The following is a 64053-nucleotide window of genomic DNA, read 5'->3' as shown; positions in this document are numbered from 1 at the left end:
GCCCCCTGGTGGTCAGTGCACATCATAACAACAGGTTGTTCAGTTTGGTTGCTTAAACTTATATATATATATATATATATATATATATATATATATATATATATATATACTAGAGGCCTGTTGCATGAAATTTGTGCACAGGGGGTGGTGGTGTCCCTCAGCCTAGCCTGCATCCTCTCCAACTCTCCAAACTGGGACCCCTTGATGGATGTCCGACTGCCCATTTAGGCCCAATCCCAGTGGGTTCGCTTCTACCTGCCAGCCTGATCACCCCCTAAGCACTTCCATCCCAGCCTGATTGATGTCTAACTGCTCCCCTGCCAGCCTGTTTGTCACAATTTCCCTCCTCTGCTGGCCTGGTCACCCCTAACTGTCCTCCCCTGTAGGATTGATCACCCCCAACTGCCTCCCCTGCTGGCCTGATCACCCACAACTGCCCTCTGTTGCAGGCCTGGTTGCTCCCAACTGCCCTCCCTTGCTGGCCATTTTGTGATGGCCATCTTATGTCCACATGGGGGCAGGATCTTAGACCACATGGGGGCAGCCATCTTGTGTGTTGGAGTGATGATCAATCTGCATATTACTCTTTTATTAGATAGGATAGTGGCCTGGTGTATGGGGCGGGGGGGGGGCGGCTGGTTTGCCCTGAGGGTGTCCCGGATCAGAGTGGGGGTTCCCTTGGGGTGTGGGGAGGCCTGAGCAAGGGGCCTGTGGTGGTTTGCAGGCCAGCCACGCCCCCCAGCGACCCAAGTGGAGGCCCTGGTACCTGGGATTTATGTATCTTCTACAATTAAAACTTTGTAGCCTGGAGCAGAGCCAAGTCTTCTGCTTCCTCCGTGGTTGACACCATTTCTGTTTGTATTTGTTTACCTTCTATCATTGAAACTATGTAGCCTTGAGTGGAGGCCTAGGCCGGCAAGGACAGGCAAAAGCTTGGCTTCTTCCATTGCCAGAGAAACCCAAGCCTAACCTCCTGCTCTCTGTGGCCATAGCATCTTGGTTGGGGTTAATTTGCATACTTGTTATGATTGGCTGGTGGGCGTGGATTGTGGGTGTAGTGGAGGTATGGTCAATTTACATATTACTCTTTTATTAGATAAGATAGATAGATAGTCTGCCCCAAACATCATCCTATCTAATAAAAGAGTAATATACAAATTGACCATCACTCTAGTCTAACACATAAGATGGCTGCCCCTATGTGGTCCAAGATGGCCACCCCCATATGTACACATGATGGCCACCACAACATGGCCTACAGGGGAGGGCAGTTGTGGGTGATCAAGCCAGCAGGAATGGGCAGTTAAGAGTGACCAGGCCAGCAGAGGAGGGCAGTTGAAGGAGACCAGACCAGCAGGGGAGGGCAGTTGGGAGGGACTAGGCCTGCAAGGGAGGGTAATTGGGGGATTTCAGGCATGCAGGGAGGACAGTTGGTGGGGACCCAGGCCTGCAGGGGAGGGCAGTTAGGGGCAACCAGGCTGGCAAGGGAGGGCAATTAGGGGTTACTGGGCCAGTAGGGGAAGGCAGTTGGGAGTGATCAGGCCTGCAAAGGAGGACAGTTAGGGGCAACCAGAATGGCAGGAGAGGCCATGTTAGCAGTGACCAGGCCAGCAGGATAGGGCAGTTAGGGGCAACCAAGTCAGTAGAGGAGCAGTTAAGTGCTGACCAGGCTGGCATGGGAGTAGTTAGTGGGTGATCAGGCTGGCAGGCAGAAGTGGTTAGGGGCAATCGGAGCACAGTTGGGAACCAGTAGTCCTAGATTGTGAGTGGGATGTCGACTGCCCATTTAGGCCTGATACCCAGTGGAATTGGGCCTAAACGGGCAGTCGGACATCCCTCGAAGGGTCCCAGAATGGAGAGGGTACAAGCTGGGCTGAGGGACACCCCACCCGTGCATGAATTTCTTGCACTGGGCCTATAGTTTTTAATAGTTGACCTACAACTTCCAAATATTTTCTGATGTGCCTCACTGTTGAATGTGACCCAAAACTATTCTCCATTAAATTTCTACCCATTATATTATTCAACACTTGAGCATATTCCGCTATTAGAATGTTTTTCTTAATACAAATGTTGGCAAAGTAGTGGAAAACTCAATCTTTATGCATTCCTGATGGGAATGTAAATTGGTGAAGACAATTTGGAAAATAGTTTGGTAGTTTTTAAAAATTAAAAATTAGTTTACTATATGACTCAGTGTGAAAATAAAATCCCATGTCAATACAAAGACAAATGCACAAATGTCCATAGCAGCATTATTCATAATTACACAAAACTAGAAATATTCAAGTATCATTAACTGGTAAATTAAGAAAATTGTTGTATATAAATACAATATAATACTTTTTTCCAATGAAAAAGAACAAAATGTTGATGCTGCACCATGGATGACCCTCAAAACATGTGCTAAGTGAAAGAAACTGGGGAAAAAAGACCACATATTGTATATTACATTTACTTGAAAAAACAAACAAACAACAACAAAAAAAAACAACACCAAAAACAACACAGCTAGAAAAGGAAAACTTGTAAAGACAGAAAACGATAAGTGGTTTCCTTAGGCTGAGGTGGAAATGGGAATTAACTACAAATGTGCACAAGTATGCTTTTTGAGGTATTAACAATATTTTAAAACTAGATTGTGATAATGATTGAGTAACTCCATAAATTCGCTAAAATCAATGAATGTACATCATCACTGGGTGAATTTCATATATATAAGTTATACTTCAATAAAAGTGATAAAATGTTTGAAAGATTTTTCTAGAATTATTCAAAGTGAGTTGAAGATTTTTCCCTTAATTTTCAACAGGATCTACTACATACCAGTATTATTATACTTAACAATGTACATTGCAATAATTTTACCTCTAAACCTCCCCCTCCCCCCCAGTTTGAATAGAGTCGACAATAAATGCACATTGGAATAAACTTAATGGAAACAAAGTGAATTAAAGTGGCAGGTAACTTTCCTATTTAGAAAATTATTGAGTCACTTTTCAGTCCTTACTGTGTCTCTAATAATTAATTCTCTTTTTTTTTTTCTTTCAAAAGTTTCCACCTTCTTTCATGCATTGTCTTAATACCTATTCTGTCTTTATCATCTGTGTTATTTTTTGTTCCTGCAGAAGGAGATACTCAGCACTTTATTGGATGGAGCAAGGGACATGGATATGAAAGAGGACAGTGAGTAAGAGAACATACATCCAACAAAGTTTGCATTAAGTCAGTTCCAACAGTGAATGAGCTGAGTTACCATCCTGTGTAGAAATTCTGGGAAAGGGTACAACATCCAAATCTCAGAATTATCCCAACTAAGGGATCAGTGATATGGTAAACCCCACATCTCTCCTTTAAGAGCTGTCTATGGCACTGAGCCACGTTCAGTGTGGCTCAGTGCTTGAGCATTGACCTGTGAACCAGTAGGTTATTGTTGGATTTCCAGTCAGGACACATGCCCAAGTGTGTGGAATTGATCCACAGTAGGGTGCCCGCAGGAGGCAGCTGATCCATGACTCTCTTTCATCATTGATGTTTCTACCTCTCCCTCCCACTCCATTCCTCACTGAAATCAATAAAAATATAGATTAAAAAAAATCTGTCTCTGATATAACACAATTCCCTGTCACTTCTGCTTTCACATATTGGGCAAAGAAGATGCCAGCTAGCGCTGGATGTTGGCAGTTATACAATAGAGTTGGTAAGAGGATCCCAGGAGATGTGGGAGGAATGTTGACAGCATGTGCAACTCCATGCTTCCTAGCAGACTCAATTCTATCAACATCTGTCCCCAAAAGTGAATTAGGTTCTAAACATGTTCCACATATCTGTAACTAATAATCCTGATGCACCACAACAGACTTTGAGAAACAAATTGTATCTTTTTTTCCTCTCAAAAGTTTCCACCTTCTTTCATGTATTGTCTCAATATATGAAACAGATGTCAGTTGTTGTGAGAAAACAACTCTTATTTTATTATACTCATTATTATGTTCTTTTTGGATCTTAGAGCATGTATCTCAAAATTGCAATATGGGAAGTAAAAAAGAAAGGAAGGGAGATGGATAAAAGAAAGGATAATAAAGAATGACACTTCTCAGTTTTCGAGGCAGAAAATTCCTGTACGTCTTTTCAAGAAACTATCTTTCAAATCTAAATTCCTACTTTAAAGTAGAAAATCACATCACTGTTCTTGTGTTAGGTAGCGTAGCAAAGTCAACTAGCCTGCTTATAGTCCAACTCAATCTCAGTTCCTTCTTTTGAAAAGTGAAGTGAATGAGAGGAAATATCTCAAAGAACTGTTTTTAAGATGAAATTAAATAATTTATGTGAAGAAACAAGGAATTATTCAAGGTGAGTTGTAAGCACCTTGTTCTGATTACTGTATAATTTTCATTCCATTCTTCTGGGGGAAAAAGGCATACAGTTCAGTTGAAAATCAGCAATCTATGAGGACAACATTTTGGGAAACTAAGTTAACAGTTGACATAAGTGCTTCAAATTTAAAGTAAACAAATCTTCAGAACAGCTGGAAGAATGCTGACTACATATGAAATATTGTGGACAGCATATAGGGAAGAAACCTGAAAAAAGAATTTTTGAGGGAGTTGATGAGAAGAAACTAATTAAAAAACAAACAAGAGAGAAATCACACATGCTTTGGAAATAGAAGAAATAAACCATATCTTTTAGGAGAAATAAGAACCAGATATTAAATTTGAAAAACATTTACCTTTGGGCACGCAATGTGCCCTTAGTTCTGAGGCCAGAGATCCATCACAGACAAGGTGCTGCTAGGTTAAGGAGCCTTCTCAGAGCCCCCTTCACATCCTTGTTCCTCAGGCTATAGATGAAGGGGTTCAGCATGGGGGTGACCACAGTGTACATTACTGAGGCAACTGAGTTTTGTAGGGAAGAATGGGTCAAAGCTGAACTGAGGTAGACCCCCAGGCTCGTCCCATAGAACAAGGAGACCACGGAGAGGTGAGACCCACAGGTGGAAAATGCTTTATATTTCCCCCCTGTAGATGACATTCTCATTAAAGCAGAGACAATCCTAGAGTAAGAAAACAGAATTCCTGTGAGAGGAAGTACGCCCAGGAAGGCAGCAGACACATACAAGACAATGTTATTGATGAGGGTGTCAGAGCAGGCCACCTTGAGAATCTGAGCCAATTCACAGAAGAAATGTGGGATTTCAGTGCCAACAAAAAAGGTCAGTCGCCTCATCAGTAGAATATGAAGTAGAGAGACCCAAAACATGATGAACCAAGATATCAGAACCAGAGTGCCGCAGAAGTGTGGGTTCATGATGACTGTGTAGTACAGGGGGTGGCAGATGGCCACATACCGGTCATAGGCCATCACAGTCAGTAGTAAGGTGTCCATTCCAGCAAAAATCATTAAAAAGTACACCTGAATGAGGCACCCAATATAGGTAATGCTTTTGCTCTGTTCCTGGACATTCACCAGCATCTTTGGGACCGTGGTGGAGGTGAAACAGATGTCAACACAGGACAGGTTGGTGAGAAAGAAATACATTGGGGTGTGGAGGTGGGAGTCAGAGCTGATGGCCACAATGATGAGCAGGTTTCCAAGCACAGTGAACAGGTACATGGACAGGAACACTCCACAGAGGAGGGGCTGCAGTTTAGGATCATCTGAGAGACCCAAGAGGAGGAATTGCGATGCTTCTGTGTGATTTTCTGCTTCCATGAAGCTGGTGTTTTGTTTTTTTGTAGAAGGAAGGAGGCAAAAGCAGCATTCAATGAATAGTCAAATGTCATCTCAGCTAGTCATCACCTTTTAAAAATTAAATATATTTTTATTGATTTCAGAGAGGATGGAAGAGAGAGATAGAAACATTAATGATGAGAATCATAAATCAGCTGCCTCCTGTCTTCTCTCCTCCCACCTCCCTCCACTGAGGGTAGAGCAACTCTGACCGAGAATCAAACCAAAACCCCCTGGTTCATGGGTTGATGGTCAATTACCGATCTTTGCCTCCTGGACTATGCAGCACCTTTTGATTTCAGCATTGCGTGGGCATCTTATATGATCTAATAGTCATTCCAATACCAGTGATTTACTCATTTAAGGGTAACCCAGTTTTATTTTAAATTGTGTAATCATTCTGACTTTTTAAAATTTAGCAGTAATGTTTCTATCTCTTGTTTATATTCTACTCACTGGTTTTAATTCTCTTATCTAAATTTTAGGATATAAATCAATTTCTTCTCTCATATCAGCCTTCCAAAACTAAAGACATATAAGGTATTTTCTTTGATAACCTCCATACCTCTTTCATTTCATAATAGTAATTTAAACATGGGCTTTCACCTCAAACAATCTTATGTCTATGGCCTGATGCTTTATATTGATGTCACAGCTAACTCTCCATGTGGCTTATTGTATGTTGGTCTAAAAATATGGTTACTGCTAATACCATCTTTCTGAGGTATCAAAATGCCTTTAGTTACAATAAGAACTAAATAAATTATAGATGTTATTGTCATTATTTATCTATATCTTTTATCTCAATTATTTTCTTTTTGTTAATCCTCATCAAGAATAATGCCCTCCCCTTAATTAATTTTTAGAGAAAGTGGAAGAGAGAGGAGAGGAAGAGAGAGAGAGAGAGAAAGAAACATCAGTGTGGAAAAGATACATTAATTTATTGGTTCCCACATGCACCCCTGCAACTGAGGTATTTGCCCTTGACCCTTTAGTCCATAGGTCACCGGTCGAACCAGTGAGCCAAACCAGCCAGAGCTAAATTATTCTTTAGATATAACTCTTCCAAAGTACAGTATAGAACTACAATTTACAAAGTAGGATCTTGTCAAACATCCTGGAACAGAATTTGGTCTACCATCTTACATCTCTATGACCTTGACAAAGTTATTTTAGCTGCTGATACCTCACCTGTATAATGAGAGTAGTCAATATTTTTTACATTGTAGGACAGATGAATGATTACATGAGATGATGCATATAATTTTTCTAGTGTAGTTTCTGTGACATACAGTGTGCACTTGGTAAAAGTGAATTTCTGTTCTTAACATCACCATAAGTCTGTCTAGCATGGTCACCATTTTTCGTATTTCTGAAAATACTGAGCTGGGTCAGTCATCATTATAAATATATCAGGTCTGTTATATTCTTTTTATCACTATGCATCACTTCTAAGTAAGGAAGATCCTTTTGACTTCCTCTTTCAGAGACTGCCTGCCAAGTGGATTCTTCCCAGAAGAGGAAGATGCATATGCACTACGTAGATAATAGGGGGAAACAAAATCACACTAGCATCATAATAAAATAGAAAGCATGTCTGAGGGTATGTGCCCATGTGTACATGCTATTAAATGGAGATGAGTGGAAAAAATGATATAATTTATGTTAAAGTATTCAAAGTGTCTATCTATGAAGTCATCCTAAAAATTGAAAGGCAAATTTAAGACTTAAAAATAAAAGGCAACCGGTTAAATGGGAGAAGATATTTACAAACAATACCTCTAATAAAGGGGCTAATATCAAAAATATAAAAATAACTCATTCAATTCAACAACAAAAAAACCAACCAGTTCAATTTGAAAATGGGCAGATCTGAACAGACAATTTTCCCAAAAAAGACATGGAGAAAGCCACCAGATATATGAGGAAAAGCTCAAGTTCACTAGCTACGGGGAAAATGCAAATAAAATCCACAAGGAGATATCCCCTCATATCTGTTAGCATTGCTATTATCAATAACAAATGATAATAAGATTTTAAGAGGATGTGGAATAAAGGGAACACTTTTGGGAATGAAAAATGGTGCAGCCTCTATGTAAAACAGTATACAGGTTCATAAAAAAAAGAATAAATTAATTTTATCACTCAGCAATTCCTCTTCAGGGTATTCACCTGAAAAATTTGAAAACATTTATTCGTACAGATATATGTAAGTACCTTTACGTTTATTGCGGCATTATTCACTATAATCAAGATATGGAAACATCCTAAGTTTCCTTCAATGGATGACTGGATAAAGTAGATGTGGTATATTCATATTATTGAAAACTACTCAGCCATTAAAAAGACAAAATACTGCCATTTGTGACAACATGGATGGATTTTGAGAGTATCATTCTAGGTGAAAAATGTCAGCTAATAAAGGACAGCAATCACATGATTTACCTCATATGCTGAATAGAAAACAGCAATCAACAAGTGAATAAACAAAACAAACTTATAAATTTAGACAATAGTATAGTGATTATCAGTGAAGGAGGGTGTAGAGGGAGGATAAAAGAGTAAAAGGGGTCAAATATATGGTGATGGAAGGAGACTAGACTTTGGGTGGTGGTGAGCAAACAATAGAATGTTCAGATGATGTACTATACATTTTTAAATCTAAACTTACAGGGTGTTATTAACTAATATTATCCCAATATATTTGATTTTAAAAAGAATGTACATAAATGTTTACATTCTTAATAAAATGTTTCGCTATTCCTAATGTCTAGAGGAAGCTAATTAAATGAGAGAGAAAAATCACTGAGGACCCATTCAGTCTGTGAAGGTTGGCAGAAAAGACTTTTCTGAAATATGAATATTTGAGCAGAGAAAGGAAGCATGGATAATTGTGAATTAGGAGAAATTGAAAAAAGGGTAAGCACTTAGGACTAAGAGAAGAGAATTTGCAGTTGTACCTGGGTTGGTGAGCTTGGTATCAGAAGGGATTTGAGAAACCAGTGAGATAGAGAACAGGTCACTGGTGGGATAGAGTGTGTGAGTCCTACTGTCTGAGCATCCTGTACTCTTCCTTGTTGGTAAGTTTAAGTTCATTTGTTGGTTAGAAGTTATAATTATTTTTGCTCATTTTTGTCATGTCAGGAACCTACCAGGTGCCTGGCACAAGTGCTCAACATATACAAATGTTAGGTGTATAATAATGTTTGAGACCAAAGTGTCAGCCATAACACAAAAGAGAAATATTCCAGCTCATCATATTATTGTTTTCCTCTTGCTAAATTAGTAATCGAATGGCAATTTCTTAACAACAGCTGTTTTAAAAGGGCAGACAACAGAATATTCTACATTAACTCACTGGAATAGCTGTGTTAAATTCATAAACAGACAACACACTCAATTCCATCTTCAAGTACTGGATATTCTGCTGAACATCCAAAGAGATGAGTAAAATGAAGAAAGAAAATTTGCCTGAGTACTGAAAATCAGAAATGATTATATTATTTGCAAGTACAATTATGGACACTGAGGTGAAACAACAATAACATCAATATAGAACTATTAAGTGATACCAGTTGAATCAGATCTGCTGCAAAATAGGTAGGGAGTACAATAACGAAACCCAATCACATTAGTAACAACATACCTCATGCATAGCAGATCTCCAGTGAGTGGTGAATGAACGAATTGTTGAAGATCTGGAAATTAAGAAAATCCTACAGCTTGGGGAAATAGATTGAGATAATCTGCCAAACAAGTCTCACTGCAGAGATCTCTTGATCCCAAAAAGAGAGAGAAGGAAACAGACCAAAAGCTGGGGGGGGAAAAAACAGGTTTCAGTGGAAACAAAAGTACCTTTAAAGTACAGGGACTTTATTGTCATAAATTATATACTACCGGGCTGTCCCCATCTAATTATTCCAGAGATAAAGCACAGTACCCACTTTGTCTCATTTCCTTCTCATGCCACCATCCCTCACTGGAAACTAGGACCTTCTCTGAAGGTTATCACTGAAGCTCTCTGATCTCCAAGGTCTATCCCTGGCAAGCCCAACTGAGTTTCTATTTGGCTCGGTTTAGAGAATTAAGGAAATGGACAAAAGACACACATTTAAAGTTTCCCGCATCTCAAGCGCTGAATTCTCAGAGCTCTTCATTAAGTAAATTGTTCCATTGTCTTTGCACTCTCCAAACAATTCAGATCCCCTGAGAGGCAAAACTAAAAGAATGGAATATTTTTCTCTGCTGCTGTTCTATACTAACATCAAGTGGGGGAGATATATTTATTTCCTCCAAGGAGAAACACTTCTTTCTTTAATTTTATTTAAAACTGACAAGGAATATTTAATTGTCTCAGAAACCCACTTTCTGTGATGTTTTTCTCCTGAACAACTTTGTAGGTGCCATGGATCCCTTGGTGTTTGTAGTGATGCAGGGGTAGAGAGGTCTTTTCTAAAGAAAATCAGAGTTTGGCTAAATAGTTTGAGTTTTGAGTCACCATTCAGGTAGGTAGGTGTAAGTGATCCTGGTCATCAATGTCATTGTGTGACCATGGCAATGGGCATGCACTGGCATTCTGCTGTTCTCAGTGATTGGCTGGGAGCAGCTCAGAAGCAACCACTGTGCAAGTATAGTGGTGAATGCAAATGTCAAGACATCTGAATGGGGTCTCCTGGGTGAGGCAGCTTCCTTTAACTGATGGGTATTTTCAAAGAGGCCTGAGTACTGTCAGATGGCTGACCTGCCTGCACCTGCATCATAAGTCCTTAACCCTGAAGGGGGATCTGGGTAAAGGGTACAGTATTATCTGGTCCATCTCTCGGGAGATTTGAATGAAAAAAACAACTGTTTTTTAGCCTTACAGGATTTTAAAAACTTATTTAAGTTGGTCAGAAATAGTTAAGTATCCCATGATCACACTCATATGTGGAAGCTAATGAACAAAATAAACTGATGAACAAAGTAGATCCAGAGACATGGAAAATTGGAATAGACTGATGAATTGCAGGGGGGTGGGTCTAGAAGAGATTAACCAAAGAATTTAAATGCATATTTGCATAACCCATGGATACAGACAATAGTGCAGTGAAAACTTGTAGTGGTGTGGGACAGGCTGGAGGGGTGTCAATGTGGGGGGAAAAGGGACATTTGTAATACTTTCAAAAGATGACATAAGTTTTAAAACAACAGCATTTGAAGAAAATAAAATATTTTTTGCAGAAAATTAGATTAAATTAGATTTCATATGTATTTGCTTATACTGTAATTCTAGACATGCATTGTCAATACAAGAACCACCAGCTGCATGTAGCTATTGAGTACTTGAAGTGTGACTAGTGCAAACTACCATGTGCTATATTATAAAATACACCTCAGATTTTAAACTTAGTAAAAATGTATAACATCCATTAATAAATTTTATATTGATTACATGTTAAAATGATAATATGTTACAGAATTGTACACTGAGCCCTAGCCCGTTTAGCTCAGAGGATAGAGCATCAGCCTGTTGATTGAAGAGTCTTGGGATAGATACTGGTCAAGGTCACATGCCTTGGATGCTGGGTCAATCCCCCATAGGGGGCATGCAGGAGGCAGCAGATCAGTGATTCTCATCATTGATGTTTCTCTCCCTCTACCTTCCTCTCTGAATCAATAAAAATATATTTTATTTAATTTTTAATATATTTTTTACAGAGAGGAAGAAAGAGAGATAGAGAGTCAGAAACATCGATCAGCTGCCTCCTGTACACCCCCCACTGGGGATGTGCCTGCAACTAGGGCACATGCCCTTGACGCGATCGAACCTGGGACTCTTCAGTCTGCAGGCCAATGCTTTATTCACTGAGCCAAACTGGTTTCGGCAATAAAAATATATTTTAAAAGAATTATACACTGAAACCTATATAATTTTATTAATCAATAACACCCCAATAAATTTAATTTAAAAAATAGAAAAAGAAAAAACAGGATGACTGCAGCCCTACATTCAGAACACAGACATCTGTGAATTCCCCTGTAGGATTTAAGAAAATTGTCAATTTGGTGTATCAGAATAGATGGCTGTCTAATGTAATAATATGCATAAATTCCACAGAAACAGTAGTACTTTGGTTGTCTTTCTAAATAATAAAATTTAGGAAATTCACATCTCAACACATAAAATCCAAAACCCCAGAGCCGGACTATGGAAAGAAAAGGAAGTGTCTCTTTAGAGACATAAATATTAGTAGAGAAAATAGAAATGGTATCACATTCTTGGTATAGAAAACATAATTATTCCTCCATAGAATGGTAATTCCATGAATGCGCAGACATACAAGACACACATTGCTGCTTTTCCATTGAAAAAAAAAATGGTTTAAATTTTTTAAAATTCCTGCAACTCGGAAGTGAGAAGTACAGGGGAACTTTCTCCTGAGAAGAGCAAGGCCCCAAACCTTAAAAACTGTATTCCTTTTTATTCTTCTATTAGTAACAGCAAGTCTTATTAGTAATGGCAAGTTATTAATATTAGTAACAGCAATTCCTCATTAGTAATAGCAGGTCCTCAGAGATTGGGATAACCGTGACCCATTGACTAATTATGAGCTCTGCATTGAGCTCCCATGGCCATGCAGCAATAGATAATCAGCTGTGCCTCCAGCCCTTCAGCTTCCCGTCTCAGTCCAGGGGGCTTCACATCTGAGTCTTCTCCTCTCGCATCCACTGCATCAGGAGCCCACGACTAACTCTGACGTCCTGCCAGTCTTGATGGAACCTGACCCTTCATTGCTTGCCAGGCAGGACAGGGGCAGTGGATTCCCACTCCTTGGTCAGACTCCAGCAGAGACAGACCTGCCCAGTGAGTACTGTGGAGGCGATGGATGGAGAAAGGACTGTCAGGAGCATTTTTTTTTTCATTATTAGGACAAACAGGAGACTTGGGACAGACAGCCGGGAGGGCACCAGTATGGAAAGTTTTATTTTTCCTTAAAAGAGTAGAATCTAAATAGCTGGAGGGAAACATCTGAGTCTAATTCTTTCTGACCCCCCCAGGGCCTATCCTCTGCTTGGCAGAGAACAAGAACATTCTGCTAAATACTGAATAGAGTCTTCCTTGGATCTCAGAAACAGTGCGTGGGCCATAAGGCTTCTACATGCCCAGTGCTTTCTCTCCTGTACTTCCACCCCCTCCTCACCAACATACACACCGTCCCCTTTGAGCAATGTCTCCTGAGGATAGCAGAGGATAAAATAGTGTTTGTGTGCATTTATGTCAAAGCTTTCATTTTCCAGTTAATAGAATCCACTTATTTATTTATTTATTTATTTATTTATTTATTTTAAAATATATTTTATTTATTTGTTTTTAAAAATATATATTGTATTGATTTTTTTACAGAGAGGAAGAGAGAGGGATAGAGAGTTAGAAACATCGATGAGAGAGAATCATCTATCAGCTGCCTCTTGCACACCCCCTACTAGGGATGTGCCCACAACCAATGTACATGCCCTTGACTGGAATCGAACCTGAGACCTTTCAGTCCACAGGCCGATGCTCTATCCACTGAGCCAAACCGGTCTTGGCTAGAATCCACATACTTAAATACAAAGAAACATGGTAGAGGTTTTCATAAAAATAAAAAAAGAGAGGTAAAGAGAAAGAGAAGTAAATCTTATTTTGTGGACTGAGACACATTTCAGGATTTCCACTCATTCCATGAGTGAATTACTTGGGACATAGGCTTCTAGATACCTCTCTCTCTACTGTATCATAGAATAAAATGTCGTCCTTCAGCCTTTCCCGGAATTGATTTTCATCAACAAACCCACTCTTCCAATCTGATTTAAAGACTATCAGTGAATGTCTATAAAGGGCAACCCTCTGTTTGGTGCCACAAATTTCGCAGAGGTGGGTGTTATTCTCCCATTTCCATGTAAGAGCTATCAGCACAGACAGGTGTAAGGAATTACCCACACTTCCCACTTAGTGGGTGTCAGCTGAGGGACTCAAACCCAGGCCTCCTGATTCCCACCCCAGGCTCTGTCCCCTCCACCGCGGCACAATGCTTGTTTCTTTCCAAACCTGCTTTAGTCTCAGATGAGCAGAGGAAGGTACAATCATCAGTTCTTTTTCTTGGGATTTGGTGATTTCATCTGTGAGTTAGCAAAATGCACCAAGTGGTTTACTGGAGCCTTTAATACATTAATGTAGTGGACCATAGGTTTCCTGTGAGTAGCAATGCGTTTCTCAGCATGTTTTGTAAAACTGAGATACGAAAACGTAATTCCTTATACAAATGTGCATTTTCCTGTGGCTCTATCATGAAGACTATTGCTAGTCAGACTTCAGGGAATGTTTAATTTTATGCCTTGGCAATCAGAGCAAAATTGCACATATATCGTTTTTTTTTTTACAACTCAGTCAATTATATGTTTTTAAACATAGCTTTAGAAAATTCTCACTTGTTTGATGTGGAGAGGAACTTACGAATGTTCTTAACCCTGTCATAATAAAAAATTTTACAGAGAAAATGATTATCCATCAGGTAATACTAATCATCATTTAAAGTGCTGAAAGTGATGTATGCATTTCACAGACTTGAAATGCAATGCTGTGGTAAAAATGACAATCAGGGAACAATATGCATAGCATGAGAGTATTTAGAAAAGTCTTCAAGGAAACTGCTTAGGTATGCATAACTGAAGGCTAACCTTATAGAAATATTTTTTAAAAAGAGAATGCACCCGGCAAATTCATGACAATGTTTGCCTTCGGACAGCTAAGTGCAGGGGAAGACTATGCAGGGATAGTAAAATAACTTCAAGTTTTATCAACAACAAAGATGAGTTCTTCAGCACTCATTATTGAATTATCAATATCATTTTATCCATTACCTATATAAAATATGAATATTTAATAATACATGAGGGAATTACCTGGGGCATGATAAGCTTCTATCTCTCTCTCTTCCCTAACATAGAATAAAATGTTGCCCTTCAGCTTTTAAGGAAAAAAATAAGCCTATCATGTCCCAGGTAAATCACTAGGTATTATTAAATATTCACATTTTACATGGGTAATGGGTAAAATGATAATAATTGATAACTTAATACAACATTTATAAATAGCCTGGCAATAGTTCCCTATACTGGCTACATGTTAATATACCCAAAATACTTATGTGTAGAAGTTCTGATTTATTTGGTTCTAGGTTATGGCCAGACATTCGTTAAGCTGAAAAGATGGACAGGTAATTTATAATGATCAACTTGCATTGATAACCAGTGTTTATATATTTTATATTTATAATTTATTGTTATATTTTACAGCAACTCTATAAGATCAGTTTAATTAGTATACTCATTTTTCAGATAAGCAAACTACTCAGTGGTCTTTGTTCTTTTCCCTTTTGACCTTTCCTAAATTAAATCATTTTTTAATGCAAAGATATGTAGTTGTTTTAGGATATAGTGAATGTAAATTTAGGCAGTGTTTATAAAATAGAAATGACCAGCTATATACATAGGAACCTAGCATGTCACGCAAAGGAATACATATTTTGACAAAGTAATATTTTGTAATTGCCTCATGTTTCGACCTGTCAAGAGAAATGATCTGAGTTGCCTTCAGGGGACTGATTTAGATGAAATGCTATCCCTCTGTAAGGAAGAACTGACTTGGAAAGCCAACTAAAAGTTTAAGGAAACTGGCCCTAAATTTCTCCACTGTTCATTGGCGGTTTGGTTTAGATGAGAAATCAACTCCTCACAAATGTTTCTGATTAGAGACAAATTTAAGAAGTGTTACCCGTCCACTACACACCAAAACAGTACAAACTCAACCTCAAATGTTTTTCTTGGTTTGTGTATCACTGATAGAAAATAACCTTTCAAAAAAGAAAAGTAAGTACAGAGTATTCATGAAAGTTATTATTTTATCATTGGTGCATTGTAAATTGCTATTATCTTCAGGATCAGTGATGCTGTGTGATTTTATTCACTTAACAAAAACATATCTCCCCCCCCCCCCCCCGCCCCCTAGTTGGTTTGGGTTAGTGAATAGAGCTTTGACATGCAGACGGAAGTGTCCCCAATTCGATTCTGGTCAAGGGCACATGCCTGGTCTGTGGGCTTCATCCCTAGTAGGGGCCTTGCAGGAGGCAGCCGATCAATTATTCTATTTCATCATTGATGTTTCTATTTCTCTCCCTTCTTCTCTGAAATCAATAAAAATATATTAAATAAGACAAATAAATAAAACAAAACACATAAACATATTTTTCAAAATATGTAGTCTACCAAGACCAAATATTTATGTATTGGTTATATTTGAGGGACTTATACCAGAAAACCCACTCATTTGAGTGAGCACTTATCTCCATGAAAGATAGATATCCTAAAACCAAATAAAGATGAAAATACTTAAAGATATTTGCCAGGTAAATATGCTATCTGATTATGAACATTTTATTTTTGGTTAGAATAGAGTTAATGTGTTTAAGCTCTTTCCAGATTATACTTCAAAATAAGGAAACTTCTTATACTGCATTTGGGTGAGATTAAAGTAATTTCAACTGCTTCTTAATTTCTTTCAATTATAATATTTATCTTATAAAATCATATATCTCATTCCATATTTTTCCTTCAAAAGTGGAAGGCTGATATTTTGATGTGCTCATGGACTTGTTACCTCAAAATGTCCTTTCTCCTCTAATATTCTTTGGCCCAGTGATTCTAAAATAGTTGTATTAATAGATGAATAGTCCAGACATCAATAAGTCATGTTGATGAAGATAACAAACGAGGAAGGTATGTGGTCCTCACGTGTAAATACTTTATTTGTGAATTGCTTAAATACAAAATATAGATGCTTCTACACTTGTTTCATTTATTTAGCACTATCTTCTTTTTCAAAATGTGTCCTATATGCATAGAACTACAGAATCAAACATGTGGTGCAGAATTCTTCCTCTTGGGACTCTCAGATGATCCAGAACTGCAGCCTCTTCTGTTTGGGCTGTTCCTGTTCATGTACCTGGTGACCATTCTCGGGAACCTACTCATTATCCTGGCTGTCATCTCTGACTTTCACCTCCACACACCTATGTACTTCTTCCTTTTCAATTTGTCCTTGGCTGACATCGGTTTCAGCACCACTACAGTTCCCAAGATGCTGCTGAACCTCCAGACACACAGCAAGTCCATCACCTATGCAGGCTGCCTAACTCAGATTACCTTTAATTTGCTTTTTGGATGTTTAGACAGTCTACTCCTGGTTGTGATGGCCTATGACCGGTTGGTGGCCATTTGTCAGCCCCTACACTACCTGGTCATCATGAGTCCTCGCTTCTGTGGCTTGTTGGTCCTGCTGTCATTTGTCTTCAGCCTTTTGGACTCCCAGCTGCACTACTTGACGGTGTCACAACTTAGCTTCTGTGCAGATGTGGAAATCCCTCATTTTTTGTGTGAGCCTTCTCAACTCTTCAACCTTGCCTGTTCTGACACCACCACCAATGACATATTGATCTACTTTATTGGAGCCATCTTTGGTGGTGTCCCACTCTCAGCGATTCTTTTCTCTTACTATAGAATTGTATCCTCCATTCTGAGAATGCCATCATCAGGTTCAAAATATAAAGCCTTCTCCACCTGTGGCTCTCACTTGTCAGTTGTTTGCTTATTTTATGGGACAGGCCTTGGTGTGTACCTCAGTTCAGCTGTCTCATCTTCCCCAAAAAAGGATTCGGTGACCTCAGTGATGTACACTGTGGTCACTCCCATGCTGAACTCCTTCATCTACAGCCTGAGGAACAGAGACATCAAGAATACCCTATGGAGGATAGTCAGAAGAATACCGTATTTTTCCGGAGTATAAGGCGACCCCCTAATTTTACAGTTAAAACATAGGTTTAGGCCTATATTCACTGTATAAGACTACCCCCCACTTCAAAGAAAAGACTTACTTTGCCATCAAGATCTGCAGGTAATTTTTGTGCAATTTGGTCTTTTGCCCCCAATTTTCGGTTGACTTTTTTTTGTTTCAAAAGTCGTCTTATACGCCGGAAAATACGGGTCTAATCTCCATCCCTGTGCTATCATTTTTGGTTCATAGGCTGGAAAAAGCAGCCTAATCAAACATGTGCAACCATATATTCTGAATCTGCAGTCACACAATTCATAGGTACCTATGTGGCTCTCTGCTTTCTACTTATACCATTTTTCCTCTTGGAACAGCTGTAATGGAATTGGGATATTATTTTGGACTCCCAATTTATGTCATAACCCCTTCTGGATTATGCATCGTACTTCAATCTACCCCTCTTAGTTTCCTTAGGCATTACCCAGTATTCTTGGTCTTGAGCAGTCTTTTTTTCTATCCTTAAAAAAATCAGAGCTCTCTCTTTTTTGTTATTTATTCTGTTTTATAACTTCCCCATGATTTTTCTCTATTTACCCACATTTTTCCTGATTCATGATCCTGGTATATTTTTGAGAAAATAGGTTACAATTCAATGTCTTATCCATACAAGCATATTTTGAAATTTTATGGGATGGTATTAATACTGAGTTTGAATAAGTAGTTATCAACTGGAACTTTCTTAGGATAACTGGATATATGATTCCCAATTATCCTGATAATTTTTTTCCATTCTATCTAACATCTCTGAAAATTACATAGCCCAACATGAAAGGACAAATACTGTATAATTCCATTTATATGAGGCACCGAAAGTAGTCAAATTCATAGAGATATAAAGTAGAATTTTGATTGCCAAAGGCTGGGGGGAAGTGGGAATAGAGAGTTAGTGTTTAATTGGGAAATAAAGAGTTTTATTTTGGAAGATGAAAAAGGAGTTCTAGAGATGAATGTTGGTGATGGTTTCACAGCACTGTGAATATACTTAACGACTGAATTCAACACTGAAAATGGTTAAGATGGGCACTAGCTGGGTTGGCTCAGTGGATATAACATTGGTCTGCAGACCAAAGGGTCCCGGGTTCAATTCTGGTCACCAGCTTGTACCTTGGTTGCAGGTTTCTCCCTGGCCTGGGGACCTGGTAAGGTCTCGTGCAGTAGGCAACCAATCGATGTGTTTCTCTCGCATTGATGTTTCTCTCTGTCTTTCCCTCTCTCTTCCACTAAAAGATTAATGGAAAAATATCCTCTGGTGAGGATTAACAGCAACAATAACAACAACAATATAATAAAAAATTGTTAACATGGTAAATTTTTGTTATGTTGTTTTACCTCAGTAAAAAGAACAGATATCCTTTTAGTTATGATGGACATGTTGTTCCAAGTGTTTGGTGTACCACTTAGCCCTCAGTATCAGCCCCCCTAGGGATCTGCCTCAGTTGCAGACAGACACTGTAACCAAGCTCATGCCTCCTTCTGAAGCGGTTCACATGCCATGACATTTGGTATCTGATCACCAATACCAGTCAACCTTAAAGGATCATTCTCAACCCAGACCTTCCTGGTGATTTTAGGAGGCCTTTGATGGGCTTCAACTTGGCTTGACTTTATCCAATGCCCTTCCTTGTTACAAAAAGTTTGCATAACCACAGAGTCTGAGGGAACATTCCCTGCAAGACTGTTTTGACTTAAGACACAAGCCACAAGTTCAGAAGTCCCCAAGGCTACCCTCACTTCATACCAGTAAGCCACACATTCAGGGTCTCTCTCACATTCAATAATTTGCTCAAGTGACTCAGAATGAGGAAATTTCCTTAGGTTTGAAGAATCATCAGCATGAGCCACAGAGCTTAGGACATTGTTATATGTATGGTTACAGTTTGATTACAGTAGAGAAAGATAAATATCACATGATTTTCCTTGCTTGTGGAATATAATGAACAACATAAACTGATGAACAAAAACAGATTCAGAGACAGAGAAGCATTGATCAGACTGTCAAATCTCAGAGGGAAGGTAGGGGAGGGTGGGGGTAAGAAGGAGAGATCAACCAAAGGACTTGCATGTATGCATATAAGCCTAACCAATGGATACAGACACCAGGGGGGTGAGGACATGAGTGGAGGCGGAGGGTGGTGAGAGGCTATGGGGGGATAAGGACACATTATAATACCTTAATAAAAAAAATTTCATTAAACAAACAAAACAAAACAAACTACAAATTAGGCTAGTGAAAAGAAGATAGACATAGGGAATACTGAAGCATCCCATATCTAAAGCATCTTGTTCTCACCCCATGAAGTTCTAACCCATTAACCCCTCCTGACACAATTCTCAAAGTATTGTCATCCAGATAGCTCACCTGAACTCTGGTATCCAGAGTTTTTAATGAGGCTTTGTTAGCTAGATGTAATACATTAAATGATTGCCCATTTGTTTGAACACAATTTCCAGCCTTCCCCATCCTGTACTGACATTATTTGGTCTAAAGCCCCACCTCTTGATTTACCTGGTAAGTCTTTTTGGCATGATCAATCTCCATCTTGAATCATCTCTATAGCATAAATTATCAGCCCCACCACAAATAACCAATCAATCCTATCACTAGAGAAATTTGTAGTCATTTTTCTTCATTATTTTGTTTTACTTAATATTTTTATTGTGGCTAAACTTATCTGCATGTATAAAAGCCTAAGCAACTGTTATAACTGAATGGCAGGAACAATTAGAATGACCAGTTGACCAGTAACTGTGATGTGCACTGACCACCAGGGGACAGATGCTCAACGCAGGAGCTACCCCCTGGTGGCAGTGCATTCCCACAGCCAATCTCCTGCTGCCAGCCAGCAGCATCTATGTCTGGTATCTGTTCCTGCCCCCACCTGGCCCAGCAACTATTGCCTCCTCCTCTGACCCCACCCAAGCTGAGATGGGGAACCAGGGATGGGTGGCAGCAGACACAATCCTTTTTCCAGGGGAGCTAAGGGCTGGCTCCCCATTGGCCTGGCCCTGATCAGCCCTGATTGGCCCTGATCACTGGCCTGGCCTAGGGACCCCATCTGTACACAAATTTGTGCACTGGTCCTCTAGCTTACCATAAAATGTACTGTTACCAGTGTTAAAGTTAATGTGCCCAACACATCAAAAGGCAAATATTCAAAATGTCTGAGTTTGGAGTAAGGAAAGGTTTATTGATCAAGATGGTGCCCAATTGAGAAGATGGGGGCCTTAGAGGTTCCTCAGATCCATCCTCCCTCAGCCTCAAGCTCAGGCTTCCTTTATATCAGGGAAGGGAAAATGGGGATAGGAGGTGACTGCAGACATGGCTGAGCACCTGGAGGGATCTGAGAAAGAGCAGAATCTCTAAATCTCTCTGTTGAGTCCTGCTGATGTTTGATAAACATTCACTATTTTGCACAAATTTCCCCATCTCCTTGGGAGAGGCATTTTCTGGCAAGGGACTATCCTTCCAAAAACACAAGTCTCAAGCAGAATTCCACTAATGAATTAGCATATTTATAGCTATTAGCCTGAAGACCATGGGGGAAATGCAGGATGACAGGAAGACAGCCTCAGAAATCAAGTATTTTACTTTATTACAGTAGCATTTTAAGAATTTTTAAGTGTACAGTTTATACCCTTGGCTTTAAGTACATTGGCAGTGTTATGTAACCATCACTACCATGTGTCTCAAGAACTTTTCCCTCTCCCCAAATGGAAACTCTGTACACATCAAACAATAAGTTCCTGTTCTTTCTCACTTTTTCAGAACCCTGGCAAGTTCCATTCTACTTTCTGTCTATGAATTTTACTACGTACTTTTGGTACCTTACATAAATAAAATAATATAGTACTTATCCATTCAGAATATCTCCACTTGGACATTTCAAAATGTCAGCTTCTAATGTTCTCTTTCCTTCCAAATTTGCTCCATTCTAAGACCTTCCTTTCTCAGTGGGTACAATTCCATTCTGCCAATTGTTCAAACCCCAAGCGCTGGAGGCGTTCTTGGCATTTCTCCTCTCTCACACCCTGATTGACAACAAATTCTAGTGGCTCCTCCTACAAAATATGGCACAATTGACCACTTCCAACCCTTAATCTAGTATCCCTACCATAATCCTAACAACCCATATCACACCTGGGGAGCATAAGTCAGTCCAAGCAGTCTGCCTCACACCCTACCATCCATGCTCAACCCAGCAGCCATAATGATTTTTTAAAATCCTAAGTCAGACCTGTAGGACTCTCTTTCACGGCCCATGCGGAAAGTGTTCCAATTCAGAGTTCAGGTTCTGGAGAAGGGCCGCACACAAATGAAGAGACTTGAGACTTAAAGAAATACATCTTGGCGGTATGGGGGGCCAGGCAGTAGTCCAACTGTAGTGGGAGAACTACTACTGCTCTGGCCCTGCCATCCCCTTTTATTGAGGCTTTGGGGAAAACATCTTAGGCAACATAAACAGAAATTTACATGTAGCCCTTAGGCAGGAAATAACAGAAACTTACACTGGACAAACAAGGTGGAGGCTGTTTCAGCTAACAATGTCTCAACTAAAGGGTGAGTGGTTAGAGCAATTAAGGTTGTTGACCGGTCTTCTTGGCTTCCTGTCAATATCCCTGTTTTAGTGAAACTGATTTGTTTTCCAGCAAGACAATGTTATGAGTCTGCTCAAACCCCTGCAGTGACTCCCCAGTCACTCAGAGTAAGGAAAGCAAAAGCCCTTCAGTGGCAGAGAAAGCCTCACAGGATGATCCCTGATGCCTGTCCTCCTCTGAGCTGCTCTGCTCCCCCTCACTGGCTCTGCTGCAGCCACATTGCCTCCAGGCAACCTCCCACCTCAGGGTCTTGGTATTAATCTGGTGCACTGTTTTCCCTGATGTGCACTCATCACTGTGACGCCTAACATCATTCACAGTCTTGACAAATGTAACTTTCTAAATGAGGTTTATGCAGACCACTGGTTTTCATATGACAGCCTGCTCCTTCCCATACCTCTGATCCTCTAAATCCTGTGGCAGTTGAGCCTAAAATAATGACTGACACATAAATGATCAGTAAAAATAGCTTTGATAAGTTGAATAAACAAATGTGGTTCTGATGGAGCTGCCAGTAACATTGTCTCCCGACCAAAGTAGATTACTCCACGGGGAAAGAAGAAATGCCTGTGCCAATTGGAATCTTTAAAAAATATATATATATTTTATTGAGTTTTTTACAGAGATGAAGGGATAGAAAGCTAGAAACATCGATGAGAGAGAAACAATCAGCTGCCTCCTGCACACCCTCTACTGGGGATGTGCCCGCAAACAAGGTACATGCCCTTGACCGGAATCAAACCTGGGATCCTTCAGTCCTCAGGCCGATGCTCTATCCACTGAGTCAAACCAGTTTTGGCAATTAGAATCTTTTTCTAAGTATTTTGTTTAACACAAAGGACCTTAAATACATCTGGTTTCTATTAAGTAGTGAAATTACCAGATGTGAGAGGTGAGAGCAGCTGTTTCCCATGTCTCCGTTTATGTGGAGGTAACCAGTTTGAGAAAATAAAGCTGATACTCTGGAAGGGAATCCTCACGGTGTTTGAGCCTCTGTGTGCAGCTGTGCCAGGTTGAATAACCTCCCAAAGATTTTCATGTATTAAGCTCTAGAACTTGTGAATATGTTAGCTAAGGTGGTATTAGTCACTTCGCAAATGTGATTAAGTTAAGCATCTTCTGATGGGGAAAGTATCATAAATTATCTGGGTGGGTTCAATGTAATTACAAGGTCCTTATCAGAGGAAGCTAGAGGGATTAGGAAGAGATTTGATGATGTTCTATTGTTGAGTTTAAAGATGGAGGAAGGCATCACAAGCTAATGAATGCAGGAGATTTCTAGAATTTGAAAAAGGCAAGGAAAGAGATCCTCCTCCAGAATTCCCAGGAGGAAAGCAACCCTGCTAATACATGTTAGACTTCTGATCTCTAGGGTTTTAAGTCCCTTTAAGCCACTAGCTTGTGGCAATTTGTTATAGCAGCAATAGGAAACTAATACACCTCTTTAAAAAATATATATATATAAGCATCTCATTGTCACTGGCTTATATCAGGTCCCTATTATCTCTCCCCAGGACTATTTCAGTAGCCTCCTTATTGTTATCTGTACCTCAATTTCCTCCCAGTCAGGGAAATTATAAATTCCTCACATTATACTGAAAGGGGCCACATGCTGACCTGACAAGCTCAGGGGAGGCCTCAATGGCAGTCTTGCAAACTCAGAGACCTAAAGTAACTATAATACAAAGGATGGTCTGAAATTAAACTTTAACTAAAAGCAGTTATGGTTGGTAGTTATACCCTAGGCCGGTATCTTCACTGACAAGGTCAACCTTTACCTTCACTGAGCCAATCTGTCTTTTTGCATCTAGGATAACATACTCTTGAAACTTCCCTTTTTCCAGACCCCTAGGGGCGCAACCTAATGGGCACCAGGACAGATATCACAAATTCCTCCATTATCATGTTAATTGTTCTTGCACCCACCTAAGTATGTGTCTATTATTTTGCTTTTTATCCACTCCCAGGGGCTTCTCCACTTTACTCTCTCACTCCTCTCTAGTCTATCACTAATGGATTTCATGCAACCCACCTATGTCCCTTCCTTAGTTTTTTTTTCCTTTCATTATTTTCTTTTCTTTATTGATTAAGTATTACATATGTGTCATTATCTCCCCCCTCCCCCCAAACTCCCTCTTATGTTCTCACCCTGCTGGTGTCTGTGTCCATTGGTTAGGCTTATATGTATGCATACAAATCCTTTGGTTGGTCTCTCCCCTTTACCCCCATACTCCCCTACCTTTCCTCTGTGCTTTGATGGTCTGATTGATGCTTCTCTGTCTCTGGATCTGTTTTTGTTCATCAGTTTATGTTGTTCATTATATTCCATAAATGAGTGAGACCATGTGAAATTTATCTTTCTCTGACTGGCTTATTTTGCTTAGCATAATGCTGCTCTCCAGTTCCATCCTTTGATTGCAATGTATAAATAAAGATGTAACCTGTCATTCTCAGGAGCATTATTTCAATCCATTGAGGTTCTGTTTCTCAGCAATTATCAACAGTTTGGCTCAAATAAACTCACAAAAATCCTTATAGGTTTGAATGTTTTTATGATAACAATGAGAACATGACCCTAGTACTAATCTTATATAATAAAAGTGTAGTATCCAAATTGTCCCCTCAACTGGGAGTTCTGGGAGTTCAACCAGGGGACAGGGCTGGTTGAGGGAAGGGAGGGAGGCCCTGGCCAGCGGCAGGCAGCCTAGGGAAGGGAGGGAGTACAGGCCAGCAGCGGTAGCCACTAAGGACCCTACAGTGCAGAATTTAGTGCACTGGTCTTCCAGTTTGTTTATAAAATCCTTAGTAGGTCAAATTATACTATTAACGGTATGTCTTCCATCTATGTAGCCAACCTTATTTTTAATAACTGACCTACAAGTTCCATATATTTTCTGATATGCCTCACTCTTGAATGTCTCTTGAAAATGACCCAAATCAATTCTTCATTAATTTTCTACTCATACTCTATTATTCAACACTCAAGCATATTCTCTTAGTAGAATGTTTTCCTTAATACCAAGCGTTGGCAAAGATGTGAAAAAACTAAAATCTTCACTCATTTAAGTGGTAACCTAATTTTATTTTAAATTTTGTAATAATTCAAACTTTCTTTAATTTAGCAGAAATCTTTCTCTGTCTCTTTATGTTCTCCTCACTAATTCTATTATCCAAATTTAAGGACATATACCAATTTCTTCTTTCATATGAGCCTTACAAAGTAACTAAAGGTGTTTAAGGTCTTTTCTTTGATAATATCTATACTTCTTTATTTTGTAATAGTGATTAAAACATATGTTTTCAATTCATGTTACCTTAATTCTGTAATCTGATGCATTATATTGAAGTCACAATTAACTCTACATATACCTTACTGTGTTTCTTTTTAAAATGTGCTTACTGCTATTTACCATCTTTCTGAGGTACGAAAATGCCTTTAATCACAGTAAGAACTTGATATGGTATAGTTGTTATCATTATTAATCCATTTCTTCATCTTAATTATTAATTTTTTATTAAGCCTCATCTAAGGAAATTTTTCCCCACTGATTTTTAGAAAGAGTAAAAAAAGAAGGGGAGAGACAGAGTGAGAGAAAAACAACAATGTGAGAGAGATACATTATTTGGTTGCCTCCTGAATGTTCCCCTGCAATTGAGGTACATGGGCAGGACCAGAATTGAACCTGCAACCCTTTAGTCCATTGGCCAACGCTGTAATCACTGAGCCAAATCAGTGAGGACTCAATTATTTTTTATATATAACTCTTCCAAAGTACAGCCAAATAGAGTTGTGATTTAGAAAGTAGGATCTTGAGTCAGAATTCGTGGAATAGAATTTGGTCTACCATGTTACATTTTTGTGACCTTGACAAAGTTATTTAATGTCTTTTAGCTCCTGATACCTCACCTACACAATGACAGTAGTAAATATTTTCTTTTTCTTTTTTATTGTTTTAAGTATTACAAATAATATGCCTCCACACCATTGACCTCCCCCAGCCTCTCCTACCCCCCAGTACATACCTTCACCTGCCTCCCCGTTCTCCCCACCCCCCAGTGTCTTGTATCCATTGGTTATGCTTATATGCATGCATACAAGTCCGTAGGTTGATCTCTTACAGCCCCTGCCCCCACCCCCAACCTCCCCTGCCTTCCCACTGTAGTTTGATAGTCTGTTCAATGCTTCTTTGCCTCTGTATCTATCCCCCCCGCCCCCATTTCTTTTCTTTAAAAAAATCTTTCCTCTGCAGACTAGAAATAAACATATAATAACAAAAAATGTTTGAGTCCCAATTTCAATGTCCAACAGTTCTGAGTCCCTGTTTCAATGTCAAACAGTTCCTTATGTGTACATGTCAGCAATGATATCTAGAGGCACATGGTGGAAATGCAGGTCCAACCCTCTCTGGTTTGATTCTAGGCAACCTGCAGCGATGCACAGCTGCTGACTGCTAGCATGGCAAGGCGTCGTCAGCGTCTTCCACCTCTGGACTGTTTCTCCTCTTATCTTCGTGGTTGGAGCAGACCTGTCAATTCATCTCTGTTGCAGGAATCCACAAGTTCTTGGAGTTGTTTTTCTGAAAGTATACAAACATATTCTTGACCAAGAGTTAATAATGGAATATTTTCTATGTAATTGATTTGGGATCCTTTTTATTTTTGCCCAAACAATTTTCCTTTGTCTTATTTAGACACCATGTGTGTTTTTCATGGGTGTCTTGCTGTTAGCATTATAAATGAAAATTAATTTTGTAAGGTAAAAATGTAATTTACTTTTAGAATATTTTTCCTTACATGATATTACCCTACTATCCCCCCTCTTTTGATTAATGGAGGCTTTTGTAAATCTTATAATGCAGTCTTAATAACTTAAAATTTTAATTTTTTGCACAAACGTATGACTGCTTTAGGTTTATTGCATGTTCAGGAATTTTATCCTGAGATAAACTACAAATAGAAATTTTAGTTACTACTTTTGTCCAGTACAATTAAATTTTCTTGAATATTCACTTATTTCAATTAGCCTATTTAAATTAATCTGAAAACTTGATTACTATTTTACTGTCAAATTTAACACTCTACCAACAACCTTAGTTTACCCTGTAAATATTAGTGGAAAGGATTATTTGCATTCTTGAGTAGGCCCTGAGCATTCCTGGTGCTAGGCTGGATTTAGATATAGGGCAGCTGCTGTCGGCCAAGTCTCTGTCACCTGTGTCCCAATCTGAGCTGGGCGTGGGAAGCAAAGCAGCCATGGGGGCAGGAGACCTCCCTCAGAAGGGGTGAGGGTTCAGGCCCCTGCAAGGTTGGGGGTGGTGAAGGTCTGTGCCCTACCTCTTGACCCCCAAGTTCTCTCCTGATGGCCCCTCTGTGACTGTGCCTGTCTTAGGTTGTTCCTTCCCTGAGGAATCTTTCCTGTCTCTGGCTAACTAGTCATCCTCCAGGGGCCAAGCAAGGTGATATGAAGTGAGGTTCTGTCTCCTTGGTAGCCTATGCCCCCATGGCCTCCACATCCAGCACCTGCCTTGAGATCCCCTTGCCTGCTGGCGGGGCACAACACTGATCATATATCTTGGGGAACTCAGATTTCTTCTCCAGGGAGGGTCCAGCTCTCACGATTGGGCGAGAGATAAATCCATGGTACCAGCCACCACGAGGCTTCAAGCTCAGCATGAACAAAAAGCTCAGGCAACAACTGAGGGCAATTGGATTGTGAGAAGAAGGCCCCTCTTGGCAAAAAAGGCAAGAGGGACCAATATAGAATGCTCAAGTGCCTTCCCAGTGCCTTAATTCCTTCTGAAAGGGATTAAATGATGAACAACATAGACTGATGAACAAGAACAGCATCAATCAGACTTTTGGACCTCAGAGGGAAGGTAGGGAAAGGTGGGGATAAGGGAGAGAGATCAATCAAAGGACTTTTGTGCATGCATATGAGCCTAACCAGTGGTCATGGACAACAGGAAAGTGGGGGCATGCATGGTGAGGGGTTAGGGATGGGAATAGGGGGATGAAGACAAATATGTGATACCTTAATCAATAAAGTAATTTAAAAACTAAATAAAAATTGGGGGAGAAAAGAAACATAAATAAATAAATAAATAAATAAATAAATAAATAAATAGATCTTTTTTTGTCCTTTTTTAAATTGCTGCCAAACATTCAAAGAATTAGTTTGTAAGTTTGTTTGGGATAATTGTACAATAGGCTGTTGTAAAATATCTAAAATTATAATGACCTTGTAGGATAATATCATGTAAGGATATTCTTTGCTCTAGGCCAGGGGTCTGCAACCTTTATGACATAAAGAGCCATTTGGACCCATTTCCGAAGGAAAAAAAAACCTGGGAGCCGCAAAACCATTGCGACATTTAAAACAAATATAACACTGCATATATTGTTTCTTACCTTAATGCTATATACCGGATTGTGCAGTTAGCTGTCAATCTGAAGAAAAAAAGGACTTTTTCACTTAACAATGTAAAATATATTTTTGCAAATTAATAGCTAATTAAAATATTTAATTTACCTGGTTAATGGGATTTTTGCTCCTGAACCTCAGTGCACAGTGTCAGCACATCAGGGCTGTAAGATGTTTCCTTCATTTTCACACAGTCTTGCAAGTTGTCGGAGCCGCGGTAAAGCTTCAAAAGAGCCGCATGCGGCTCTGGAGCCATAGGTTGCCGACACCTGCTCTAGACCATGGCAATTCAATTTCATACTGGATGTCAATTTCTTTTTGTAACTTTATATAAACTTTGTCAAGGAGGCAAAAACAAAAATTACTTACTTTAGTTCAAAAGGCCAAATATATTGACTTTCAATTACAATCCTTACGACTTTTGAAAAGAACTTCTTTTTGATTTCTTCTAAAATAATTTTCAGGCTACAGAGAGTTTCATTTAAAAATATTTGTCATGCCAAAACTGGTTTGGCTCAGTGGATAGAGCGTTGGTCTGTGGAATGAAAGGTCCCAGTTTCGATTCCGGTCAAGGGCATGTACATTGGTTGTGGGCATATCCTCAATAGGGGGTGTGCAAGAGGCAGCCAGTCTATGTTTCTCTTTCATCAATGTTTCTAGCTCTCTATCCCTCTCTTTTCCTCTCTGTAAAAAATCAATAAAATATATTTTTAAAAATCATAAAAAAAAATCTTTGTCACATGGAACAATTTATCTTAAGATTATGTGACCACTAGTATGGATTAGATTTAATATTTAATATTTTATTTATTTATTTTTATTTTTATTTTTTACATATGTGTCTTTATTCCCTCATAACTTCCCACCCTTCACTTGTGCCCCATCCCCTTGTTGTCTGTGTCTATTGATTAGGCTCATATGCATGCACACACGTTCCTTGGTTGATCTCTCCACCTTACCCCCACCCTCCCCTACCTTCTCTGAGGTATGACATTCTGATCAACATTTCTCAGTCTCTGGATCGGTTCTTGTTCATCAGTCTATGCTATTCATTATATTACACAAATGAGTGAGATCATATGATATTTATCTTTCTCTGCCTGGCTTATTTCACTTAGCATAATGCTCTCCAGGTCCATCCATGTTGTTGCAAATGGTAGAAACTCCTTTTTTTTTTTTTTTTTTTTTTTTTAACCACAGCATAGTATTCCATTTTGTAGATGTACCACTGTTTTTTCATCCATTCATCTGCTGATGGGCACTTAGGCTGTTTCCAAATCTTAGCTATGGTGAATTGTGCTGCTATGAACATAGGAGTGCATATATCTTTTCTGATTTGTGTTTCTAGTTTATTGGGATATATTCCTAGAAGTGGAATCACTGGGTCAAATGGGAGTTCCATTTTTAGTTTTTTTAGGAAACTCCATACTGTTCTCCACAGTGGCTGCATTCCCACCAACAATGCAAAAGTGTTCCTTTTTCTCTGCATCCTCCCCAACACTTGTAGTTTGTTGATTTGTTAATGATTCTACTGCCTAGATCTTTGATTTTACCTTTATCTGGGAGATCTCTGTCCTTTCTGGCTGCAAACTATCTCAATAGCTGCGTCTCCTTCACCAATTCGGACTGGATTCCACTCTTTTCAGCAGCTCCCTTTATTTGCTCCAGGATAAGGCTCAGGGCTCGTCCATCTATTCTGCCTCCATTTTGTAGAATAGTAGTAAATATTTTCTATATTGTAGGACAGATGAGTGATTAAATGAGATGGTGTGTGTGCATAATTTTCTAGTGTAGTTTCTGTGACATACAGTGAACACTTGATAAAAGTGAATTTCTGTTGTTAGCATCACCATAAATCTGTCTTGCATGGTCATCATTTTTAGTATTTCTCTTAAACTGGTCAGTCATCATTATAAACACAACAAGTCTGTTATCTTTTTTTTTTTAATCACCACAAAACACTTCTAATTAATGAAGATCCTTATGGTTTCTTATTTCAGAGACTGCCTACCAAGTGGATTCTTCCAAAAGGAAGATGCATATGGACTACATAGATACTAGGGAAGAACAAAAGCATACTACCTTAAAAAACACACAAAAAAAACAGAAAGCATGTGTGAAGTCATGTGTGCATGTGTACATGGTCTCAAATGGAGATGTGTTTATTAAAATCAGTGGAATTATTTGAAAAAAATAATATAATTCATGTAAAAGTATTCAAAGTGCCTATTCATGAAATCAACCTAAAAGTTAAAAGGCAAATTTAAGCTTTTAAAATAAAAAAGCAACCAGTCAAATGGGAGAAAATATTTGCAAGCAATACCTCCAATAAAGGGGCTAATATCCAATATATATAAATAATTCATTCAACTCAACTACAAAAACAAAAAAATCCAAACAGTTCAATTAAAAAAATGGGCAGAGGACAGGAACAGACAATTTTCCCAAGAAGACATGCAAATAGCCAACATACACATGAAAAAAATGCTCAATTTCACTAGTTGTTGGGGAAATAAAATAAAATACATATTGAGATATCACCTCATACCTGTTAGAATGGTTATTATCAACAAGAAAAGAAATGCATTTTAATAACATGTGGAACTTGGTGGTATCAGAAAAGTTTTGAGAGAACCATGAGATAGAGAACAGGACATTAGGGTCAAGATAGAATGTGTGAGTCTTACAGTTCGAGCATTCTACAATATTCCTTCAATATTCCTCTCATGTTGGTAATTTTAAGTTCATTTGTGGGTTATAAGTTGTAACTGGTTTTGCTCACCATTGTCCTTTTAGGGACCTATTTTGGGCCTGGCACATGATAGGTGCTCAATGTTATGTTAGATGTATAATAAAGTTTGAGACCGAAATGTCAACTATAACACAAAAGGGAAATCTCCCAGTTCATCATGTAATTGGTTTCCTCTTGCTAAATGAGGAAACCAGTGGCAATTTCTTAACTCAATAACAGCTGTTTTAAAACTGAAGACAATAGAAATCAACAAATAAAGAAACAAAACAAACTTATAAAGATGGACAATAGTATGGTGGTTATCAGAATATTCCACATTAACTCACTAGAATAGTTGTGCTAAATTCATGAGAAGACTATTGTATCAAACTTCATCTTCAATTACTTGATATTCTGCTGTACATCTAAAGAGATTGGTAAAAATGATGGGGGAAATTTTGCCTGAGTACTGAACATAAGAAATAATTATATTACTTGTAGATAATATTGTGGACACTGAGGTGAAACAACAATAACATCAATAGATAACTACTAAGTGTTATCAGTGAGTCAGATCTGCTACAAAATAGATAAGTAATACATTAAAGAGACTCAATCACATTAGGAACAGCATAGATTAACACCTCATGCATAGATGTTCAGTGAGTATTTAATGAATAAATGGTTGACTACAGAAATCAAGAAGAGACTGCAATTATGGAAAAGATTTTTTAAAAAGATGGTAATACTCTAGAAAACAATTCTCATTGTAGAGATCACTTGATTCTGAAGAGAAAGAAGGAAATAGAATAAAAGCTAGAAAAGAGAGGGGTCAGTGTAAACTAAAATACCTTCAAAGTACAGAGTCTTCATTGTAGTAAGCTATATAATACAGGGGACTGTCCCAGTCTAAGTATTCCAGAGGTAAAGCCCAGTACCCACTTGTCTCATTTTCATTCCAACAGCCCTCACAGGAATACAATGACCTTCTCTGCAGGATACTACTAAAGTTTTCTGTTCTCCAAGGTCTGTCCCTGGAAACCCAGTTGAGCTTTTTTTGCCTGGGTTCAGAGAATAAAGGAAAGTAGCAAAAGGTAAAAAATTAAAGTTTCCAGTACCTCAAGGGTTGAATTCTCAGAGCTCCTCATTAGGTAAATTGTTCTATTGTTGTTTCATTCTCCAAACAATTCAGATCCCCCGGGGAGCAAAGACGAAAGAATGAAAAAATTTTCTCTGATGCTCTGTCTGTACAAGCATCAAAGTGGAAGATAAATTTATTTCCTCTGAGGAGAAACACTTCTTTCTTTGATTTGACTTAAAAGTGGCAAGGTGTCTCCTAAGGAATCTTTAATGGTCTCTCAAACCAATTTTCTCTGATGTTCTTCCTTTGAAGAACATTTGGGGATTTCATGGATTACTTGGTGTCCACAATGTCAACAAAGCGAAGAGGTCCTTTCAAAGAGAAGCAGAGTTGTAAAATAGTTTGATTCTGTGGAAAGGACCAACCAAACAAGGGCTGAAAAATGTTCTTGACATTTCCTGGTGAGATGGATCTTCTGTTGACATTAATGAGGGCTCACCTTATTGTGACAGTCGGCATAGCCGGCCCAAGAGATAAGGACTCTGGAGACAGACTAGACCAGAGTAGAAAATTTTAAAAAGATAAGATCAGTTGAAACTCGGTGCCTGGAATTCCTCTACAGTGAAACATGCAAACTTCCATCTAGATCTAGCTAGGAGATTGGCATCAGCAAAACCGCAACATCCTGCACTCCTGTTTGGGACAGAACAGACATCCTGCTTGAGACAGAACAGACAAGGTTGTACAAACCGCCTAGGAACAGCTAAGGATGGCCAGTTCTTTGTCCTAAGGTGCCAATCAGGGAGTGACAGACCAACAGTGGGAGGGATGGGAAAAGAGGTATAAGAGGAGGGACTGCCCCTCCATCGGGGCTCTTACCTGGGTGTTTGCCGGCTGCTGAGTCAGCCACGGTTTGAGCCCGGATTTGAATCTGTAATAAATTCTTGCTGGCTTAATCAAATTGGCTTCGGTGGTCCATCTCTTGGGGACTCACTCCGTAACACTTATTACCTCTAAATAGAAGACTAGAGACCAAAACAGTCCAGATAGAGGTGTTTGAAGAGTGAGAATTGGGAGAAAATAGGTGACAAAAATAAACCACTTATCATGTTTGTGGGAAAGGGGAAGAGAGAGCATAAAGCATAGTATAAAGACAGTGTGGAACATGAGATGGCTTAAGGAAAAATGTAATGGAATAGGTTCACCTTAAAAGAGAATGACCAAGTTTAGTGCAGGCATTTGAATACACAGAAAGTGCTGACTACATAATCCATAGGATGCAGTCAATAGAAGTCAATGAAAATCATAGTGTGCTTCACCTTTGATTTATTGGTACTTGAATCAACTTCTTGCATAAGTTTTAGTGAAGCTCTTTCATGGTTACAGTAGGTCTCTTTTAGGGGAGAGGTTGAGTGAGATGCATTAAAATACAAGATGATCAATGGAAAGAATTATAGCTTCTGCTATTGTAGGGGATATTAAAGCCACTGATACTCAGTGTCTCTCCTCTGCTATCCATTCTCAATTCTCCTCACCCTTGAGTATTATCTGTGTTATGGATGACTTACCTGTTGGGGTGATCCTAACTCTTAACCCTAGGGTTAACCAGTGTCACCCTAATAAATTAAATTTTAAAAAATCATTCCTATGCTTTTTATTCTTTTTGTTGAAATGACAAAATGAATCGCTGCTTTTCATTTCCCTTTCTTTTTGTGTGTGTGATCCCATTTATATGAAATGCCCAGAATAGACACAACTATAGAAATAGGGCACAGATTAGTGATTGCCAGGGCTCCGCTCCGAGGTGGGCTTCCCTCCTGGAGTTTCCATGTATGGTGATGAAAATGTTTTGGAATTAGACAGCAGTGATAGCTTGATAACACTGTAAATGTACTAAATGCCACTTAATTGTTCAGAACTGTTCATTTTGTTATATAAATTTTACCTCAATTAGAAAAATACATCTTTATAAACGTTTCCAAACACTATCTTCTCACCCGGCCCCCGGGTGGTTTTCTTCTCTTCCGCCCAATTTTAGTAGGCAGAGTAGTCCCTGTTGCTGGGAAGGCTACTCCAAGGCCCTGTGATGCTGATGCTGGTGTCTCCATTGTGGTCATCTCCTGGAGTGGTAAGTCATCCTCCAGGTTCAGCAAGCTTGCTCATGGTCGTGGAGGTCTGTCACTATCACTCTGTGAAGACACATCCGCCGGATCTTTTTTTTTTTTTTTTTTTTTTTTCCATTTCCTTTGCATATTGTTTGTTTCAGCTGTTCAATCTTCATCTTGCAGGAGATTATTTCCCATCTCAACTGATCTGTTACCCAACTTTCCTCCCATAGTTTTTAACATTTCTTTTTGAAATTCTTCCCGCTTGCTCTTAAATTGGCTCAACCGTTCCTTCTTGTCTATAAACCTCTCACGGTCCCAGCCATCAAAGTAGAAGAAATCACCATTCTGAACTCACTTGACACAGGTCAACCACCAGCGGGTGGTGTTGCACAGCGGACACTGCTGCGCTGCCATGTACGGTCCCTCCACATCATCCACTGACTTCACCAGGTCCCCGGCCAGCGGAAGGGGCCACAGCCAGGAGCCTCTGGTGCCCTGTGTCCCTTCCCAATGGTAGATGCCATGATAGCCTGAGAGCCCAGCAGTCACTCAGAGAGAAAGAGGTGGAGCTGATCAGCAGCCTCGGTGGCTGCTGGCAAGGCCCAGATAGAAAAGCAGGGCGACTAGACCCTGCTTCTCTCTCCCGGCCTCGTCAGCAGCCAAGCCTTTCACTATCTCCCAGAGGTCAGCAGGTCAGCCTGCTCACCAGCAGCCTAGGTGTGTGTGACATTGGCTGAAGGTTTGTCATACATGACCTTTATTGTGTTCAGATACTTTTCTTCTATACAAACTTTATTTAATATTTTAATTATAAATGGATGCTGTACCTTGTGAAAAGCTTCTTTTGCATCTATTGATAGGATCATATGATTTTTATCTTTGGTTTTGTTGTTGTGATCAATTAATGACAATATTTGCTTTTGGGGGACAAGTGTGCAGGGCAATGGCATCATGCAGGGATTTAAGGGAAACAAATTCTAATGCTTAAATCACTATAAAACATGAATTTGGAAGCAAATAATGTTAAATGCTTATATTTTTAATATTAATGTTAGTTATAATAGGTAAAGATTAATTGAACTATTTCTAAGTGCCTGGTAGTATTCTAAGGCAGTGTTACTACCACTAAGAACTGTAGAGATTATTATTTAATTGCTTCTAGGTTGTGAGGCATCAGTACATTTGACAATATTCATAGGTAAACATAATAATCAACTAGAACTGAAATCCACTTGTCCATGTACTTTAGGTTTAATTTAATTTAATTTCTTAAAACAAGCCGTAAGGTAAGTTCAAGTATTATCCTCATTTTACTGATGTGAAAATTCCTTAGGTGTTTGTTACATCAATTTCTTTACATTTATTTATTTATTTATTTATTTATTTATTTATTTATTTATTTATTTATGTATTTTGTCCAAAATTAAATCATAGTGTGACCTGGCAAAAGAAATAAAGATCAGAGTTGGCTTTAACGAGTTGATTTAAGGAAAATTATCTTTAAGAAAAAATAATTTAAAATAGAATTGGGTTAGCACTGGCTGATGTAGCTCAGTTGGTTGGAGTTTTGTTTTATACACAGAAAGGTTGCTAGTTGGATTCCCAGTCAGGGCACATACACAGGTTCTGGGTTTGACCCAATTCGGGGGCTTGGGGGAGGCAACAGATAAACATTTCTCATATATATATATATATATATATATATATATATATATATATATATATATATATTCTCTTCTCTCTTCCACTTTCTCTCAAGTCAATCAAATTGTGTCCTTGTAAACTCAATTCTATTAACATTCTTCCCCCAAGTGAATTAAGGTCTAAACATGTTCCACAAGTGTGTAACTATTTTTTAAAAATATATTTTATTGATTTTTTACAGAGAGGAAGAGAAAGGGATAGAGAGTTAGAAACATCAATGAAAGAGAGTCATCGATCAGCTGCCTCTTGCACACCCCCTACTGGGGATGTGCCCGCAACCAAGGTACATGCCCTTGACCGGAATCGAACCTGGGACCTTTCAGTCCACAGGCGGATGCTCTATCCATTGAGCCAAACCGGTTTTGGCACAAGTGTGTAACTATTACTTCTAAGGCACCCCCACAGAGTTAAAAAAATCAAATCATGTGAGAAAACAATTGTATTCATTATTACATGGTTTTGGATCACAGAGGGTTTATCTCAAAATTGCAATAATAAGAAATAATGGTCAAAAAGAAAGGAAAGGAAGGATGATGGATGGAAGGATTACAATGAATGACACATCTCAGTTTTCAAGGCAGTAAATTCCTATATGTCATCTGAAGACAACATCTTTCAAGTCTAGATTCCTATTTTAAAGTCACACATCCCCACTTATGTGAAAGGTAGGATAACAAAGTCAGCTAGCCAGGTTGTTGTCCAACTTCAAATCAGTCTCTTCTTTTGAAAAGTAAAGTGAGAAAATAATGTCAAATAAATGTTTTAAAGATAAAATCAAGTCATTCATGTGAAGAAACAAGTAGAGTTCTGATATCCTAAGCACATTGTCCTATTAATGTATGATTTTCATATAATTTCTTCAGAAAACAATAACAACAACAAGCTTATAACAAAATTAAGGTGATGATTAGCAACATATGAGGACAACTTTTTGGGAAACAAAGTCAGAACTTGATATGATAGTGCTTTAAGTTTAAAATTAGAAATCTTAAGAATAGCTGTAGGAATGCTGACCAAAATGGAACACTGTGGAAACCATATAGAAAAGAAAAGTCAGAAAGGAATTTCTGAGGGAGTGGCTGAGAAAAACGAATACTAAAACAGAAATAAATTTACATACGTTTGGAAACAGAAGAAATTAAGCCTGTCTTTGAGGTGTGAAAGAAAACGGATATTTAAATTTTCAGCATTTACCTTTGGACACACAATATACCCTTAGTTCTGAGGCCAGAGATCCATCACAGACAAGGTATTGCTAGGTTGAGGAGCCTTCTCATGGCCCCCTTCACATCCTTGTTCCTCAGGCTGTAGATGAAGGGGTTCAGCATGGGGGTGACCACAGTGTACATTACTGAGGCAACTGAGTTTTGTAGAGAAGAATGGGTCAGAGCGGAACTGAGGTAGACCCCCAGGCTCGTCCCATAGAACAAGGAGACAATAGCCAGGTGAGACCCACAGGTGGAAAATGCTTTATATTTTCCTCCTGTAGAGGATATTCTCATTAAAGAGGAGACAATTTTGGAGTAAGAAAACAGAATTCCTGTGAGAGGAAGCACAGCCAGAAGGGCAGTTGCCACATACAAGATGATATCATTGATGAGAGTGTCAGAACAAGCCACCTTGAGAATCTGAGTCAGTTCACAGAAGAAGTGAGGGATTTCAGTGCCTACACAGAAGGTCAGCTGCTTCACAAGAAGAGTATGAAGCAGAGAGACCCAGAAAATGATGAACCAAGATATCAGAACCAGAGTGCCACAGAAGCGGGGGTTCATGATGACTGTGTAGTACAGGGGGTGGCAGATGGCCACATACCGGTCATAGGCCATCACAGTCAGGAGGAAGTTGTCCATTCCACCAAAAACCATAAAAAAATACAACTGAATGAGGCACCCAATGTAGGAGATGTTTTTCCTTTGTGCCTGGATATTCACCAACATCTTTGGGACAGTGGTGGAAGTGAAACAGATGTCAACACAGGACAGGTTGGTGAGAAAGAAATACATTGGGGTGTGGAGGTGGGAGTCAGAGCTGATGGCCACAATAATGAGCAGGTTTCCAAGCACAGTCAATAGGTACATGGACAGGAACACTCCACAGAGGAGGGGCTGCAGTTTAGGATCATCTGAGAGACCCAGGAGCAGGAACTGTGATGCTTCTGTGAGGTTTTCAGCTCCCATGAAGCTGGCTTTTCTTATAAAGAAAGAGGCAAAAGCAACATTCAATAAAGGCATCTAAGGGAGTCCTCAACTTTTGATTTCACCTTTGTGTGGACATTATTCATCATCTAGTAGTCATTCTAATGACAACGATTTACTCATTCAAATGGTAACCCAATCTTATTTTAAATTGTAGCAATTATTCAGACTTTCATTAAGTCAACAGAAACTTTATCTTTTTTATGCTCTACTCATTAACCAATTTCTTCTTTTATATGAACCTTTGAAATACATAAAGACATTTAAGGCCTTTTCTTTGATAATCTCATGTTTCTTTCATTTCATAATGGTAATTAACATGTCATTTCAACTCAAACATCCTTAATTTAGTGGGACCTGAGGCTTTATATTGATGTCACAGTTAACTCTCCATGTGCCTTATTGAATTTGTTTCTAAAAATATGGTTACTGCTGAAACTGGTTTGGCTCAGGGAATGGAGCATCAGCCAGCTGACTGAAAGATCCCAGGTTTGATTCCGGTCAAAGGCATGTACCTTGGTTGCGGGCACATCTCCAGTGGGGAGTGTGCAGGAGGCAGCTGATCAATGATTCTCTCTTATCGATGTTTCTAACTCTCTATCCCTCTCTCTTCCTCTCTGTAAAAAGTCAATGGAATATATTTAAAAAATAAATAATTAAATAAATAAAAATATGGTTACTGCTCTTACCATTTTGTGGTTCAATGATGCCTTTAATTTTAGTAAGTTCTCACTAAATACAGTAATTGTATCATTTTAACTTATTCTTTCATTACAATTGTTTTTGATATGTAACTCTTTCTAAATACAGAATTGAGCTGTGATTTAGAAAGTTGGATTTTGAGTCAGATTTCCTGGAGTAGAATTTAGTCTACCATGTTACATATGTGTGAACTTGACAAAGTTATTTAATCCCACTTACCTGTATATACCTCACTTACACCAGTGGAGTAGTGAATATTCCCTGTAATGTAAGATAGATGAGTAATGAAATGAGATGATGTGTATAATTTTTCTAGTGTAGTTTCTGTGACATAAAGTTGACATGTGACTAAAGGGAATTTCTGTTCTTAACATCACAATGAATCTGTCTTGCATGGTTATCATTATTAATATTTCTCTCAAACTTTGGCAGTCATCATCATAAACTGAATTGGTTTGTTACCTTTATTATTTATTGCCATGTAGCGCTTCTAATTAATGAAGATCCTTATGTCTTCCTCTTTCAGAGACTTCATGCCAAGTAGAATATTCCAAGAAGAAGAAGATACACATAGACTACATTGATAATAGGGGAGAACAAAAGCATACTACCATTTTAATAAAATAGAAAGCATGTGTGAGGGCATGTATGCATGTTTAAATGCTCTCAAGTGAAGATGTGTTGCATTATAATTAGTGGTATAAGCATAAAAAATAAGCTTCATTTAAAATTATTCAAAGTGTCTATAAATGAAATTATCCTAAACATTGAAAGGCAAATTTAAGATTTGAAAATAAAAGGCAACTAGTCTAATGGGAGAAGATATTTGCAAATAATACCTGTGATAAAGGGGCTAATATCCAAATTATATAAGAACTCATACAACTGAAAAACAACAACAACAAACAAACAGTTTAATTAAAAAATGGGCTGAGGACCTAAACAGATACTTTTCCCAAGAAGACTTACAGATAGCCAACAGCTATATGAAACAATGCTCAACTGCATTAGCTAAAGGGGACATGCAAATATAGTCCACAAGGAGATATCACCTTATGCCTGTTAGAATGGCTATTATCAATCAGTCAAGAAATAAGTTTTTGAGATGATGTGGAGAAAAGTGAAGATTTGTGAGAATGAAATTTGGTGCAACCTTTATGTAAAATATTATTGAGGTTTATAAAAATATAAATAATAGATTACCTTATCAACAGGAATTCCTTTTCAAAGTATCTAACTGAAAAATCTGAAAACACTTATTGATAAAGAAATGTGTATGTACCTAAATGCTTATTGCAGCATTATTCACAATAAGCAAGACATGGAAACAACCTTGGTGCCCTTTGACAGATGATTGGGTAATGAAGATGTGGTGCATATACTACTCAAACATTAAAATGTGAAATGCTGACTGACATTTGTTCAACATGGATGGATCTTGAGAGTATCATGTTAAGTGAAGAAAGTCAGATGGAAATTGATCAGAGCTATGTGACTTTACTCTTATGTTGGATATAATACAAAAATCAACAAAAGAAACAAATAAATCAAACCCATATACATAGATAGCAGTATCGTGGTTACCAGAGAGGGAGGAGATTGGGGGGGGGGGGGAATAAAGAAAATAAAATGGAGTGAAATATTTGGTGATGGATGTAAACTAGACATTGAGTAGTGAGCACACAATATAATATATAGATGATATATAAGTTTTACACCTACAACGTATGCATTGTTATTAACTAATATTATCTCCCAATATTTTTAATTTAATAAGAAAATAAATGTTTATATTTTCAATGATAAAAATGTCCACTATTACTAATATTTTCTGAAAGTGTGGTACGCGTACCCCTAGGGGTACGGGAAGAGTTTGGTGGGGGTACGCGTTGCACCGGAGTTTGGTGGGGATATGCACTGCACCGTGCTTAGCTGCGCTTAATTCTACGTTCTCTTGAGTACGAGGGGTACTCAGCGTTACGAAAATTATAGAAGGGGTACACATATGTCAAAAGTTTGGGAAATACTGATCTAGAGGATTCAGATTAAATGAGAGAAAAAATATTACTGAGGATTCATTGAGACTATGGAGATGGGTAGAAAAGACTCCTCTAAAATATGATTACTTGAACTATGAGAGGAAGAATGTATAATTGTGAATTAGGAGAAATTCCAAAAGCAGAAGCATTTGGGACTAAGAGAACTGAATTTTAAGATGCACATGTGTCGGTGAGCTTGGTAAAGAAGGTATTTGAGAGAACAGTAAAATAACAAACATATACTTGGGGTCAAGAGGGACAAGAGTATGTGATGCGCACAGTTGGAGCATCCTGTACTGTTCTTTAAAGTGACTCTCCTGTTGGTAACTTTATGTTCATTTGTGGGTTATAAGCTGTAACTGTTTTTGCTCACCATTGTCATTCCAGGGACTTATCAGGTGCCTGGCACAAAGGAGGGGCTCAACATATACAAATGCTAGATGTATAGTACAGATTGAGACCAAAGCATCAAATATAACACAAAAAGGAAATCTTCAAGCTCATCATATAATTAGTTACCTTTTGCTAAATGAAGAAACCAATGACTGTTTCATAATTCCAATATCTTAATGAAGAATAGTTGTTTTAAAGCAGCAGACAACATGATATTCTACATTAACTCACTAAAATATTTTTGTTAAATTCACTAACAGACCAATACAGCCAGTTCCAAATTTAATTATTTTATATTCTGCTGAACATTTACAAAGAGTGGCAAAACGAGGCAAGGAAATTAGCCTGAGAACTGAATGACAGAAATAATTATATTATTTGTAGATAATATTGTTGACACTGAGGTGAAACAACAATAACAATAATATAGAACTATTAAGTTTCATCAGTAAGTCAAATCTGCTGCAAAATAGATAGAGAATGACACAAAGATGCCCAATCATATTAGTAACAAAACAGACAATACCTCATGCATAGTCGACCTCCAGTGAGTAGTTAATGAATAAATTGTTGAACATGGAAATCAAGAAGAGCCTACAGTTATGGGTAAAGGTAGAAAATAAGAGATTCTTCGGAAAATAATTTTTATTGAGGAGAGGCTCTGGACTCCTGAGAGAGGGAGAAAAATTTAGAACAAACACTGTAAAGACAGGTTTTAGGGAAAACTGAAGTACCTTCAAAGTACAGGGTCTTCAATGTCTGTTTTAAAAAATTAATTTCTTTATTGATTAAGGTATCTCATAATTGTCCTCAACCCCTCATTCCAATCCCTTACTCCCCCCTCAAGTTTTCAGGCTAGTTTAAATTGGATAATTGAAATAAGCGAATATCCTAGAAAAACTAATTGCACTTGACAAAAAGCTGTTCCTAAAGTGTTAAAATTTTTAATGGTAGTTCATCTTAGGATAAAATCTCACAACAGGAAATGAACCTAAAGCAGTCATATTAGAATACAAAAAATTAAAATTTAAAAGCTATCAAGATGACATCATAAAATTTTTAAGAGCCTCCTAATATTTAAATCAAAAAAAGGGGGAAAGTAGAAGAATACCATGTAAGGAAAAATATTATGAAAGTAAATTACAGAATAATTTAAGAAAAATTGTACTTTAGAAAATTAATTGCAAGAAAAATGTACTTTAGAAAATTAATTGCAAGAAAAATTGTACTTTAGAAAATTAATTGCAAGAAAAATGTACTTTAGAAAATTAATTGCAAGAAAAATTGTACTTTAGAAAATTAATTGCAATGTCTTAAACTATATACTACAGGACTGCTCCAGTCTAATTATTCCAGAGGTAAAGCCCAGTACCCACTTTGACTCATTTCCTTCTCCTTGCACCAGAACTCTCTGGAATACAGTGATCTTCTCTGAAGGGTATCACTGAAGCTTTCTGTCCTACAAGGTCTGTCCCTTGGAAGCTCAATTGAGCTTTTATTTGGCTGGGACCAGAGAATTAAGGAAAGTGGCAAAAGGTACATGTTTAACATGTTCAAGCATCTCAAGGGTCTAATTCTCAGAGCTTCTCATTAAGTAAAGTGTTCTACTGTCTTTTCATTCTCCAAACAATTCAGATCCCTCCCATGGGGTGCAAAGATAAAAGAATGGAAATGTTTTCCTCGGATGCTGTGTCTGTATAGGCATCAAAGCTGGGAGATAAAATTATTTCTTCCAAGGAGAAACACTTCTTCCTTTGATTTGACTTAAAAGTGACAAGGTCAAACATCTATGTAAATATCAAGCCTTAAAGAGGCAGAGCACTCCACAGTACACTTTCTTGCTTGACTAGTATCTGCAGTGATTAAAGTACAAATCACATGAGAAGGAGAGAAACTTAGTTGAAAGTATTCTAGGCTAAGAGAGTGACCACAGCTCTGGCTCAAAAATGCATAAGCTTTGAAAAGTCATTTCTCTTCAGTGCCTCCATCCCTAAAGTATCTACAATGTGCTTTGGAGAAAGTTAGATTTTAAAAAAATATACTTTATTGATTTTTTACAGAGAGGAAGGGAGAGAAATAGAGAGCTAGAAATGTCGATGAGAGAGAAACATCGACCAGCTGCCTCTTGCACACTTCAGGGGGATGTGCCCACAACCAAGGTACATGCCCTTGACCGGAATTGAACCCGGGACCTTTCAGTCTGCAGACCAACGTTCTACCACTGAGCCACACCGGTTTTGGTGAAAGTTAGATTTATAGAAAGAAATATCAAGAACTAAGGGAATCCCATGAAATAAAACACACCAATCAGAAAGGATATATGCACCCCTATGTTCATAGCAGAACAAGTCACCATAGCTAAGATTTGGAAACAGCCTAAGTGCCCATCAGCAGATGTGTGGATGGAAACATGGTAGTACATCTATACAATGGAATACTATGCTGCTATAAAAAAGAAAGAACTCTTAACCATTTGCAACAGCATGGATGGACTTAGAGAGCATTATGCTAAGCAAAATAAGCCAGTTGGAGAGAGATAAATTTCACATTATCTCACTCATTTGTAGAATACAATGAACAACACAAACTGACGAACAAAAATAGATCCAAAGACATAAAAGGATTGAACAGACTATCAAACCTCAGAGGGAAGGCAGGAGGGTGAGGGGAGGGGTAAGATCAACCAAAGGGCTTGTATGCATGCATATTAACATGATCAATAGACACAAACAATAGGGGGGTGGGGGCATGTGCTGGGGGCAGAAGTGGTTGGAGAGAAGTCAATGGAGGAAAATGAGGCTTATGTAAAGATTTCAACAATAAAAACTTAAAATAAAACATTAAAAAATAAAAATATAAAAGTAACCAGGTGTCTCCTAAGGAACGTTTAATTGCCTCAGAAACCAACTTCCTGTGATGTTCTTCCCTTGAAAACCCTTTGAGGGTCCATGGATCTCTTTGTGTTCATAGAGTCACCAAGGCAAAGAGGTCATTTCAAGAAAGAAGCAGAGCTGTTAAGTAGTTTGGTTCTGTTGAAAGGACCAATCAAATGTGGGCGCTGATTTTCACAGCCACTTGTTATGTGTGCACCTCTTCCTGGCTCTGGTTCTCTGGGTTGCAGAGCCTGGCATGGGATTGAGATCCCCATGATCCTCAGCAGGAACCTTTGCATCTGAGATATCCCTCCAGAACCTCAGCCTCTGCTCATGAGTGTGAGGACAACCATTTTCATGACTCCATACTTTTTTATAGTCTGGATGTAGCTTGTTCCATAAATCCTTGGTTATAAGACTTCTGACAGCTAGTTTTCTGTTGGTTATTCAGGTTGATTGTTCTGTATTTTAGTTGTAATTCTAGTTTGGTCCTGGGAGGAGGAGAATGTACTTCACATCTACTCTGCTGTCATCTTGAACTGATCACTTTTTCATGTGCCTCTTGTCCATCTATATGCCATTTTCAGAAAAACGTCTATTAAATTCTCTACCCATTTTTATGTTGGATCATTTGGCTTGCACTCTCAAGTTGTATTATTTTTTGACATATTTTTGGATATTAACCTCTCATAAGATATATGATTTGCAAATATTTTCTCCGTTTCTGAAGTTGGCTTATTCATTCGGTTGATGGCTTCCATTGCTATGCGAAGCTTTTTGATTGGATGTGCTCCGATTTATTTATATTTGATTATTTTGTTTTTGCTTGAATCAAGTTTTTTGTATAAGTTTTTGGGAGAACCTCTCCCATGATTTTTATTAGTCTGTTATAGGGGAAGAAGGTGAATGAGGTACACCAATAAGAGGAGGATCAGTGGGACAATCTATAGCTTCTGCTTCTGTAGGTCGTCTTAAGGTCACAACTGATACCCAAACGTGCATTATATTTTCTTAAAATCAAAACCATTTCTGGATGAACACTGATCTACCATGATCGAGAAGATTAAGAAATGGAAAATTCAGATAAAAATGTAGTGAAGGAAAGACCCTGGATTTCCTCAGGTTCAGACAGGATGAACCTAAAGCAGCAACCTCTAGTCAATAGAGCCTTTTCATAGAGAAGAAGTCTTTAGGGCTCACAATAGAAGCAATAATTTCATTTGATGTAGAAAATAATGAACAAGTTATAATGACCTCAATGATATGATGTCCATCTAGGTATCTAACCTATTTCTAGTGACTCAGCCATAGTTCCATAAATCTTGTTTATTGTCAGACTCTTGAATGTCTCTTGAATGTCACCTAAAATATTCTCCAGTAAAATTTCTTCTCCTTTTTACTCAGTATGCAAGCATATTCTCCTATTAGCAGTTTTTCATGAGTACTAAGTATTGGGAAGATGTGTGAAAATATGAAACCTTCATGAATTCATGAGAATTTGAACTGGTATAGCCGCTTTATAAGGTACCATGGCAGTGTCATAAAAAGTTAAACATATATTAACAATATGACCCAGTAATTGTACTACCTAAGACAAATGAAAATGTGAATTAGCACAATGTTCACAGCAGAATTATTAATATCTCCAAACTGGAAATATCTAAATGTTCATCAACTGTAACTATAAGTGGCCTGCAGAAGTGGATAAGCAAAATGTGGTGTAAACATACAATAGAAATCTATCCTATATAATAAAGAGACAGTATGCAATTTGACCATCACTCCAATACACAAGATGGCCACTCCATGTGGACAGAAGATGTCTAGCAGGGGATGGCAGTTGTGAGTGATCAGGCCTGCAGGTAAAGGCAGTTGTGAGGGAGCAGGCCTGAAAGGGAAGGCAGTTGAGGGTGAACAGTTCTGCAGGAAGGACAGTTGGTGGGGGACACAGGACTGTAGTGGAGGGCAGTTGTGGGGGACCAGACCTGCAAGGGAGGGCAGTTGAGGGGAACAACGCCTGTAGGGGAGTAAAGTTGGGGCCAATCAGGCCAGCAGGAGAGCAGTAAGGCATTGATCAGGCTGATAGGGGAGTGGTTTGGGGGTGATCAGACTGGCAGGCAGAAATGGTTCTGGGAAATCAGGCAGGCAGGTAGGTGAGTGGATGAGAGCCAGCAGTTCTGAATTGTGAGAGGGGTGTCTGAGTGGCCCTTGAGGCCTAATCCTGGTGGGATCAGGCCTAAGTGAGCATTCAGACATCCCTTGAGGGTCCCAGATTGGAGAGGATGCAGGCTGGGCTGAGGGACACACCCATACTCACACACGCCCACAAACACCCTGTGCACAAATTCCATGCACTAGGTATCTAGTTCTGCAATAAAAGAAATATAATATTGACACATAATTTTACATGAATAACCCAAAAAATGCACCAAATATAAGACAGATAGAAAAGGCCACATATTTTATGATTCAATTTATATAAAATATGTAGAAAACACAAATGTATTAAGACAGAAAGTAATCAGTGGTTTTCTAGGACTAAAGTGGAATTTGGAATTAACTTTAAATGGGTGAAAAGGTATTTTTAAGATGATAAATTATCATAAATTGGATTTTGTTAATGATTACATAGCTCTACTATAAATTTACTAAGATAATTTAACTTACTACATCAATTGAAAAATTTTATGTGTGTAAACTATGTCTCAATAAAATATTAAAACACAAATTTTAAAGAGATTTTTCTAGAATTACTCAATGTGAGTTAAAAACTTTTGTTTGAACAGGACCTGCTACACACCAACATTCTGATGCTTACCACTCCATAGTGCAATCATGTGTAACTTTCTGGTTCCTTCCTCAATTTGTCAAGTAGACAATAAATACGCATTGGATTAAATTAAATCAAGATAAATTTAAGTCTCACTAAGTAAGTCTTCCCTCCATAACAAATTATGGCTTTTATGTAATTTTACAATCCTTCCTGTATCCCAAACAATTGGTTTCTATTTTTTCTCCAAAGTCCCTAATTCCTTTCATGATATTACCTTAATTGGTCACATTATTAGCCCCTGTTTGATTTTTGTTCACATAGAAGCAGATGCTGAGCCAAGAATTTATGTGCAAACACTTTATTGGAAGGAGCCATGGACATGGATGGGAGAGGGGGGAACTGATACACAAAAGAAAATATATCGAATGAAGCTTCCATTATGGCACATACCACTGTAAATAAACAGATTTCATCTCCCGGGGAAATTCCATTAAATGGTAAAAACAAAACAAAACAAAACAAAACAAAAACAAAACAAAACAAAAACCCTCAGCATTATTCCAGATAAAAGATGAAAGACATGCTGTAGCCCACACCTCTCCATCAAGAGCTTTCTCTGGTGGGACATAATGCCCTGTCACTTCTGCTTCCACACATTGGGCAAAGGAGGGTCCAGCTGGTATGGATGTTGCCAGTCATCAGTGGAAATGGTGAGAGGATCTCAGGGAATGGGGGGAAATGCTGACAGCATGTACTACTCCATGCTTCCTTGCAGACTCAATTCTCTTAACATTCTTTCCCTAAAGAATTAAGTTCCAAACATGTTCCACACATATTTTTCCTGAGACACCCCTACAGAGTTCCATAATAAAATGAGATCACATGAGAAAACAATTCTTTTTGTATTGTACTGCTTATTACACGGTTTGGGATCTCAGAGATCTATCTCAAAACTGCAATAATGAAAAATAGAAGTCAAATAAAAAAGGAGCCCTAACCAGCTTGGCTCAGTGGATAGAGCATCGGCTTGAGGATTGATGGGTCCCAAGTTGGATTCTGGTTAAGGACATGTACCTTGGTTGTCGGCACATCTCTAGTAGGACTTGTGCAGGAGACAGGTAATCAATGTTTTTCTCTCCTTGGTATTTCCCTCTGCCCTTCGCCCTTCCTCTCTATAAAAAAATCAATAAAATATATTTTTTAAAAAGGAAATGAAGGAAGATAGATGGAAGGAAGAATAAGAAAGAATGATAATTCTCTCTTTTCTGGGTTTAAATTCCTATATGACATCTGATGAAACCATCTTTCAAATCTAGATTCCTACTCTGAACTTGAAAACCACATCACAGTTCCTATATAATGTAGGATAGTAAAGTCAGCTTGCCAGGCTGTAGTACAACTTTATTGCAGTCTCTTCTGTTAAAAGTGAAGTGAATGAGTGAAAAATCTCTAAAAGACATGCTTTTAAGATGAAATTAAGGCATCCATTTTAAGAAACAAGTAGAGTCCTGATATCATAAGCATGTTGTGCTGATTATGGTATGATTTTCATATAATTTGATCTGGAAAAATAAGCATACAATTCAATTAAGGTGAAGATCAGCTACATATGAGGACAACTTTTTGGGAAAGAAGTCAACACTTGATAAGTGCTTTAATTTTAAACTTATAATAATTTTTAAAAAATATTTTTATTGATTTCAGAGAGTAGAAGGGTGAGGGAGAGAGAAATGGAAACATCAATGATGAGAGAAAATTATTTATTGGTTGCCTACTGCATGTAGCTAAGGAGAAACAATACAAATGCAAACAAAAGCAAAATCACACCTACTTTGTAAATAGCAGAAATCAAGCCTGTCTTTGAGGTGTGAAAAAGAACCAGATATTCCAATTTGCAACATTTACCTTTGGGCACACAATGTACACTTAGTTCTGAGGCCAGTATCCGTCACAGACAAGGTGCTGCTAGATTGAGGAGCCTTCTCAGGGCCCCCTTCACATCCTTGTTCCTCAGGCTGTAGATAAAGGGATTCAGCATGGGGGTGACCACAATGTACATTACTGAGGCAACTGAGTTTTGTAGGGAAGAATGGGTCAGAGCAGAACTGAGGTAAACCCCCAGGCTCGTCCCATAGAACAAGGAGACCACGGAGAGGTGAGACCCACAGGTGGAAAATGCTTTATATTTCCCTCCTGCAGAGGATATTCTCATTAAAGAGGAGACAATCTTAGAGTAAGAAAACAGAATTCCTGTAAGAGGAAGCACACCCATAAGGGCAGCAGACATATACAAGACGATGTTATTGATGAGGGTGTCAGAGCAGGCCACCTTGAGAATCTGAGCCAATTCACAGAAGAAATGTGGGATTTCAGTGCCTACACAGAAGGTCAACTGCCTCACAAGAAGAGTATTAAGCAAAGAGACCCAGAAAATGATGAACCAAGATATCAGAACCAAAAAGCCACAGACACGTGGGTTCATGATGACTGTGTAGTACAGGGGGTGGCAGATGGCCACATACCGGTCATAGGCCATCACAGTCAGTAGTAAGGTGTCCATGCCACCAAAAATCAAAAAGAAATACAACTGAATGAGGCACCCAATGTAGGAGATGGTTTTCCTTTGTGCCTGGATATTCACCAACATCTTTGGGATCGTGGTGGAGGTGAAACAGATGTCAACACAGGATAGGTTGGCAAGAAAGAAATACATTGGGGTGTGGAGGTGGGAGTCAGAGCTGATGGCCACAATGATGAGCAGGTTTCCAAGCACAGTCAATAGGTACATGGACAGGAACACTCCACAGAGGAGGGGCTGCAGTTCAGGATCATCTGAGAGACCCAGGAGCAGGAACTGTGATGCTTCTGTGTGGTTTTCTGCTTCCATGAAGCTGGCTTTTCTTATGAAGAAGGAGGCAAAAGCAACATTCAATAAAGGCATCCAAGGGAGTCATCAACTTTTGATTTCACCTTTGTGTGGACATCCTTCAATTTCTGGTAGTCATTCTAATGACAATGATTCACTCATTTAAATGGTAACCCAATCTTATTTTAAATTGTAGTAGTTATTCAGACTTTCTTTAAATCAACAGAAACTTTCTCTTTTTATGCTCTATAGACTGGTTCTAATTCACTTCTCTGAATTTATGGACATTCACCAATTTCTTCATTTATATGAATCTTTCAAATACATAAAGACACTTAAGTGTCTTTTCTTTGATAATCTCCATGTTTGTTTCATTTCATAATGGTAATTAAAACATGTCTTTTCAACTCAAACATCTTTATTTCTGTGTGACCTGATGCTTCATATTGATGTCACAGTTAACTCTCCTTGTGCCTTACTGCATTTGTTTTTAAAAATATGGTTACTGCTCTTTCCACTTTGTATTGTTCAAAAATACCTTTAATTTTAGTAAGTTCTCACTAAATATGGTAATTATTATCATTTTAATTTATTCTTTCATTATAATTGTTTTTGATATGTAACTCTTTCTAAATCCAGTATAGAGCTGTGATTTAGAAAGTTGGATTTTGAGTCAAATTTCCTGGAGTAGAATTTAGTCTACCATGTTACATATGTGTGAACTTGACAAAGTTATTTAATCCCACTTACCTTTATATACCTCACTTACATCAGGGGAGTGGTAAATATTCCCGGTAATGTAAGATGGAAGAGTAATGAAATGAGATGATGTATAGAATTTTTCTAGTGTAGTTTCTGTGACATAAAGTGGACATATGACAAAAGGGAATTTCTGTTCTCAACATCACAATGAATCTGTCTTGCATGGTTATCATTATTAATATTTCTCTCAAACTTTGGCAGTCATCATCATAAACTGAATTGGTTTGTTACCTTTATTATTTATTGCCATGTAGCACTTCTAATTAATAAAGATCCTTATGGCTTCCTCTTTCAGAGACTTCATGCCAAGTAGAATATTCTAAGAAGAAGAAGATACATATAGTTTACATTGATATAGGGGAGAACAAAAGCACCCTAGCATTTTAATAAAATAGAAAGCATGTGTGAGGGCATGTATGCATGTTTAAATGCTCTCAAGTGGAGATGTATTGCATTATAATAAGTGGTATAAGCATAAAAAATAAGCTTCATTTAAAATTATTCAAAGTGTCTATAAATGAAATTATCCTAAACATTGAAAGGCATATTTAAGATTTGAAAATAAAAGTCAACTAGTGTAATGGGAGAAGATACTTGCAAATAATTCCTGTGATAAAGGGGCTAATAGCCAAAGTATTTAAGAACTCATACAACTTAACAACAACAACAACAACAAACAAACAGTTTAATTGTAAAATAGGCTGAGGACCTGAATAGTACTTTTCCCAAGAAGACTTACAGATAGCCAATAGCTATATAAAACAGTGCTCAACTGCACAAGGTACAGGGGGCATGCAAATAAAGTCCACAAGGAGATATCACCTCATACCTGTTAGAATGGCTATTATCAATCAGTCAAGGAAAAAGTTTTTGAGATGATGTGGAGAAAAGGGAAGGTTTGTGGGAATGAAACTTGGTGTAGCCTTTATATAAAACAGTATAGAATTTTATAAAAAATATAAATAATAGATTACCTTATCACCCAGGAATTCCTTTTCAGAGAATCCAAATGAAAAATGTGAAAGCACTTATTGATAAAGATATATGTATGTACCTTTATGCTTATTGCAGCATTATTCACAATAAGCAAGACATGGAAACAACCTTGGTGCCCTTTGACAGATGATTTGGCAAAGAAGATGTGGTGCATACACTTCTCAGAGATTAAAACTAAAATACTGCCATTTGTGTCAACATGGATGGATCTTGAGAGTATCATGCTAAGTGAAATAAATCAGATGGAAATTGACAAGAACTATGTGACTTGACTCATATGTTGGATATAAAACAGAAATCAACAAATGAACAAATAAATCAAACCCAAATACACAGATAGCAGTAGAGTGGTTACCAGAGGGGGCAGAGATTGGGGGGAAAATAAAGGAAGTAAAATGGAGTCAAATATTTGGTGATTGTTGGAAACTAGGCACGAATAGTGAGCACACAATATAATATACAGATGACATATAATAAGTTTTACACCTAAAATGTATGCATTGTTATTAACCAATGTTATCTCCCAATAGTTTTAATTTAAAAAGAAAATAAATGTTTATATTTTCAATGATAAAAATGTTCCACTATTACTAATATCTAGAGGATTCAGATTAAATAAGGAGAGAAAAAATATTACCGAGGATCCATTGAGTCTGTGGAGATGGGTAGAAAAGACTCCTCTAACATATGATTACTTGAACTATGAGAGGAAGAATGTATAATTTTGAATTAGGAGAAATTTAAAAAGCACAAGCATTTGGGACTAAGAGAACTGAATTTTACGATGCACATGTGTTGGTGAGCTTGGTAAAGAAGGTATTTGAGAGAACAGTAAGATAGCAAACAGATAATTGGGGTCAAGAGGAACAAGAGTATGTGAGGGGCACAATTGGAGCATCCTGTACTGTTCTTTAAAGTGCCTCTCATGTTGCTAACTTTATGTTCATTTGTGGGTTATAAGCTGTAACTGCTTTTGCTCACCATTGTCATTCTAGGGACTTATCGGGTGCCTGGCACAAAGGAGGGTCTCAACATATACAAATGTTAGATGTATAATACAGATTGAGACCAATAGCATCAAATATAACACAAACAGGAAATCTTCAAGCTCATCATATAATTAGTTTCCTTTTGCTAAATGAAGAAACCAATGATAATTTTTAATTCCAATTTCTTAATGAAGAATAGTTTTTTTAAAGCAGTGGACAACATGATATTCTACATTAACTCACTAAAATATTTTTGTTAAATTCACTAACAGACCAATACAGCCAGTTCCAAATTTAATTACTTTTTATTACACTGAACAGTTAAGGAGAGTGGCAAAACGAGGCAAGGAAATTAGCCTGAGAACTGAATAACAGAAATGATTATATTATTTGGAGATAATATTGTGGATACTGAGATGAAACAATAACAACCATATAGAACTATCAAGTTTCATCAGTAAGTCAAATCTGCTACAAAATAGAGAATTAAATAAAGATACCAAATCATATTAGTAACAAAATAGACAATACCTCATGCATAGTAGATCTCCAGTGAGTAGTTAATGAATAAATTGTTGAACATGGAAATCCAGAAGAGCCTACAGTTATGGGAAAGTGTAGAAAAGAGTGGAGATTCTTCGGAAAATAATTTTCATTGAGGAGAGGTTCTGGACTCCAGAGAGAGGGAAAAGAAATTAGAACAAAAACTGTCAAGACAGGTTTTAGGGAAAACTGAAGTACCTGCAAAGTACAGGGTCTTCAATGTCTTAAACTATATACTACAGGACTCTTCCGGTCTAATTATTCCAGAGGTGAAGCCCAATACCCACTTTGCCTCATTTCCTTCTCCTCACACCAGTGCTCTCTGGAGCCCAATGACCTTCTCTGAAGGGTATCACTGAAGCTTTCTGTCCTACAAAGTCTGTCCCTGGGAAGCTCAATTGAGCTTTTATTTGGCTGGGACCAGAGAACTAAGGAAAGTGGCAAAAGGTACATGTTTAAAGTTTCAAGCATCTCAAGGGTCAAATTCTCAGAGCTCCTCCTTAAGTAAACTGTTCTACTGCCTTTTCACTTTCCAAACAATACAGATCCCTCCCATGGGGTGCAAAGATAAAGAATGGAAAAGTTTTTCTCTGATGCTGTATCTGTATAGGCATCAAAGCTGGGAGATAAATTTATTTTTTCCAAGGAGAAACACTTCTTCCTTTGATATGACTTAAAAGCAGCAAGGTCAAACATCTATTCTGTAAATTTCAAGCCCTTAAAGAGGCAGAGCACTCCAAAGCACACTTTCTTGCTTGACTAGTACCTGCAGTGATTAAAGTACAATTCACATGAGAGGGAGAGAAACTTAGTTGAAAGTATTCTAGGCTAAGAGAGTGACCACAGCTCTGGCTCACAAATGCATAAGCTTTGAAAAGTCATTTCTCTTCAGTGTCTCCATCCCTATAGTATCTACAATGTGGAGAAAGTTAGATTTATAGAGAGAAATATCAAGAACCCAGGAAGTCCCCAAAAAATCAGAAACACCAATCAGAAAGGATATATGCACCCCTATGTTCATAGCAGAGCAAGTCACCATAGCTAAGATTTGGAAACAGCCTAAGTGCCCATCAGCAGATGAATGGATGAAAACACGGTGGTACATCTACACAATGGAATACTATGCTGCTGTAAAAAAGAAAGAACTTTTAACCATTTGCAACAGCATGGATAGACCTGGAGAGCATTATGCTAAGCAAAATAAGCCAGTTGGAGAGAGATAAATATCACATTAAATATCAACATAAACTGATGAACAACAAAAAAAAAAACACAGATCCAGGGACATAGGATTGAACAGACCATCAAACCTCAGAGGGAAGGCAGGAGGGTGAGGGGAAGGGTAAGATCAACCAAAGGGCTTGTATCCGTGCATATGAACATGATCAATGGACACAGACAATAAGAGGGTGGGGGCATGTGCTGGGGGGCCAGAGTGGTTGGGGAGAGGTCAATGGGGGGAATAACTTTCAACAATAAAAATTTAAAATAAATAATAAAAAAATTTAAAAATATAAAAGTGACAAGGTGTCTCCGCAGGAATATTTAATTGCCTCAGGAACCAAAGTCAGAAACCAACTTTCTGTGATGTTCTTACCTTGGAAACCCTTTGAGGCTCTATGTATCTCTTGGTGTGCATAGAGTCACCAAGGCAAAGAGGTCCTTTCAAGAAAGAAGCAGAGCTGTTAAGTAGTTTGGTTCTATTGAAAGGACCAGCCAAATGTGGGCGCTGATTTTCACAGCCACTTGTTATGTGTGCACCTCTTCCCGGCTCTGGTTCTCTGGGATGCAGAGCCTGGCATAGGATTGAGATCCCAGGATCCTCAGCAGGAACCTTTGCATCTGAGATATCCCTCCAGAACCTCAACCTCTGCCCATGAGTGTGAGGGCAGCCATTTTTGTGTCTCCATACTTTTTTATAGTCTGGATGTAGCTTGTTCCGTAAATCCTTGGTTATAAGACTTCTGTACAGCTAGTTTTCTGTTGATTATTGAGGTTGATTGTATTTTAGTTGTAATTCTAGTTTGGTCCTTGGAGGAGGTGAGTGTGCCTTGCACCTACTCTGCTGCCATCTTGAACTGATCACATTTTCATGTGCCTCTTGTCCATCTATATGTCATTTTCAGAAAAATGTCTATTCAATTCTCTACCCATTTTTAAATTAGATTGTTAGGATTGTACTATTGAGTTTTATTAGTTTTTAACATTCTTTGGATATTAACCTCTCGTAAGATATATGATTTGCAAATATTTAGTACATTTGTGAAGTTTGTTTAATAATTCAGTTGATGGCTTCCATTGCTATGCAAAGCTTTTTGATTGGATGTGCTCCAATTTATCTATATTTGATTATTTTGTTTTTGCTTGAATCAAGTTTTTTGTATAAATTTTGGGAGAACCTCTTCCATGATTTTTATTAGTCTGTTATAGGGGAAGAAGGTGAATGAGGTACACCAATAAGAGGAGGATCATTGGGACAATCTATAGCTTCTGTCTCTGTAGGTCATCTTAAGGTCACAACTGATATCCAAGTGTGAATTATATTTTTAAAAAATCAAAACCATTTCTGGATGTACACTGATCTACCATGTCTGAGAAGATTAAAACTGGAAAATTCAGATAAAAATGTAATAAAGGAAAGGCCTTGGATTTCCTCAGGTTCAGACAGGATGAACCTAAAGCAGCAACCTCTAGTCAATAGAGCCTTTGCATGGTGGAGAAGGCCTTAGGGCTCAGAATAGAAGCAATAATTTCATTTACTGTAGGAAATAATGAAAAAGTTATAATGACCTCCATGGTATGATGTCCATTTTAGGTATGTAATCTTTTTCTAGTAACTCAGCCATAGTTCCATATATCTTGCTTATTGTCAGACTCTTGAATGTCACCTAACATATTCTCCAGTTAAATTTCTTCTCCTTTTTACTCAGAATGCAAGCATATTCTCCCATTAGCAGTTTTTCATGAGTACTAAGTATTGTGAAGATGTGGGAAAATATGAAACCTTCATGAATTAATCATGAGAATTTGAACTGTTATAGACACTTTAAAAAGTACCATGGCAGTGTCATAAAAAGTTAAATATATATTTTCCATATGACCCAGTAATTACACTCCAAGGAATCTACCCAAGACAAATGAAAATGTGTATGAACATAATGTTCACAGGAGAATTATTATTATCTCCAAACTGGAAATATCTAAATGTTCATCAATTGTAAATGGATAAGCAAAATAGGTATAAACATACAATAGAAGTCTGTCCTATATAATAAAGATGAGGTTTGCAAATTGACCATCACTCCAAGACACAAGATGGCCACCTCATGTGATTAAAGATGACCACCCAATGTGGACACAAGATGGCCAGCAGGGGTGGCAGTTGTGGGTGATTGGGCCAGCAGTAGAGGGCAGTTGTGGGTGATCAGGCCAGCAGGCAAAGGCAGTTGGGAGGGACCAGGCCTGAAAAGAAGGGCAGTTGGGGGCAATCAGGCCTGCAGGGAAGAGCAGTTAGGGATGATCAGGCTGACAGAGGAGGGCAATTGGGGCGACTAGACCTGCAGGAAGGTCAGTTGGAGGGGGACCCAGACCTGCAGGGGAGGGCAGTTGGGGGGACCAGACCTGCAGGGAGGGCATTTGGGGGGAGGGAAGGAAGTTGGGGGCAATCAGGCCAGCAAGGGAGCAGTTAGGCATTGATCAGGCTGATAGGAGAATAGTTAGGGGGTGATTAGGCTGGCAGGCAGAAATAGTTGGGGAAATGAGGCAGGCAGTTAGATGAGCAGTTGGGAGCCAGCAGTCCTGGGATGTCTGACTGCCCATTTAGGATCAGGCCTAAATGGGCAGTCAGACATCTCTTGAGGGTCCCAGATTGGAGAGGATGCAGGCTGCGCTGAGGGACACACACATACCCACACACACACAAACACACACACACACACACACACACCATGTGCACAAATTTCATGCCCTGGGCCTCTAGTTCTGCAATAAAAGAAATAAAATATTGACACATACTTCTGTATGAATGACCCAAAAAATACACCAAAGAGAAGACAGATAGAAAAGACCACATATTTTATGATTTAATTTATATAAAATATGTAGAAAACACAAATGTACTAAGACAGAAAGTAACCATGGGTTTCTTACAGCTAAAGTGGAATTGGAAATTAACTTAAAATGGGTAAAAAGGTATTTTTAAGATGATAAATGATTGTAAAATTGGATTTTGTTAATGATTACATAACTCTACTATAAATTTACTAAGATAATTTCTCTTACTACATCAATTGAAGAATTTTATGTGTGTAAACTATATCTCAATAAAATATTAAAACAATTTTCAAGAGTTTTTTCTAGAATTACTCAATGTTAGTTAAAAACTTTTGTTTGAACAGTACCTGCTACACACCAACATTCTGATGCTTACCACTCCACAGTGTAATCATGTGTAACTCTCTGGTTCCTTCTTCAATTTGTAGAGTAGACAATAAATACACATTGGATTAAATTAAATCAAAATAAATTTAAGTCTCACTAAGTAAGTCTTCCCTCCATAACAAATTATGGCTTTTAAGTAATTTTACAATCCTTCCTATATCCCAAACAATTGGTTTCTATTTTTTCTCCAAAGTCCCTAATTCCTTTCATGATATTACCTTAATTGGTCACATTCTTAGCCCCTGTGTTGATTTCTGTTCACATAGAAGCAGATACTGAGCCAAAAATTTATGTGCAAACACTTTATTGGAAGGAACCATGAACATGGATGGGAGAGAAGGGAACTGATACACAAAGGAAAATATATTGAATGAAATTGTATTGTGGCACCTACCATTGTGAATAAACAGAGATTTCATGGGGAAATTCCATTAAATGGTAAAAACAAAACAAAACAAAACAAAAAACAAAAAAAACAAAACATAAACCTCAGCATTATTCCAGATAAAGGATGAAAGACATGCTGTACTCTACACCTCTCCATCAAGAGCTGTCTCTGATGGGACATAATGCCCTGTCACTTCTGCTCCCACACATTGGGCAAAGGAGGGTCCAGCTGGTATGGATGTTGCCAGTCATCAGTGGAAATGGTGAGAGGATCTCAGGGAATGGGGGGAAATGCTGACAGCTTGTACTACTCCATGCTTCCTTGCAGACTTAATTCTCTTAACATTCTTTCCCTAAAGAATTAAGTTCCAAACATGTTCCACACATATTTTTCCTGAGACACCCCCTACAGAGTTCCATAATAAAATGAGATCACATGAGATAACAATTCTTTTTGAATTGTACTGATTATTACACAGTTTGGGACTCAAAGGTCTATCTCAAAACTGCAATAATGGGAAATATAAGTCAAATAAAATAGGAGCCCTAACCATTTAAAAAAATATATATTTTTTATTGATTTTTTACAGAGAGGAAGAGAGGAGGATAGAGAGTTAGAAACATGGATGAGAGAGAATCATTGATCAGCTGCCTCTTGCACACCCCCTGCTGGGGATGAACCCGCAACCACAGTACATGCCCTTGACTGGAATCCAACCCGGGACCTTTCAGTCCGCAGGCCGACGCTCTATCCATTGAGCCAAACCAGTTTTGGCAGCCCTAACCAGTTTTGCTCAATGGATAGAGCGTTGGCTGGCAGACTGATGGGTCCCAGGTTCGATTCCGGGCAAGGACATGTACCTTGGTTACAGGAACATCCCTAGTAGGAGGTTTGCAAGAGACAGCTGAACAATTATTTTCTCTCACTGATGTTTCTCTCTGTCTTTTTCCCTTCCTTTCTGTAAAAAATCACTAAAATATATATTTTCAAAAATGAAATGAAGGAAGATGGATGGAACAAATAATAATAAAGAATGATACTTCTCTGTTTTCTAGGTGGCAAATTCTTATAGGGCATCTGATGAAACCATCTTTCAAATCTAGATTTCCACTCTGAACTTGAAAACCACATCACAGTTCCTATATAAGGTAGGATAGTAAAGTCAGCTTGTCAGGCTGTAGTCCAACTTTATTGTAGTCTCTTCTATTGAAAAGTGAAGTGAATGAGTGAAAATATCTAAAAGAAATGCTGTTGAGATGAAATTAAGGCATCCATTTGAAGAAACAAGTAGAGTCCTGATATGCATGTTGTGCTGATTACTGTATGATTTTCATATAATTTGATCTGGAAAAATAAGCATACAATTCAATTAAGTTGAATTCTCTGTCAAGGGCATATGGAAATGGCTTGATCCTCACTTGGATCAAGCCATTTCCATATGCCCTTGAAAGAGAATCAACTCTGGGATCCTTCATTCTGCAGGCCAATGCTCTATCCACGAAGTTAAACCAGCTAGGACATAAATTTAGAATTCTTAAGAAGATCTGGAAGAATGTTGATGAAACATTGTAGACAGCATATAGGAAATAAAAGTAAAAAAGAAATTTCTGAGGGAGTAGCTAAGAAGAAAATAATACAAATGCAAATAAAAGCAAATCACCCATTCTTTGGAATTAGCAGAAACCAAGCCTGTCTTTGAGGTGTGAAAAAGAACCAGATATTTAAATTTGCAGCATTTACCTTTGGGCACACAATGTACCCTTAGTTCTGAGGCCAGTGATCTATCATAGACAAGGTATTGCTAGGTTGAGGAGCCTTTTCAGGGCCTCCTTCACATCCTTGTTTCTCAGGCTGTAGATGAAGGGGTTCAGCATGGGGGTGACCACAATGTACATTACTGAGGCAACTGAATTTTGTAGGGAAGAATGGGTCAGAGCAGAACTGAGGTGGACCCCCAGGCCTGTCCCATAGAACAAGGAGACCACGGAGAGGTGAGACCCACAGGTGGAAAATGCTTTATATTTCCCTCCTGCAGAGGACATTCTCATTAAAGTGACAACAATCCTAGAGTAAGAAAACAGAATTCCTGTGAGAGGAAGCATGCCCAGGAGGGCAGCAGACACATACAAGGAGATGTTATTGATGAGAGTGTCAGAGCAGGCCACCTTGAGAATCTCAGTCAGTTCACAGAAGAAATGAGGGATTTCAGTGCCTACACAAAAGGTCAGCTGCCTCATAAGAAGAGTATGAAGCAGAGAGACCCAGAAAATGATGAACCAAGATATCAGAACCAGAGTGCCACAGAAGCGGGGGTTCATGATGACTGTGTAGTACAGGGGGTGGCAGATGGCCACATACCGGTCATAGGCCATCACAGTCAGGAGGAAGTTATCCATTCCACCAAAAACTATAAAAAAATACAACTGAACGAGGCACCCATTGTAGGAGATGGTTTTCCTTTGTGTCTGGATATTCACCAGCATCTTTGGGATGGTGGTGGATGTGAAAAAGATGTCAACACAGGACAGGTTGGTGAGAAAGAAATACATTGGGGTGTGAAGGTGGGAGTCAGAGCTGATGGCCACAATGATGAGCAGGTTTCCAAGCACAGTGAACAGGTACATGGACAGGAACATTCCACAAAAGACCGGCTGCAGTTCAGGATCATCTGAGAGACCCAGGAGCAGGAACTGTGATGTTCTGTGTCGTTTTCAGCTCCCATGAAGCTGGCTTTTCTTATAAAGAAAAAGGCAAAAGCAACATTCAATAAAGGTATCCAAGGGAGTCATCAACTTTTGATTTCACCTTTGTGTGGACATCCTTCATGATCTGGTAGTCATTCTAATGACAATGATTCACTTATTTAAGTGGTAACCCAATTTTATTTTAAATTGTAGTAATTATTCAGACTTTCATTAAGTTAATAGAATCTCTCTCTTTTTATGCTCTATAGACTGGTTCTAATTGATTTCTCTGAATTTATGGACATTAACCAATTTTTACCTTTTAAAAAAATATATATATTTTATTGATTTTTTACAGAGAGGAAGGGAGAGGAACAGAGAGCTAGAAACATCGACCAGATGTCTCCTGCACACCCCCTACCGGGGATGTGCCCACAACCAATGTACATGCCCTCGACCGGAATCGAGCCTGGGACCCTTCAGTCCGCAGATTGATGCTCTATCCACTGAGCCAAACCGGTTTCGGCCACTTTCTACTTTTTTATGAACCTTTCAAATACATAAAGACATTTAAGGCCTTTTCTTTGATAATCTCCATGTTTCTTTCATTCCATAATGGTAATTAAAACATGTCTTTTCAACTCAAGCATCCTTAATTCTATGTGACATGATGTTTATATCGATGTCACAGTTAACTCTCCATGTGCCTTATTGAATTTGTTTCTAAAAATATGGTTACTGCTCTTAACACTTTGTGTGGTTCAAAATACCTGTAATTTTAGTAAGTTCTCACTAAATACAGTAATTGTTATCAATTTTATTTATTCTTTCATATAATTGTTTTTGATTTGTACCTCTTTCTAAATACAGTATAATGCTGTGATTTAGAAAGTTGGATTTTGAGTCAGATTTCTGGGAATAGAGTTTTAGAAAGTTGGATTTTGAGTCAGATTTCCTGGAATAGAATTTAGTCTAGCATGTTACATATGTGTGAACTTGACAACGTTATTTATTCCCACATACCTGCATATACCTCACTTACACCAGGGGAGTTGTAAATATTCCCTGTAATGTAAGATCGATGAGTAATGAAGTGAGATGATGTATATAATTTTTCTAGTGTAGTTTCTGTGATATAAAGTGGACATGTGACTAAAGGGAATTTCTGTTCTTAACATCACAATGAATCTGTCTTGCATGGTTATTATTATTAGTATTTCTCTGAAACTTTGGCAGTCATCATCATAAACTGAATTGGTTTGTTACCTTTATTATTTATTGCCATGTAGCGCTTCTAATTAATAAAGATCCTTATGGCTTCCTCTTTCAGAGACTTCATGCCAAGTAGAATCTTCCAAGAAGAAGAAGATACATATAGTTTACATTGATATAGGGGAGAACAAAAGCACACTAGCATTTTAATAAAATAGAAAGTATGTGTGAGGGCATGTATGCATGCTTAAATGCTCTCAAGTGGAGATGTATTGCATTAGAATTAGTGGCATAAACATAAGAAATAGGCTTCATTTAAAATTATTCAAGGTACTCTGATCGTGGCAGCTAAAACAACTCCAAGACCATCTGGAATCCTGTAACAGAGAGGAATAGACAGAAGCGCTCCAGCCATGAAGACAGAAGAGACACAATTCAGAGATGGAAGATGCTGACGACGCCTCACCATACCAGCAGACAGCAGCTGCGGGTTGCTGAAGGATGCCCAGGACCAAACCAGAGACGGGCGGACCTGCATTACCACCATTTGTCCACCAACCAGATTTGAAATATCATGGCTGGCATGTACACATAAGGAACTATCTAGCATTGAAATTGGGACTCAAAAGAACTGCTGGCCGAGAAAGGAACTCACTACAGACTGATTCACTTGCCTCTCAGCAAAACCATTATGGCTTGTTGCAGTTTATGTTCTTACAAGGGTATTTCTTGGATCACATGATCTCACACATCTAGAGGAAATAATGAACAACAGAAACAGACCCAGAGAAAGAGAACCAGTGATCAGACTCTCAAACCTCAGAGTGAAAGTAAGGGAGGATGGGGGTAAAGGGAAGAGATCAACCAAAGGACTTGTGTGCATACATATGGGCCAAGCCAATGGCCATGGACAATAGGGGTTGTGTGGGGGGGGCGGGCATATCTAGGGAAGGGTTTGGGATGGGAATGGGGGAATAAAAACAATTATGTGAGACCGAAATCAATAAAAATTTATTCAAAGTGTCTATAAATTAAATTATCCTAAGCATTGAAAGGCATATTTAAGATTTGAAAATAAAAGGCAAGTAGTATAATGGGAGAAGATATTTGCAAATAATACCTGCCATAAAGGGCTAATATCCAAAGTATATAAGAACTCATACAACTGAACAACAACAACAACAACAACAACAAATGAACAGTTTAATGAAAAAATGGGCTGAGGACCTGAACAGGTACTTTTCCCAAGAAGACTTACTAATAGCTAACAGCTATATGAAACAATGCTCAACTGCACAAGGAATAGGGGGCATGCAAATAAAATCCACAAGGAGATATCACCTCATACCTGTTACTATGGCTATTATTAATCAGTCAAGAATTAAGTTTTTGAGCTGATGTGGAGAAAAGTGAAGATTTGTGGGAATATAAATTGGTGCAGCCTTTATGTAAAATATTATTGAGGTTTATAAAAAACATAAATAATAGATTACCTTATCACCAGGAATTCCTTTTCAGAGTATTCAACTGAAAAATTTGAAAACACTTATTGATAAAGAAATATGTATGTACCTAAATGCTTATTGCAGCATTATTCACAATAAGCAAGAGATGGAAACAACCTTGGTGCCCTTTGACGGATGATTGGGTAATGAAGATGTGGTGCATATACTACTCAAACATTAAAATGTGAAATACTGTCATTTGTGCCAACATGGATGGATCTTGAGAGTATCATGCTAAGTGAAGTAAGTCAGATGGAAATTAACAAGAACTATGTGACTTTACTCATATGTTGGATATAACACAGAAATCAACAAATAAACAAATAAATCAAAACCTTATACATAGATAGCAGTATAATGGTTACCAGTGGGGAAGGAGGTTGGGGGGTGGCAAATAAAAAAAATAAAATGGAG

General features: G+C 38.2%; 4 protein-coding genes and 1 pseudogene across 5 annotated transcripts; 1 reads left to right on the top strand and 4 right to left on the bottom strand.

Annotated features, from left to right (window-relative positions):
- Window positions 1-4776: 4776 nt before the first annotated feature.
- On the bottom strand, window positions 4777-5715 carry LOC311623540 (olfactory receptor 7D4-like; the record flags this gene model as incomplete). Its single annotated transcript, XM_084885735.1, has 1 exon — window positions 4777-5715. One exon carries the CDS (start codon window positions 5713-5715, stop codon window positions 4777-4779), a length of 939 nt encoding a protein of 312 aa, XP_084741861.1.
- Window positions 5716-16633: 10918 nt separating this feature from the next.
- LOC311622584 (olfactory receptor 7E178-like) lies at window positions 16634-17593 on the top strand (the record flags this gene model as incomplete). Its single annotated transcript, XM_084883837.1, has 1 exon — window positions 16634-17593. The coding sequence occupies one exon, from the start codon at window positions 16634-16636 to the stop codon at window positions 17591-17593; it is 960 nt and encodes a 319-aa protein (XP_084739963.1).
- A 19924-nt stretch (window positions 17594-37517) lies between these two features.
- Window positions 37518-38456, bottom strand: LOC311623536 (olfactory receptor 7D4-like; the record flags this gene model as incomplete). Its single annotated transcript, XM_084885728.1, has 1 exon — window positions 37518-38456. The coding sequence occupies one exon, from the start codon at window positions 38454-38456 to the stop codon at window positions 37518-37520; it is 939 nt and encodes a 312-aa protein (XP_084741854.1).
- A 10746-nt stretch (window positions 38457-49202) lies between these two features.
- On the bottom strand, window positions 49203-50141 carry LOC311623538 (olfactory receptor 7D4-like; the record flags this gene model as incomplete). Its single annotated transcript, XM_084885733.1, has 1 exon — window positions 49203-50141. One exon carries the CDS (start codon window positions 50139-50141, stop codon window positions 49203-49205), a length of 939 nt encoding a protein of 312 aa, XP_084741859.1.
- A 9881-nt stretch (window positions 50142-60022) lies between these two features.
- On the bottom strand, window positions 60023-60960 carry LOC311623541 (olfactory receptor 7D4-like; annotated as a pseudogene). The gene has a single exon. The product of its transcript is annotated as an olfactory receptor 7D4-like (transcript).
- Between the last annotated feature and the right edge of the window lie 3093 nt (window positions 60961-64053).

This window comes from Pipistrellus hanaki (genome assembly GCF_964339955.1).
Source record: "Pipistrellus hanaki genome assembly, chromosome: 5".
Taxonomy (NCBI): Eukaryota; Metazoa; Chordata; class Mammalia; order Chiroptera; family Vespertilionidae; genus Pipistrellus; species Pipistrellus hanaki.
Note: the sequence above shows the minus strand (reverse complement) of the source record. Positions and strands in the feature narration are given on the sequence as shown.